This window comes from Apodemus sylvaticus, chromosome X (genome assembly GCF_947179515.1).
Source record: "Apodemus sylvaticus chromosome X, mApoSyl1.1, whole genome shotgun sequence".
NCBI classification, from domain to species: Eukaryota; Metazoa; Chordata; class Mammalia; order Rodentia; family Muridae; genus Apodemus; species Apodemus sylvaticus.
Genome location: NC_067495.1, coordinates 108,065,765 through 108,137,853, shown reverse-complemented (window position 1 = coordinate 108,137,853; position 72,089 = coordinate 108,065,765). Strand labels below are relative to the sequence as shown.

Below are 72,089 nucleotides of genomic sequence, written 5' to 3'. Positions count from 1 at the left end.
GCACATCTTACAGCACAGCCAGAGAAATAACTATAGACCCCTGAATGTTTTAAGTTGTATCTATTTGTTTCATTAAATCATCATTTCTCACAGATGACACACCATATCTCCCAATTCATCCTCATCTCATTGGTCAAGACTTCCTTCTCATCTGTGAGACAGATTATTACATTCCTGTTCCTTTAACGCTTCACACTGGACCACAACTCCCAAGAACAGATTTAGTACTTACCTGCCCTCTTGGCTTCTAAGTGCTTACTCTTCCTGGAATTTATAATTAGCCATTGTGTAAGTCTGGGACACAAACAAATTTGGGTGTGTAAGAAACTTCCACTTTAAAATGTTTATCAAGCTATCTTATAGTCAACATCCTTCTAGGAAAGGAAAATACACGATTTTAGTTAATAGTTGGGCTAACTGCCATATTATACAAATATCTGAAGCTTTAGATGGTCCTCAATTTCTGGTAAGTTCTCTTTGATTATTGAACACTAATCTCCCATTATTTTCTTGATAAACTCTCTAATCTATCACTTTCTTTCATGCTGGAATAATTTGTTTTATATTTTCTGCTACCAATCCTATTTTATGCTTTGGAGATTGGCTCATTACTAAACCTGTGTTTCTTGTGTCTAAGGTCCAGCACACTCAAGGAAAGTCATCTGATTTTTCATGTCCTACTAGCCCATTTGCATCAAATAGTGAGTGGTTCCTTGTTTTTCCTGTCTCCTTTTACTCTTACTGGACCTCTGAATAATTTTTGAACTAAACAAATGCCACTTTCTCCCTCTGGGTATTCTAAAATATGTTTTTACCTTTTCTCTTAAGACCCTTAAACTCAAGCTTATATTTTTCTTGTGTAGTTTTGATTTTGGCATTGCCAATTTGGGTTCTGGAAATGGAGGATCATGTATCCTGTTAGGTCCAGAATGATTATCTTCTTGAAACAGGAGAGAATTGAGAATTCAATAAACAAAAAGAAAAACTCTTATCTTTGTCCAAATCCTTTGGTGTATTTTGGATGTCTTTAGTTTTATTTCACATGTATTGGTGTTTTGGCTGCAGGCCTTGCCCATGGGTGACAGAAAAGGGAGTTGGATCCCCAAACCTGGACTTACAGATTATTAGGTACCATGTAAGTATTGGAAATCAAACCTTTGGGTTCTTCCGATGAGCAGTCAGTACTCTCAACTGCTGAGACACCTCTCCAATGCTAGCATCCCACATGCTTAGTATTCGAGAAGGTTGTTCACTTTTCTACTGATGAGAGCCTTTAAAATACTGTAGAATTTCATTTCTCTATGGTTCAGTACAGAGTAGAGAAGATAAGTCCATACTTCAATCTGGATGAGCAATTCTTACCAGAGTCAGGATCAGAACCTGGCCCCTGGCAGCCCTACAAGCTAGGCTTTGCCACCTACCATCAATAGAACAATGAAAGAGACATGTAATCAGAAACAGAAAAATATTTCTTCAGTAGTAAATACATTTGCAAGAGGAACAAAAAGTTCTGGCCTCCTTCTGGACTTTAAGGCTGTCATTGGGGTTCTGAGAGTATGTTAAGGATATTTTGTTTTGTTTGTTTTTGTTGTTGCTTTAGGTCATTTTATTTATTTACATTTCAAATGTTATCCATCTTCCCAATTTCCCTTCTACAAACTCCCTCTCCCTTCCCCCTCCCCCATTCTTCTATGAGGGTGCTCCCTCACCCACCCACCTCACCACCCTTGAATTCCAGTACACTGAGGCATTGAGCCTTCACAGGAATAAGGGCCTCTCCTCCCACTGATGCCAGATAAGAAGCTAAATATAAGAGACATGGGTCTCTCCATGTGTATTCTTTGGCAGGTGGTTTAGTCCCTGGGAACTCCAGGAGGTCTGGTTGGTTGGTATTGTTGTTCTTCCTATAGGGTTGAAAACCCCTTCAATTCTTTCAGTCCTTCCTCTAACTCCTCCACTGGAGTCCCTATGCTCAGTCTAGTGTTTGGCTGCAAGCACCTGCACCTATATTGGTCAGGCTCTGGCAGAGTCTCTCAGGAGACAACTATATCAGGCTCCTGTTAGTAAGCACTTCTTGGCATCAGCAATAGTATTTGGGTTTGGTGGCTGCATATGGGATGAATCCCCAGGTGGGGCAATCTCTATATGGCCTTTCCTTGAGCCTTTGCTCCACTCTTTGTATTTTGTATTTCCTTTAGATAGGAGCAATTTTGGATTAAAAATTTTGAAACAGATGGGTGGGCCCATCCCTCAGGTGGGGGCCATGCATAACCTCTGTATATGGTCTCTACAAATTCTCTCCTTTGTTGGATATTTCAGCTAATGTCCTGTTGGATCCTGGGAGACCGTTGCTTTCCTGGCATCTGGGATTTTCTGGTTGCTCCTCTCAGTTCCCCACTCCCCCATTGCTATACACGCCTTTTCAAATTCCTCACCTTATGTACATCTCCCCAGCCTCCTCCCACACCTGATCCTGCCCCCCTTTTCTCCCTTACCCTTCCTCCAAAATCCCTACTACCCTCTACCTCCCATGATTATTTTGTTCACCCTTTTAAGTAAGACTGAAGCATTCACACTTTGGTCTTCCTTCTTCTTGAGCTTCATATGATTTATGAATTGTATCATGGGTATTCCCAGCTTTTTCCCTAATATCTGTTTATCAGTGAGTACATACCATGTAGAAGCAAAAGGTATATATAACTAAGCAGTTGTTGACAAGGTGTACTCTTGCAAATCATTCATTCATCCTTATCTGGGCTTTAGTTGTTCCCTGCAGGATGATCTGAACTCTTTCCATGACCCCCATTCCCTCTTGAATTCAAAGCCTCTTCTTGAATCATAATTGTTATATGCATACATGTGCATTGTATATTATTTTGTGAGAGACAATAGCAGCATAAAGCTTAAAGGCATCTCTAAGACACTAATGGAGCATGTTCGTACTTCAAGTTACTCTTAGTCAAATGTGATTAGATCACTATGTATCCCAAAATGCTGTGCTGTAGATTAAGAAAGTCACTTCAGTGATATGCTTAGATTATCAGAAGTATGTAAAGCATCTTTCTGGGAGATTAGTTCCTTCTTTGACTGGTATCAGGCTTCAGCCTTTTACCTTTTGAAACATGAGATTTCTGGGAAAATTCCAATCCCAAGGGACTATTGTTTCTGTATTCTGACATTCAAATGGAGGATACACAATTAACATCATTACCACCAGTCCAGAAATTACACACAAGGCTCTACTGCCTCAGATTAATTCATTAGTAATCTATTAGCCACTAAATTCGGCAAGCTATAATCGATCTTAATGACACTGCTTGGATAAAGGTTTAATGACAAAACAAGATCCTATTTTTTAAAACTTCAATACAGGAGATAAAACTGAACTTGTTAGTACGGAACAATTAGTAAAAAATCACTGATTGCCGTGTGGAAGGTTTCGCACATTCCTTTTTAAAATTGTGGATTTTTTTTTTCAAATTTCACATATAGGTACTTAATTCACAGTATTTATACCTCTCTCTCCTCCTCAAACTCTACCCATGTGGCCCATTCCATCTCAAATTCAAAGCCTTTTCTTCTTTAATCATCATTGTTATGTACATATACTTGTACCCTCTATATTATTTTTTGAGAGACAATAACAGCATATAGCTTAAAGGCCCAATGTCCCAAAAGAACCAGGTGACATTGCATCTCAGTTCAATCACTTGTTAATTAATGGGACTCCAAGACATTAATGTAGTATATTTGTACTTCAAGTTACTTTTTTTTCCAAATAGGATTAGATCAGTATGCATTCCACAATGCTGTGCTGTAGATTAAGAAAGTCACTACACTGAGATGCTTAGAGAAGTACATTCAGTGCAGAGATATCATCATAAATATTTCAGTAAAACAGTGGGAAGGCATTAGGGGAGTTTGTACATAGTTCAGCTTTTCAAAGATTGCAGCAACTACAGTAGGGTGAATGGTATGAACTTGATGTACCTTAAGTTGGAAAATATATATGGAGTTTATAGTAGTTGTTCAGGCAAGAGATTCTGAAGGCTAATATTGTGGGAATTGTAGGAAATATGCCATGATACAGATGGAATAGTAAAATATTTAAGGGAGATTAAATAAAAGATTTAAAACTCTTTAGCATGTGATACATGCTGGTATAATTTTGGTGATGGTAAGTGGAAGGACAGAGTGATGGCTTGAGAAATTAAAGTACCATAAATTAAAAAGGGCAATGAGGATGAATTGCTCTCGTCTTAAGTATTCATAATCTTCATATGATTCGTGTTTCTTGAAACAGAGAAAATTGGATGATCTCATCCATATGTATTTTTAAAATATATTGATGGTCTGTGTATTTTAGTATTTCTACAAAATAATTCAGTCCTGCTGCAGGAAATATGTGCTTTCCTCTCCACATCTCTCTTTGACAAGCCTGGAATTTCTACAGCTGTAAAAAAAATTACTGAGAAAAATCTTTTGGTGACTGATATTGCGGAAGTATCAAATATATTATTATAATTCCTTGGCAACTCTGTCTTACATTGGAAGTCTGATTACTTGCTAAAGAATCTTTGGGAAAACAAAAAATGTATATTCCTTATAGTGTGAACACAGAACACAAATACACAGGTTCCTAAGAAGTAGATGAAGAACCAGCCACGTTCTCTAATGTTTAGAGCCTTGAGTACAAAAGCAAGGATTCTCATTTTTATTCCTGAATTTTGGAGTACGAAAGGAACTATGAATGATTCTTAGGTTGAAATTTATATGACTAGATTCAGATTTTCCAATCAACCATGTACATTTTGCTTACAGTGTGGAAAGAGATGACGTGAGACACAAAGTAAATTCAGAGACGTATTAAGAAGCTATTAATCTTCCACCACCAGCAGCAATGAGAAAGAATGAAAAAAAAAACCCTATTGTAATAGTCCAAGCTATGCCAACAAATGTGAGCATATATGGGGCTTTTACATTAAAAGTGTAAATATATCCCATTCTAATAACTAGAGAGACTGGGGAAACCAGTAAAGGAAGCCTCTTATTGCAAATTGGAAAAGTGTAGAAATTAACCATTTTGATACTTCCAATTTTTGTGGGTGTGTAGTGAATGTGTTCACAAAAATGTATGAACATGTGTGCTATGCACATGTATGTGTTAGCTAGAGATTGAAGGCAGGTGTCTTGCATTATTGTTTTCTTCCTTGCCGTTTGAGACAAGAGTCTCTCCCTAATCTCAGAGCTTACCAGTTAGTCTCTAGTTAGCTATAGTCAATGGCTATACATTGAGATTTGGTGACCTGCTTATCTCTCTCTTCTCTCTATCTCATTTTCTTGCATGACTATGTTCAGCTTTGTCCTGTGTGCTGTAGAACCAGACTTGGATCTCCATGCTTACACATCGGACACTTTGCTGAGCCATCTCCTCCACCTTGCATTTTGCTTTTAATGTGAAAGTCAAGGGCATGTGGGGGATGAAGGGGAATACATGCATTGAAGAGAATATAGCTTTGTGCTTACAAAGAATTAAATGAATTTTTACATGTAGTAAGGTTTGGAATACTACTGTGAGCTCATTTAACCTTGATTGTTGCATATTTACCAGGGATTTAATCTACTGTGAGAGTCTTTCACCAACAATTACTAAGGTGCAAGTGCAGAGAAAATACAAGTCAGATTTACTTAGGAATGTCATATATTTTATTTTATTTTATTTTATTTTATATTGAGAATAAATTCTTCATAAAATACACCTGGCCACATTTTCCCCTCTCTCCACCCCTCCCAGCTTCCCCCAGCCTCTGCTTTTCCCCAGATCCATGCCCTCTCTGTTTCTTCTTCTGAAAAGAACAGACCCCCCATATTTTTAAGTTATGATCAATCAAACAAGGGGAACCTGAGTTTGTGTGAATGTAAGGATGTCTGAATAATAAAAAGATAGAAATAAGACAAAATATAGCTCATAAATTTAGAAAAGAAATATAGATTTATGAACTGAAAGTTTTCCCAAGTTGTTTAAAAATGGTGACTGACAATCCTTAAAAACACCAGCTGGGGTGGAAGTAGATTGGTAGAAGGCAAGGGTGTGTTTGTAATTCTGCATAGGTGCCCCACTGTCTTTGTATAGTAAGTCTGAAATAAATAAGGAGGGCTTAGGATATCCTTAAGTGTCAGCATCCCACTTTCATCCACGGTGTGAAGGGGGTAGCATCCATTGGAAACAATTCATTACATACTCAGTCAAAAGAAGATAAGCCTGATTTTTAAAAAATAAAAACAAAACCAAAGTCAGAGCCAAAGTGGTGGCACATGCCTTTAATCCTAGAACTCAGGAGGCAGAGACAGGTAGATCTCTGAGTTCAAGGCCTGCCTGGTCTACAGAGTGAATCCAGAACAGCCAGGGCTCTGATCAACAGAGAAATCCTGTCTCAGAAAACAAAAACAAAAACAAAAAATCTTAACAAAACTAAAACCAAACAAACAAAACAATGAAACCCACCATATACTCAATCAACTAATTCTAGCTTCTAAGTGTCAGAATTACCATGAGGAATAAATAATGTTTTTCTTTCTCAAAACCAAAGCTTTGGGATGTGAGGTATAAGCTAGTGGTGTATGAACCACCTATCTGGGGTCAGTAAGAGTTAGAGAGTCTTGACAGTTGTAGTTTTGCCAGGCTTTGAGGCACACAGAGGGAAGTAGTGATTGTGTTTACAGAAAAAGTAACATCATTGAACGACTGTCCAGGGTTAGCCTGGGGATGTGCCTGGGTTGGCAGAGTGCTTGCTTCCATGAAAAAGTCCCATCTTCAATGCCAACACTGAGTAAGTGAGCCTGGTAGCAAATGCCAGTAATGCCAGCACTCAGGAGGTAGAGGCAGGAGAATCCAAAATGTAGATTACATATTGAGTTCAATCTCACTGTGGCCCTGGCTGGCCTGGAACTCATGTAGACCAGGTAGGCCAGAAGAATCCACTAGGTCTAAAGGTGTTCACCACCACACTCAGTTCATGTCCTTTATTAAAAAAAATGCTTACATTTTTATTCCTAATGAGGGTGCTATATGATGCAAACAATTGAATCATTGAAGTCTAGAGTCAACTTTTGTTCATGAAATACATTTCCCATCAAGGATGCTGTCTGTCCAACATCAGCATGTCCTGATTTTCCTCACTTTGTTTTTTTATAAATTTATTGTGCTAATTTTTTCTTGATTATTTTGTGTTTGTGTTGCTACTCCTTATGGGATCTCTCTGAAATATTGCTGACTTTTATACTCCTTGCCTTTGAGAGAACTATTAGTTGTAATAGTTGTAGATGGTCTACAACTATTACAACTAATAGTTCTAGATGGTCTGTCTTTCTGAACAGAAAATCCCGGCTACAAAGTCATTTGTTAGGGAGTTCTATCATTTTCTGTTAAATACAAATAAAATAATTTATGATATTTCTTCTTTAATATAGAGTTAGTTGTTAGCTTTAAATGAGTGATCTTTATTAGAAGAGGAGAAATACTCTATTCCTATTTGTTGGAAGCCAAAAACATGATGTGACTTGATGACTCAATCTCTCTCTTTTTTTTTTTTTTTTTTTTTTTTGAGACAGGGTATCTCTGTATAATCCTGGCTGTACTGGAACTCACTCTGTAGACCAGGCTGGCCTTGAACTCAGAAATTCGCCTGCCTCTGCCTCCCAGAGTGCTGGGATTACAGGTGTGTGCCACCACCGCCTGGCTGACTCAATCTCTTAATATAATAATATCTTAATCACCTTGCATGATTGATTGCATTCCATGTTTTTATAATACTGAAACATCCTCAAATTTATGATAAATCAGCTCTGCCTGACTATGGCATATACTCTTGGCATTTTTTGTTATATATTGATACATTCATAAATAAAAGTCATTTGTATCTTATGGTAAAGAGAGAGAGAGAGAAAGAGAAGAGAGAGAGAGAGAGAGAGAGAGAGAGAGAGAGAGAGAGAGAGAGAGAGAGAGGATAAGCCATACTCTCCGGAGGTGTAATTCAACTACAAGGGTTGAGACCAATGTCTACTCACTTCTCCCAAGTTACCATGATAATCCAACATATGATTCCACCAAAATCTTTTCTGGGGAACCAATGAGCTTATCCAACTTACTTACAGATCATGAGTGAGGTTTTATTGACTGAATACTGGTAACCCCAAGACAGCCACACTGGAAAGTTTTCACACAGCACAGATGATTACTTCAGTATAGATAAATAGATGGAAGCCCAATAGTCTTTCCCAGACTATTAATAGCTTCTTTACTGTACCCCTTGATGTATAACGTCACATAAAAGCAGTTGGGACATATGGCCAGAAACTTAGGTTAGAATTCAATGGCCTTGTAAACCCCTCCTTCTAAAAGGAAACACAATCAGTCCACAGACCCAACTATGATGGCTCTTTGCAACTAGGCACAGATGATCCCCTGGTGGTAACAGGCTCAACCTTACAAGTAATCCTCTCTCCAAGGTCGGTTTGACTTTGGTTATCTAGCATTGATTAAACAAACTATAGCTATGGAATTAGCCAGTTTTCTTTATCTAGCAAATTTGCAGGAAGAACAGTGCATACCATTGATAGAAAGAATGTTGTTTCACCAAGAGGAAATAAATTCTGGACATTGTGGTAATATGCAAAGCACACTGGATATGCCAGAATCACTTGTGTGCATGCCACATAGGATTAAAGCTATATTCATGCCATCATAATAACAGAACCTCCAGTAAGCCAGGGAAGCTCTTTCAGTATGTATTGTTTCTTGTTTACAATCTCAAGGACTTTGAAAAGCTCTTGAAAAACCACAAAGAGTAACACTGGAGCATTGGAAGACTGTCATAAACTATTTTGTCACTTTCAAATGTTGTGCTGTATAGTTGAAGCTAGGTTAATGGTTCTGTATGACGCATGCATATATGGTATGTATGACATGTTAAACCAAAAGCCCTGCTATACAGGCTAACTAGAAGGGGCTTTTTACAAAAAAATATTAGGCAAGGTTCAGGCACTAAGTTTATATAAAACACAAATGGCAGCACTGTATGTATATTTTCTTCTTAGATTAAATTACTTGTATATTTGAGGAAGAATTGATGTAAACTTTGAAACATTTTTATACACATTGCCATGTCAATATCTACTTTGACTTTTAAATGACTTGTTTTGTTGATGTACAGAATTTTGCCTTGATTTCACAGCCTAGGTTTAGTGAGTAAAGAGCTGCATGAAGAGCTTGTAGCTTCATTGCCAGAGGTCAACAATGGTCCTGGGCCTCACCGAACTGGTTGTTCTATCCTGCTTGAAGTGTTCCACTCATCTGCTTGATCAAAGGAAGCTCTGTACCAAGACCATTCTCTAGTAGGATGAAAAAAGCTGAGAATGGTAGAAAAGGTATATTCTCTTTAAAGGCCAAATTCAAAGATAACCCTGCCATTCACATGTTCCAGGCAAGAACTTTAACAACACCATTTGTGGACCTGAAAAGATACTTTGAAATGCCATCTTAAAATATGGGTTCATTTTGCTTGGCTACATGCCAGCTGAAACTTGGTTTCTCCAATGTCAGAAGCTGATGATTTGCAATCTCAACCACATCACCTCAAATATGACTATACCAATGCATAACGTGTGAAAATCACACTTCAAAATAATTGCTTCTCTTCCCCCTGCTCCATCAGTAAAACTCGGGGCAGGAAATATTGTGCCTTGTCTGGTTTCAGCATTGAGTGCAAAATGGAAGTTCAGGAAATGTCTGAGAAATGATGATGTGGCTAAATGCCCATGACTGTGTCAGCAGTACTATAGTAAGCAAAGATGAATTTAAGGATAGATTATACAAACAAAGATTTTGGGTTTATTTTGTTAAGAAAGCTATAATGTCACTTGGGAAAGTCTCAGGCCTAGGTTCAATACAGCTGTCAAAAACAATACATGAAGTATGTAGTCCCAGCACTTAGGACTAAGTTTGGGGAGGGTGTATGCAAAGCATCAGTACTTTTAAATCATTGAAATCATTGCAATGATAGTATTCATTCAGTCTGCTGAGAAATGAGAAAGCTCTTTGTACTGAGTGAAAAATAACTTTAAAAGAGAAAACTTTTTGAACTAAAACTTCAATCTTCGATTTCTATATGGAAACAATTTTTTTCTGAAGCCAAGGTAAGGAAAGAAACTATATTGCAAAGAAACAGTGTACTAGGTATTGAGGTCAGTTCTATCATCTTAGTCCTCTGCCACCAGGGGCTGCAGGATCATGAGTCTGAATCTAGGCTGAAGTGTAATGTAAGGATTTGGAGGCTGTTGTGTGCTGCATAACAAGTTTGAGGACGTAATACCTGGCTTAAAAAGGTGAAACCTTGTCAGACCCAAACTTAAAAAAAAAAAGAAAAGCATCTTTAGATTTTGGAAAATAACAACTTATCCAAGCATATATTGGCTCCCACTGGTAGAAAAAAGAAACATAAAATTTGTGAGCACATTGTACCAACAACATAGTTAGGCCAGTCAGTGTCTTTCCTTGATGTCATAACTTACTGAATGCCAGTAGATTCACAAGCCACATTCATTTCAGCAGTGTTTCTTATCTAAACACTCTTGGTTTTACTTGGATTGATGACAACAGAAATTACAAACTTTTATTCCATTGTAATTGTTAGTATACATAACATAAAGTTTAAAGGAGGTTAAAGAAACCATTGGAGTCACAAAGCAAATTAAAGAGACATTGCAAAGTGTCATTGCATGTAACCAGCAACCGAATTAATAAATTTACCGCAGAGATTAGATGAAGGTTCAGATACAACAGAAATAGGCTGTACTGATGGAAGGCTGGAATATGTTGAGCTGAATTTGAAGATAGTTGAAAATTTGTCTCCTGGCAATCAACTAGCCAAAGTATGTCTCAAGTACATAGATTGAGTGACCCATGGAAAAGGTATAGATTGATGTTTTATGTTCCATTCTACGTGCTTTCTTTTAAAACTGGACATATGTATCTCTTGTTTTAATTGGTAAGATCCATATATTTGATGTGTCCAACATATGGGGATTGTCCTCCTTTTGTTTCTTGTCATGTTATGTATCTTGATAAATCTGCTAAGTACAGCTGAGTCTGATTATCTACAGCATCTAACTCATCTAAACAAGGTGTCAAGTCATCCCTCCTTGTCATCCATACCCTAAATAGAAAAGCTCAAGGCAAGGCACTAACAATAGAGTGACTCAGGTCAAGTATGTTATTTATACACTCAGTAAAAAATGAGGGAAAAAAAGAGAAAAGGGGAAAAGAGGGTCAGAAAGGAGAAAGCAGAGGAGTGAGCCTGGAGATCAAGGGGCAGGAAGAAGCAAACTTTGAGGAGTTGAAGTAGTACTACTCTCCATGGTTTGCATTCCAAACAGGTTTCCAGGCCAAAGAAGAATAAACACAATCCTGTCTAGAGGAAAGCATATTAGAACTCTTTGGGACTGTGTTCTGTTACATTGCTTTATTCCTGACAGATTTCAAGATAACAAACAGAAAAAGAAAAACAGTCTAATAGGACACAGGTACTCTCTGTTCTTATTTTTCATTTTTAATTCAGAAAATTTTCTGGTGTCTCACTCATTCAAACCTTTATTTTTTTTCTGTTTTGAGAAATTTTATTAGCATATATTCTTCTATTTATTAAGCAAATACAATAGAAGCTTGCTACTCTTTCTTTTTTTTAATTTTTTTTATTCGATATAATTTATTTACATTTCAAATGATTTCCCCCTTTCTAGCCAAATTTTGTAAAAAGAACTTGTGTAAAAATATAGTTAAATTTGTTTTTCATGGCTTTCTACAGAAATCATTCACAGAAGAAAACAAATGAAATTCCAGACTGCTTCCAGAAAATAGAGATGTTCAGTTTTCTGGAGAAATGGTAGGTTTATTTCCTTATTCCTCTGTTTATTTGTATTTCTGTGTCTCTCTGAACACATTCCTTGGTGAGTTTAAGTTGGTGTTAGAGTCTACTGAAGGATGTTAGTTTGTAACAAAGATGCTGTGAGCCACGCTCCAGGCTTATGATTGTACAGCAAGCACTCTTAAGTGCTGTTTCATCCCTTCAGTCAGTCCATCCATCCATCCTTCCATGCATCCATTCATGCATCCATCATCTATCTATCTATCTATCTATCTATCTATCTGTCTGTCTGTCTGTCCGTCCGTCCGTCCGTCCGTCCACCCACCCACCATCCATCCATCCATCCATCCATCCATCTATCTATCTATCTATCTATCTATCTATCTATCTATCTATCTATCTATCTATTTGTATTTTGTATATGTATAGGGATTGCATGTGATCATAAGTACCATGATACTTCTATAGGGATCAGAAGACAACTTTTGGTAATCACCTCACTTGTTCCTCTATATGAATTCTGGGGAACTGAACACTGTTCATAAGATTTGGCAGAAACTACCTTTATGCACTGAGCTATGATTTTGGCAACAAGTTTTCAAAAATAACACAGTCTAATTAGAAATAAGATAAGTTGGAACATAGTGTCACCAAATGATTTTAACAAATGGGAAACAATTGGTAATCATTGGTGAAACTAAACATTGGTAGTTTCTCTGTGTGTATCTGTATGTCTATATGTATGCATAGAGATATGTACATGAGTATTCATAATATATGTATATGTATTACATGTGTGCATTCATGTGTGTGAGTGTGAATGCACATATGCCATGGTACACATGTAGAGGTCAGAGGACAACTTTGATTTTGATCCTTTGCCTTATACCTTGTTTGAGATCAGGGTAACTCTTTTGTCATTTGCCAATACAGATGACAGGTTAGCTAGCCCAGGAGCATCTGACTCAGTTTTACTGAGTGTGTAAAGCAGACACTTGTCCTGAGTCACTCCATTGCTAGTGCCTTGCCTTGAGTTTTTCCATTCAGGGTATGGATGGCAAGGTGAAATGACTTGACACATTGTCACATTGTCAAATATTTTTTTCTGTTTTAGATTTCGCACATGAGAGAAAGCTTGCCTTTCTGACATATATGATCATTTTGTTATAAAGGATCATCTTTGTTCCAAGTTTTAATTTCCTGGAGCATAACTCTTGGCTCTCCTAAGAGGTAAGCCTCACCACCTCAAAACACATACACTCTTGTCTCACTCCCAGGAAAGGAGGAAAATTTGAAGGTTAAGTTGATCATCAATGGCCAATGATTTAATCAATCATGCCTCTGCACTAAATGCTTCATAAATCCCAAATATTTGGGATCAGGGTGCCGCTGGGTAACTGTGTATGTGGAGGTGCCTGGAGAAGCTCAGAAGCTCTGTGACTTGCCTCACATACCATTTAATCCATTGAATTATTTATCTGCATATTCTGTAATATAATTTATAACTACTGGAGACATTTCAGTGATGTGTTTCCTGAGTTCTGTGAGTTATAGAAAAAGAGTCTAACTCAATAAGGTGACTCGAGGTCTGATTTGTAGCTAAGCTGTGTCAACTGTCAAATAGCTATATGTTTTGAAGCAAATTAGACAATTTCCAGATGGTGTCTGTTACAGAATTTATTGATTACTGGTAGAAAGAAATGCCTACATATTTGAATGACCAGAAATGAAGTAATTTGTTTGGTGCTGATTGTGTGAAAAGCAGGGAAAATCCTTTGTTTGCATTTCCTACTCTTACTAGTTATGTGTACTTATTGTCTTCAAAATTTGCCCCCATTGTCTTTTGAACTTCCATTAATTTGTAGTGATTCAGACACTCACCTATATGAGTTCACTTATAGACAGCATCACTCACCTTCTCCTAGCTAAGTCTAATAGACTATTCTCATGCTTTATGTTACCTATCAAGAAGAAGAACGGAGGAGTGGCCCCTTGTTCTGGAAAGACTCAGTGAAGCAGTATAGGGCAAAATTAGAACAGGGAAGTGGGAAGGGTTGAGTGGGAAAACAGGGGGAGGGAAGGGGACTGATGGGACTTTTGGGGAGTGGGGGGTCTAGAAAAGGGGAAATCATTTGAAATGTAAATAAAAAATATATCGAATAAAAAAAAGAGTTTCTGATAGTGCCTGTCACTGTTCTCATCCTGGGAATAATTTCTCCACTTGGGAGAAAGTGAGACATCACCAACTCTGGTGTGCTGGCCTCTGCTTACCCTACTTTGTCTATTCCTCCTCATACACTAATGTTTCCTATATCTGAAGTTTCTAGTCCATGATACCCCTCTATTCTACATGTCTACTGTATCTTATTAGAAACTTCCATTGTGCCTCAGTACAGTCCTCTCATGGCTCTCAAAATTATATCTCTGGCAATGGTCTTTCTTTATTTTCTAAAGGTAAGCATCTAATTGCCTACGTCTACTATTCACCTTTGGCTATTATTTAGGCACATTAAATAAAACTATTAAAAACTGAATTCTTAATTATCAGCCTCAGGCCCTAGAAGTAATTATCTGTTGCCCATGCCAAAATTGAGGCATTTTCTTTGAAACTCCACACCCAATCCACCAGTGAATTATTCCTGCATCATCTTTGCTGTCCCAATTACTAACTGCTTTACTCTGAGTCATTGTGCCTCTCATTTCCTTTTCACAATTAGCTTCCACTATACAGCAAGTATAAGCCTAGCTCCAGCTGCATGAAACTTTATTTCTAAAAGCAAAATGACACACACACACACACACACACACACACACACACAGACACACACACCTCAAATCAGAGCACAGCACCCAAACCAGTATTTCTTATTCTCTGTCTCACTGGCTTTGCTATTCCTGGAACTACTAAGCTTATTACTGCTATAGGGCTTAAGATTGTGCAATTTTTTCTCCCTGGATAATTCTTTCCGTGTATCTTACCCTTGTTAATTCCCTCAATGAGAACCTTAGTGTCACTTTCTCTGAAAGGCATTCCCTCATCATTCTATCAAAACTGAACCACCATCACTCTTATTCTTGGTATCTTGCTTTGCCTTTCTTTGTAAAATTTGTAATTATTTGATGAGTTCACCATCTACTTCCAACACAAGAAATGAAGGTAAATACTTTTTATTGTTCACTGTTGTATTCAGTACTCATAACAGTATGTGGCAGATAATAAGTTCTTAATTATTTTCTGTATTATAAATATGTGATGGAAGTATTTAATTATATTTGCTAACATTTGCTTCTATAACTGAAGATACAATATGATGCAATATATTATGAGATAGCAAATACCAGTTCCATGTTTTTTAAGCCTAGATCTTTTAGAAATGAAAGAACAAACTGTCAGAATAATTTTCAAGGATTCTAAAACTCACGGTTGCACATTGTCCATTGTGTTTGTAATGAGTATTGAGGGACTGGACAGCAGCCGGTTCTTTGCCTTTGAAGTTGTTTCATGATGGGAATGTTTTGGGTACAGGACTATTTACAATCCAGTCTTTGAAAGCATTTGAGGAGTGTGGAGGAGGAGAAGAAGGAGGAGGAGAGGAGGAGAGGAGGAGGGAAAGATAGAAAGAGAGAAAGATTGCTTGTTACACCCTGAACAGTGATCTCTTTGAAGACAGTGCCTTGCTCTTCAGATATAAGGTATATTTAAAAATAATGATGTACTGTTTTAATGATTATTTTCTAATTGATGGCTTAAGAAAAAATGTAAAGCCAAAAAATTTAGTGGACTGCTATTAAAAGTGTCTTGTTGGCTTGTTGGGTGGGACTATAAAATAACAAAGTGCTGATTTGTCCAAATTCATGGCAAATTTTGAATTGTGTAACCAGTGCAGATTCTGTAATGTGTGAGGTAACTGCAAATGTATGCTTTTAGTGTAGATATGGCTGTGGAATCTCAAAAGCAAATTCTGTACCTTTGACAAGTCTTTAGGATACTTGCTTGCTAGATGAACTCAATGAACCCTATCAAAAGCCATCTAAAGGAGAAAGAAATGATTTGACAAGATTCATTGAACATAGTCTGTTCAACATATTCTATAAATATCAGTAAATTTTGGTATAAGAGTGCATTCTTAGCAGGGATGTAAATATAATAATGTCATATCTACCTGAGTGTTTAAATGATGTTAAAATAGAGATCCTACCTGTATTTAATTTATATAAAATCACTTTAATCATTCTGCATATATATACATTCTTTATGTTTTATATTTGGTATAAAATTATTTATATGATTTGATTGGTGGCAACTATGATAAATTTGTATAGTTCAAAGTTCTTTGTTTTAATGTATGTGAAATCATATTCACAAATCCTTATTGCTTATCTATGTAGGGCAGGTTATTTACATGTTATTATCAAAACTATGTTTGATTCATCACCAGTTCAGTGACTGATAGCAGTATTAGTAAGGCACGAATCAATCTCAGCATGCTATTAGATCTCAAAACCTGGCAACTTCCACTCTGATTCTGATGATGAGTCATGGCCATACTCCAGAAGCTATGAATAGTTTGCAATCTTGGATGTTGTCCTTGAAAGAAGATCAGTTATCCAGCAAGGTAGTGCTCTTGAGTCACATCCTAAAATCATGGCTAGAAACATTGTAGACCAACTGATGCTGGGAACAATATCCAAGGGATAACTTGCATGAGAGACAATTGACCATCTCTAAGCCTAGTTTGAAGACTTTTATGTTTAAAAGCCTATGCATGCATGGGCTTACGAATTTATATTATTGCTTGTTTAGCCTGAATGACCATCAGGAACGTACTTTTTCTAAACTTCAAATGCCTTCTTTATGATGTTGAGGTAATGAAATTACCTATCAACACCTGAAATATTTAAGTATGGTAATCTATATGAAGTTTCTGGTATAGAAATCGACCCTTGGTAAGGGCCAAATAAACTATAGAACCTATTTTGATTTTCAAAGGTCAACAAATTCTCAAGTAAACCAAATTGGTTTCTCATTTCATCAGCAAATCACAATTAATCAAAGAGTCACAGTTCTCTCTCTCTCTGATCCTTTTCTTATACTAATATTTTTTCTTCCCAAGACTATATTTTCAAATGCTTTAAAACATTAGCATATGCAATTTTGTAGCTCATGGTATGCACTCACTGATAAATGGATATTAGCCTAGACACAATTCACATATCAAATGATGCCCAAGAAGGTGGAAGGAGAGGCCCCTGGTCCTGGAAAGGCTCAGTGCAGCAGTGTAGGGGAATACCAGGACAGGGAATTGGGAAGGGGTAGATTGGGGAACAGGGGGAGGGAAGAAGGCTTATGGGACTTTCAGGGAGGGGGATCCAGGAAAGGGGAAATCATATGAAATATAAATAAAGAATATATCAAATAAAAGAAATGTAATAAAGAATTTATCAAATAAAAATAAAATTAGATATATCAAAAAAAAAACCAGTCACATCTTTATTTACTTTTATACAGCACTGTTCCTAAAAACCTATTGGCTAAAGTAATTCAATATGCTACTTATAAACTATTGGAAGCTCAATAAGTATAAGATAGTATTATTATTATTATTATTATTATTATTATTATTAAATATTGATAAAGAAAGAACAATTGATCAGCTAGGGCACTAGAAACTGGAGATTAATTATGAGTGCCTAGTTATCAACACTGACATATAAAATCTTCATTTGTAGGGGGCCAGATAGCTAGATAGAAGAAATTTATTTTGAAGTTTTGACTAGTTGGCAGGATCCTTATAAGTAAGCCTCTTTCATGTCTATAGAGCAATTTATTATTTTGATATTCCTTGCATGTACATAATCTGATTTTTATCAGCATGAAATCCTACCCATGCTTGTATTATTACCTCTATTTCATAAATGGAAGTCATAAGTTGTTTTTAAGCCCAGTAGTTTAAACACAAGTAACACATAGGCAGAGATTTATATTATTATCTTCTCAGCTATAAATGTATTACTTTCTCCAAATAATATTTTCAGCCTTTAAGCTTCCATGTCATAATTAGAAATTTGCCTGAGAAGTCATTTAGCACCACCCATAACCTTGTTTGTGATTTGTAGAATCTTTGTCCTGGCCCTCTGGCTATTTCAGGAACACCTATCTTAAGTTTTTCAGTGTTCTTTATTATCTGGCAGGAAGGAAAACAGTAGAGACTCAATTTAGTGTCTAATGTGGAAAGGAGGACAAAGAAGTCTTGTGATAACTGCCTGTGATAAAACAGTTCTTGAGAAACCATATTATTGGTAAGTACCTGGAACTATGCCAATAATGCAAGGATTATCCAGCCAATTCTTTGTGTGTGTGCAAGTGCATGCATGAGTGACTCCTCTCTCTCTCTCTCTCTCTCTCTCTCTCTCTCTCTCTCTGTGTGTGTGTGTGTGTGTGTCTGTCTGTCTGTCTGTCTGTCTGTCTGTTTGTCTGTTTCTGTATGTATGTGTGGTTGCTATAGAAGGAATTAAGAGCTTTGCTCATACTAGGGAGAAAGTCTATCATAGAACAGCCTCAGTCTCAGCCTCAGCCTTAGTCAAACCTTAGAAAAAGAGTTTTTATGTTATTATATTGAAGAAATGGAGAAGAGAAATGAGACTTTCCATTCCAAAGGAGACTGCCAATGGGAAACTATGTCAGTAATAGTGTTACATAAAAACAAGTGGGTAGAAAAGAGAAGTTGCATTTCTTATTGCTCTTAGGCATGGAAAAAAAACTAGTATTGTTTGCTATCCAAGGCGCGGCTCTACATTATTTATATTTAAATCCCTGTTTCATTATTTACATTCTGTGTGACCTGAGGCATGTTGTTTTACTTCTCTGTGTCTCAGCCTCTGGTTTCTAAGGTGTCATAAAAATAGTATATATGGCCAAAGAGAACTTTAAATAGAGTGTGAAATAATGTTTATAAAGTGAATAATGCTCAGGATACATTGCTGGAGTTGTTATTATTATTATTATTATTATTATTATTATTATTATATTATTACAGATATGAGTGATTTTTTGTGATTTTTTAAAAACTAGTTTATTTATTAGTTTATTTAAAATACTCCATATTTTATTCGCCCCCCCATCCACCCTCTAACTGTTCCACATCCCTTACCTCCTCCCCACCTCAGTCTCCAAGTGGATGTCCCAACCTCCCACATCCACCTGACCTCTAAACTCCCTGGGGCCTCCAGTCTCTTGAGGGTTAGGTGCATCATCTCTGAATGAACACAGACCCAGCAGTCCTCTGCTGTGTGTATGTTGGGGGCCTCATGTCATATCTGCTGCCTGTTTGGTGGTCCAGTGTTTGAGAGATCTCAGGGATCCAGATTAACTGAGACTCCTGGTCCTCTTACAGGATTGCCCTACTCCTCAGCTTCTTCCTGCCTTTCCCTAATTCAACAACAGAGGTCAGCAGCTTCTGTCCATTGGTTGGGTGCAAATATCTGCATCTGACTCTTTCACCTGCTTGTTGTGTCTTCTGGAGTGTGGTCATGCTAGGTCCCTTTTTGTGAGCACTCCATACCCTCAGTAATAGTGTCAGGCCTTGGGACCTCCCCTTGAGCTGGATCCCACGTTGGGCATGTCTCTGGACCTTCTTTTCCTCAGGCTCCTCTCCATTTCCATCCCTGCAATTCTTTCAGACAGGAACAATTATGGATCAGAGTTGTGACTATGAGATACCCTCCTCTCCCTCAGTTGATGCCCTGTCTTTCTGCTGGAGCTCAGCTCTATAAGTACCATCTCTATACTGTTGGGCATTTCATCTAAAGTCCCTTCCTTTTAATTCTGTGAGTCTCTCACCTCCAGGTCTCTGGTCCATTCTGGAGGATCACCCCAAACTACTACTTCCTGAGGTTCCCTGTTTCCATTCTTTCCGCTGGCCCTTCAGTCCTTTTCTTTCACCCAATACAAAGATCAGGTTCCCCTTTCCCCTCTACTCCTTCCCCCACACCCATACACTTTATCTCCCAGGTCCCTCCCTCTCTCCCCATTTGTGATTGTTTTCTTCTCCCTCCCAAGTGGGACTGAAGAGTCCTCACAGAGGCACTTCAGCATGGTGACCCTTTTGAGTTCTGTGGACTATATCTTGGGTACTCTGTACTTTGGTGTTTTTTGTTTTTTTGTTTGTTTGTTTGTTTGTTTTGTTTTTGGTTTCTTTTTTTTTTTTTTTTTTTTTTTTTTTTTGGCTAACATCCACTTATTAGTGAGTATATACCATGCATGTCCTTTTGGGTCTGAGTTGCCTCACTTGTTTCTAGTTCCATCCATTTGCCTTCAAACTCAGATGTCTTTGTTCTTAATAGCTGAGTAGTATTTCATTGTGTAAATGAACCACATTTTCTGTATCCATTCTTCTGTTGTGGGACATCTGGGTTGTTTCCAGCTTCAGTTCACTATGAACATAATGGAACACGTGCCCCTGTGGCATGGTGGGGCATCTTTGATGTAAGATAAAAGACTTATTAGGCTATTACCAGGCAAAACAATACAAATAAACAAAAAATATCCCCTTTACTCAATGTATATTTATAGATTATTTCCTCTTTCATATATATGAAAATAGAAATAAAAAGTAAGGCTTGGGTAGGGACAATAGGTTGCTGAAAATCTAGTATGAAGAAGCTCTTAATACAATGGATGAAGACTGACTTCTTAGGGAAATAAAATGAAGTGTTTAGCTATTGAAAAGATGTTCAAAGACCTAATTTTTAATCCTATATCTGCCACTAATAACTTGTGTATATTAATACAACTGGTCTTCATCTTGAGCTCTTAGTTCATCATTAAAATTAACTGGATTTCTGTCCAGATAGATTGCTTGGTATGTCTCCAGTATGTCAGAGATATTTCAAATTGTGCATAAGGACATTCATTACTTCCTTCTCCCTTTTAAATTCAGATTTCCATATACCTTATGAAAAATTCTTTGAACTAGTGTACTAATGTCTGTCTCTGTGCTCTACAGATAGTCCTACAATGAGTAAGTCAGTGATAGTAATGACTGTGTTCTTTTAGGAAAGTCCAGGTTGGATCATGGTATAACACACAAACATCTGTTGGAAACTTTTCTATAAATAGCTCCAAGAGCCATCTATCCTATTTCTTTTGCCTAAGTGTTTTGGATTGATCTAGGAAATGCTAGTTGATAGCTAGAGTCCAGTGTCAGTAGTCTATTGAAGGAAATGAGACATATGATTTTAGACCCTCTACTTACAGCCAATAATTGGATCCTAAGATTCTAATAAGTAGCAGGTGAAGCTTACCAATATTAGGATGTTTTAGGGGAGTTTGTTGAAAAGGGTGGAATTGTAAGAGAAGTGTAGTTCACAAGTCCGTGAAGGATTACAAAAAGATGGTACACACATAAGTTTCAACTCTCAGAAATGCAGACACAACATGTAAGGTGCAAAATTAACTATGGTAATTTGTCTTTAAAATATAATTTAGTTTTCATTATTTTTGAGATTATGATAATCATATGTCCCCCACTTCTCTTAATTACAATACAAAATTTCCTATAGATCTCTCCTTGTCCTCTTTCAGTTCACAGCCTATTTTTATGAGATATTTTCTTTATTTATATTCCAATTGTTATCCACTTTCCTGGGTTCCCCTCTGAAAAGCCCCATCCCCTCCCCTCCCTCTGCTCACTAAGCCAACCACTCCCACTTCCCTGTCCTGGCATTCCCATACACTGGATCATCATGCCTTCACAGGACCAAGGGCCTCTCCACTGATTGATGCCCTACAAGTCCATCCTCTGCTACATATGCAGCTGGAGCCATGGGTCCGTCCATGTGTACTCTTTGGTTGGTGGTTTATTCCTTGGGAGCTCTGGGGGTACTGGTTGCTTCATATTTTTGTTCCTCCTATGGGAATGCAAACCCCTTCAGCTCCTTGGGTCCTTTCTCTAGCTCCTCCATTGTGGACACTGTGCTCAGTCCATTGGTTGGCTTCAAGCATCCACCTCTGTATTTGTCAGGCACTGGCAGAGCCTCTCAGGAAACAGATTTATCAGGCTCCTGTCAGCCAGCACTGGGCTTGGTAATTGTATATGGGATAGATCCCCACATGTGGAAGTCTTTGCATATCCTTTCCTTCAGTCTCTCCTCCACACTTTGTCTCTGTATCTCTTCCCATGGATATTTTGTTCTCCCTTTTAAGCAAAAGCTAAAGTATCCACACTTTGTTTTTCCTTCTTCTTGAGCTTAATGTGGTCTGTGAATTGTATCTTGGGTATTGCACTTATCAGCGAGTGCATACCATGTGTGTTCTTTTGTGATTGGGTTACCTCACTCAGAATGATATTTTCTAGTTCCATCCATTTGTCTACTAATTTCATGAATTCATTGCTTTTAATAGCTGAGTCGTACTCCATTGTGTAAATGTACCACATTATCTATATCCATTCCTCTGTTGAGGGACATCAGTGTTCTTCCCAGCTTCTGGCTATTATAAATAAGACTGCTATGAACATAGTGGTGCTTATGCCTTATTACATGTAGCATCTTCTTGATATATACCCAGGAGTGGTATAATGGGATCCTCAGGTACTGCTTTGTCCAATTTCCTGAGGAACCACCACACAGATTTCCAGAGTGATTGTACCAGCTTGTAATCCCACCAGCAAAGGAAGAGTATTCTTCTTTCTCCACATTCTCTCCAGCATTTTCTGTCTCCTGAGTTTTTTATCTTAGCCATTCTGACTGGTGTGAGGTGGAATCTCAGGGTTGTTTTGATTTGCATTTTCCTGATGACTAAGGATGTTGAACATTTGTTTAGGTGCTTCTAGACCATTTGAGTTTCCACAGTCCGGAATTCGTTGTTTAGCCTTGTACACCATTTTTAATAGGGTTATTTTGCTCTCTGGAGTGTAACTTCTTGAGTTCTTTGTATATATTGGATACTAGCCCTCTGTCAGATGTAGGATTGGTAAAGAACTTTTCCCCAATCTGTTGGTTGCCATTTTGTCCTATTGACAATGTCCTTTGCCTTATAGAATCTTTGCTATTTTATGAGGTCCCATTTGTCAATTCTTGATCTTAATACATCCCTATTTTTCATTAATTTCTATCACATACATATATTTCTATGTTCTTTCCACAGTGCAGGAAACATAGTAGAAAGGCTGTAGAAGGCAGAATATGGGGAGAGGAGCAGTAAAAATATCTTCTGCCTATGAAATAGCACTGGACTCCCTGAAGATGTGACTATTTGCATAAGACTCGAAAAGATGGGCTTGTATTGAACCACTCGCAGTAGTTAACACTGTTTGGGAAAAATGTATTATTTTCATTGGTAATTTAGAAAGTGATAATTTGTCCATGCTCCAGTAAGAAATTTCTCCACTACAATCGCTTATACAGCACTAATTAAACTCTGTGAATCATAAGCAGAATATAGAATAGAGAGTTGCTGAGATGTAGTGTTTCTGCAGGAGGAAGGGAGGCTAGAGAGGGTAACGAGGGAGAAAATGACTAAAATTTATTATTATACTTGTATAAAATGCTCTAATAATTTAAAAAGAAAAAAATGACTTTAAAAATGAAGCATGTATTTGTAGGGGGTTAATCTTTAGTTTTGATCATAAAACAGTGTTCTGCAAATCTAAAATAGACCACCTTTTTTCCAGTGGTGTACACATTGTGATGGAGACAGGGATGCCTGGATATGAGCCTTAACAGCAATATCAATAGAGTAAGAGTTGTAATGAGGATATTGGATGGAAGAGGGAAGAACTGAAAAGCACTTAAAAATGAGGGGGAGGAAATGTGGCATTATTGGCTAGGATATTTGAAGACCAATCTTTAATTTCTGATTTGAGTTCTTATTTGAACATTCATGGACCATGTACAATGGGACTGCTATCTGAATAAAATACTACATGTCAAAAAAATGAGCAAATCTAGGATAGCTCTGAATATACAATGATGACTTAATCATTATACAGAACAAGGGCAAACTTGTTAGTTTTCTGGGGTGTTTATGTAGACTTTCGAATCATTTTTAGAAGTTAGATTACTTTCAAATACTATTTTTTCTTAAAAAAATAATATACTTCAGTAGGTTTCATTTGTATTTAGGAGAAATGGTTCCTATAAATACAGGGATGTCCAAAGTTCTCAGAGACATTCTACTGGGTTTGATTTCAGAAGGAAGGCTTCTCGAAGTCATTATATCCTTGCCAGGGTCTCAATATGTATGTATAGATGAGTGTTTCCAGCTTTCTTTGTGTGGGTTAGTCTTGATTCTTAGGGGACCAGAATCCTTTTGTTGCAATTGCCTTGACTCCTAAGTTAATTCCCATTTCCACAGTTCAAGGGGCACAGTTTTCCACTCTTGCTAGAAAGTACACAGAGAGCTCCCAGAAATATTATTAGTTACATTTATCCACATGATTATTTGAAGTACAATACAACCCCACTGTTGTCTTCTCTCTTTTTAGAGCAGAGCTTTCAGCACACTAAATCCTGGAGAAATGGCTTTGATGGGTGTGGATACCAGATGCTTGGGTCTCTTTCTTCTTTGTACAATAACTGGCCACTCTTTGGAGATAAAAGGTAAATGAATAAATTAAATCAATTTTAATAAAGTAGTCTTAATAGATAGGAACAGTGTTTTCATTATATATCATAAAAGTGTAAAACTAATAGATAACATCAGTACTATTGCCAGAATGTAATATATATATATATATACATATATATATATATATATATATATATATATATATATATATATATATATATATATATATGGTTTTTGTTAGCTCCTCGCATGGGTGGGAATAACTTAAGCATTTGAAATTGCATTCTCCTAGCACAACTTGAGTATTTTCTTATTATTCTTACTTTTATGACAAAGAAAGCAGAAAATGGGAGTTAAACACTTCAGTGTATACTAATGCATTATATACTTCAATACAAATAATATGAGTATTTTAGTTTCTGATGAACACTTAGTTTGACATGGATTTCCAACTTTAAAGAAGAAAACAACAAAGTTGATGGGTCATTTTCATTGGGGAGACTCTATAATCTCAGACATTGAGTCCCTAGGCAAGTTGCTGTACAGAAATGAAAACCATTCATCAGAGAGAATTAGTCAAAGGCTAACTTAACATTAATACTGTAGTGCTAGTAGATGTGTTACTTAGAAAATGTGTAGGAAAAACTTGGATTTTCAAACTCTGGAGATAGATCTGAACTTCAGTGGCTATAGATTTAATTAAATTCATGGACTACTCACAAGCTTTGTACTTCCAATTCTTAAGGTTCTCAGGCATATTAAATATGTTCTTTGCCTTTCCTTTTCTTGCGTCCACCACAATTTTTATGTTGATCATAATGTAATACTAAATAAATATTGAGTGGTTCCTTTTACTAGAAACATTTATATAACTATCATTTATATAATATAAAAATTCTGGTGTACATGTCCAGTGTCAATTCTCCATGGCAAGTGTACAGCCTTCGTTCCTAAAGAGATGAAGATCACATTTTCCTCATGTGCTTTCTTTAGAAAGAACAGTTACACAGAAATATTGTGTATTTCAAATTTGTTAACATGACAAAAACATCTCCCTTGGTTTTTCTTGTGGTTGGTGGTCGTCGTTGGTTTTGTTTGTTTTTTGTTTTTTGTTTTTTGTTTTGTTTTTTGTTTTTTTTTGTTTTTTTTTTTGAGACAGGGTTTCATTGTGTAATTGTACTGGCTGTCCTGGACTCCCCTTGTAGGCCAGGGTGACCTTGAACTTACAGATATCTTTCTATCTTTGCAACCTGAGCAAGCATCTCCCTTCTTCAATGTAGCATTTTTTGAGATTATTTTAGCATATCCACAAAGTTATGAAACCACTACTTCGTAAAATTCCAGAATACTTTCTTTCTGTGGCGGAGAGTCCCTGTGACTCTGGTGACCGCTAATCTACTGTCTTCACATATAGGATTCTGTATAACTGAAATAATTAGACACGTTGTTTCATGAGAGAGTTTCTCTTTATACAGAATATAGTGTCAAGGTTTTTCTAATTATAGCCACTTATCAGTGTGTTACTCACTTTTCTAATAAAATATTATCCCACTGTATAGATGTGCTAGAATTTTTATCTACTAATGAGATGATAGGCATTTGGAAATTATTCACATTCAACAATCTTCCTCGTAAACTACAGGAAAATAAAAATAAAAATGTTTTTTTCTGATTTCATTTCAGTTAATCCTCCTCAGGATTTTGAAATATTTGATCCTGGATTACTGGGTTATCTCTATTTGCAGTGGAAACCTCCCATGGTTATGGAAAAATATAAGGAATGCCTACTTGAATATGAGTTAAAATACCGAAATGTTGATAGGGACAGTTGGAAGGTAAGTAAAGCACTCCTTGCAACACCAGAGTGATCTGATCATTAAGTGTGTGACTCCTGACTCCACTATTCATTACTTTGTATGCTTTAACAGTTCTAGTTATTATATGAAAAGCTGCCATGTAAGCTTCTGTGCTCTATTTTGATCTCATTCAACATTAAGACTATACTTGGAGGCACAAGAAAACAAGAACTCAGAGAATATGAACATAAATATTTATGCATTTTGCTGTATTTTATAGTTTCTTCTTTTACTAGTTTACTTTCTATAACTCTTTACAAGGATGACAAGATCTCAATGAAAGCTTATTGGATTATTAGCTATTTATAAAGTCAATGATTGTGCTTATTTGAAGCTTTGTTGCAAAAGGTATAACATTATCTCTGTGATTCTGCTGGGTAGTATTAATGAACAATTCAAGTCTAATATTTATTGAACAACATTTTAGATAAGATACTCTGCTGGGCTTCAGAAATATAAAACTCTCATATATTAATTTTTCATCTTTCAAATATTTAGAAATTGTCCAATTTTCTCCAGGTGCTTCTGAGACATTGTAATTTTGGGGGTTTCCTAAACATTTTGTAGTATATCTGAAATGACAAATCATTGGATATTTAATACTCATATTGTTTGTGAAAATGATCCATTTAACTCCAAATTAAGAGTTCATGTTCCTATCACAGAACCTTTTCCTTTACTAAATGTCTTCTGTTTTGTTTTGAATGACCTAATTGAATAACACCAATCATACAGAGGTTATCATTGACAGAACAACAACATCTGGTGTATTGTAGTGAATAATCATCTTAGATATTAATTGTTCAGTTCTAAGTATTTCTAAAACAGACTGTTGCATCTTTTTATCAAACAGACTATAATTACTAGGAATCTAATTTACAAGGATGGGTTTGATCTTAATAAAGGCGTTGAAGGAAAGATACGTACGCATTTGTCAGAGCATTGTACAAATGGATCAGAAGTTCGAAGTCCATGGAGAGAAGCTTCTTATGGAATATCAGATGAAGGTTAAGACATTTCTTTTTCACATTTGATATTATCAGAAAAAATCCATATAGAGAATAAGTTCCCTAACCTTTATGATAAATGAGTCATATATATGACTTTATGCACAGTAAATCCTGTGACAATTAGACATAAATAGAATCTTTCTTAGTATAAGTGAGTTGACTTTTTTTAAACTCATTAAATCAACACACTTTTTAAAAGCTAACTATAAATCTTATTGGTAGAATCCTTAGTATGGAGCTATATTAGTAAACGTGAATGAGAATTTGCTCAATTCTTGAGTGCATCTTCAAATAATTAATTTAATCCTTTTATAGGAACTAGTATCAGTAAATAAGCACACAATCCTTTTCAGGTTTGCATATACTCCTTATAGCGATGTGATTTCCTTTTGCAATCTTTCTCATTATGCTGATTGCTAAATGAAGTAGCACAGCCAAAGGAAATAAAATTACATAGTGATTGCATAGATGATCTGTCACCATGTCTCTCAGGTATTCATAGTTTGTTCATTTCACAGGAAGTCTGGGAACTAAAATTCAGGACATGAAGTGTATATATTATAACTGGCAGTATTTGGTCTGCTCTTGGAAGCCTGGCAAGACAGTACATTCTGATACCAACTATACTATGTTTTTCTGGTAAGTATTTTTTGTGCTTAGAATCTCACATTGGGCAAACATCTGTCAAGATAAGTCCAGAGCACAAGAAACTATATCTCTACTGAATTATAACCATTTTCTTCACCAGAGCCCTGTATGATAATCAATCATAATTATGTGGAAATTTCAAGTTGAAGATACAGCAAGGCATCCCGTGACTATTTCTGTACAGGATGAAGTATTTCATTCTGTAAATAGCTGGGTTTATTGTTTTTAAAGTTTGATTATTTTTTACACCCTTAGCTTTTTAAAAAGCAGTAATATGTTAAACTGGATCTTCTTGCTGTTTTTTAAATAACTGTTAGTGAAATTTTAAAAACAAGCTTTTGAAGATTTTATTTTCTACACACATTTAATACACTCTAGGCACACTCACCCTTCCCCTCCTTTATTTTCTTCCCTCCTTCTCAACAAGCCCTCTCTGACTATCTTGTCTTTCTGTTTTGTTTTAATTCTCATGTAGAGGTCAGCTGCATTTAACTAGGGCTTGTGTGGGCATGCATGTGGCACATGGGTGATAGACAGCCCTCCCGTTTCCCCAGTCAGCAGCCAACTCCTTAATTGCTTTATGGTAATACAATCACCCACCACATACTGACATTCTTTTGCTAAGTTGCACATCTGTTTTTCATTTCCATTCTCTACTGTAAAAACCTTCCTTTACACTCCCCTCATTCCTCATTTGGACAGCTGCCATGACCTCCCAAATGGGGGCTGCTCAGATTATAGCATTTTTCCTTCCTGCTCATTTCTGCATCCTGAAGACCCCTTTGTCTTCCTTGTCTTTTTTTATATGCCATCTCCTGACCATATAACCCCAGTAGCTGCATATTATTCCCAGGGTCAAATCTAGGTTGCCTTTCAAATTTTCACCTCACTGCATCACTACCTTTCTAAAACTATTGTATGCTATGGCCAGGATCATTATACTACTCTATAGATTCATGTTTACATTTCTTTTCCTTATCTATGTCTTGACTTTTGTGCATTTTGCAATCTTTGAATGGCCTCTGGTTCACACTGTTACCAATTCTTTTTCATCCTTCTAGGCCCATGTGATGTTTAAGTTCATTGACTCTGCTGCTCATGCCAGCTTCTGTTCATATTTGCTACTTTTATAGCACTTCATTGTTTGGGTGATACTTAAATTTATCTCATATATGTATACTTTATCTCCTCAAGTTTTTTTTAAAGATTGGTGTTTGTGAGCAAATTCTCACATTTCTCTTAACTAATCACAGATGGCCACACTCCCAATAGATTAATACTATATATTAACTAATTGAATGAAACCAGGGATGGAAAAAAATTCAGAGATTGCACATTTACTAAAGAAAGACACAGCAAGAGAGGTCAAGCTTGTAGTATCTGTGAGCTTTAAGCCCACACTCTGATTGCATCTTTAAAAATACCACAATATATAAATGATTGGGCATAAATGATTAGTGCTTTTGAGAACTGGGCTCTAAAACCTGCTCTGGTACCATATAGCTGGGTGGCCTTGAGTAAAAAATTTCCTCCTGGAGGAATGAATGATTCACTTTACATATCTTAAATTGAATGGATACATTTCTAAATTTTTTGGTCATTAAATCAATTAATATTAAATATTTATTAAATGAGAGACACTGTTATAGTTTTAAAAAAACACAACAAAGAAAGGAAGACACTCTTCACAGTGTCACTCATGTTTAACATAACGTATCCTTCATTAGTAAAATAGGGAGGAATAAAGATTAACATTTTACAGAGTGAATGTCATTTTTCACTGACACAAAGTCATGCAGTCAATTTTCATAAACCTAAGCACCAGTTGGGCATATTGCTGTTTACCTGTCATCCCAGAATTTGGGGGGCTAATGCATAACAATGAGTTCAATACCAGACCACTGTGCTATATAGTAATTTCCAGGATAGTGTATAGCGAAATCCTATGTCAAAAAATAAAAAATAATGAATAAAAATGTCAATCATAGATATGATGTCTTCCACACTGTAAGCAGGCAACTTAACCAAAAGACTAAAATTTATGAACACTTCCCTAAATTAGGGCACTTGGTATAATGTGCATTTAATAGAGTCTAGATATTTTCACTAGCTCCTTATCAGCTGCTGTGCTAGTCTCATTTCAGAAGGGATTTGGTGGCTGCTTTTAAAACAAAAATCACATTTTACATTGCAAGCTAATATTTTTTTTGGGGGGGGGGACAAATAAGGAATTATTGATTTAAAAATCAGTTGTTAAAAAGGCCTTTCATCGGGGCTGGAGAAGTGGCTCAATGGTTAAGAGCACTGACTGCTCTTCCGAAGGTCCTGAGTTCAATTCCCAGCAACCACATGGTGGCTCACGACCATCTGTAATGGGATCTGATGCCCTCTTCTGGGGCATCTGAAGACAGCTACACTGTACTTGGATATAATAAATAAATCTTAAAAAAAAAAAAAAGGCCTTTCATCCCTGTCAGCCACATCACCCATATAGTTAACTTTAAATGCCATGGTAAAATCTCTTTAAAGGAAAAACTACACTTTATTTGATAAAAATTACACTGCACTTTGCTTTGTTCATTTCACTTCTTCCTTTAGTTGTGGGTTTTCAGGTTCACATCTTTGTTCTGTAACATGAGAGGATTTCTTTTCATTGTATAAAACTTAGGAAAATTATACATCTGCCATTACATCTTATTTCTACATGCATTATTTTCTTCATTAAATATTACCAAGACTACCTAAGTATTCTAAATCTTTAATTCACAAACAGTAATGAGTCAACAAAAACTAAATAGATGAATAATACTTGAGTTGCTTTGAGATTTATGAAGATAAACATTGAACAGAAGCTCCATGAAATTAACTATTTCTGTTTTGCCTGCTGTGAATCTATAGATCTTATTAGCACATGTAGCATATAGTAGGTGCACTAAAGCTTAGAATGCTGTTAAATGATTCTTTTTTTATGTTATCTATTGTATAACTTAACTTTTTCTATTTATTTGAGAATGGTTTACATGTGTAACATATTTACATCATTTTTACCTCTCCCTCTCCTCCCTCCAACTGGCTTTGTACCATCTCAATTTCCCTCAAATTCATGACATCTTTTAAAAATAATCATTACATATATATGCATATATGTATATATATATATATGTGTGTGTGTGTGTTTATGTGTGTTTATGTATATGTGTAATCTACTGAATCATTATACGGTGCTCAAAAGTGTATTCCATATAATATAATATGATGATTTAAACCTGAACACCAAGATACAAAATATGCTAGCAAAATATTACTAAATTGCTTCTTGTGTTATAGGTATGAGGGCTTGGATCATGCCTTACAGTGTACTGATTACCTCCAGGATAATGAAAAAAATGTTGGATGCAAACTTTCCAACTTGGACTCATCAGACTACAAAGATTTCTTCATCTGTGTTAATGGATCCTCCCAGTTGGAACCTATCAGATCCAGCTATATGGTTTTTCAACTTCAAAATATAGGTGATCTGAGCAAATGATGTCAACTTAAAAGTTGCTGACTCTCCTTTAGGTTATTTCTAAGTGGGCAGTAGAGGAAAGAGAGTGAGATTTATTAAAGTGATGGAAGTGAAAGCCAGAAGCATATGGCAATCCACAGAATCTATTAATCATGGATTCCAATGATAAATGATTGAGAACCAAAACTTTTTTATTTCTTCAGAATTTGTATTTCTATTTCTAACAATTATAAGTGTGAAATGTTCTACAATTAGGCAGATATAGTGCAATGTCAGATATATAGTGATCACAACATATGTGTTACTTAGAAAGCAGTTAGGATAGTAATTGTAGTAAAAGTGCTTTGGTTGTTTCTAAACTTGCAAAAATGGGAAAATGATTGCAATTATTGGGTCTTCTTACTTTTTTTCTCTTGGCCTTAAATATTTATCAGTTTAGGTTTTATCCAAAGCAAAGGAAAAAAATTAGTTTTCCATGATGCTGGCTGGTGGTGGCATATGCCATTAATTCCAACGTTTGGAGGGCGGAAGAAGGTGGAACTCTTGAGTTCAAGGCCAGCCTGGACTACAAAGCAAATTCTAGGACAGCCAAGGCTACACAGAGAAACACTGTCTCCAACCACACACACACACACACACACACACACACACACACACACACACACATACACACACGCGCGCGCGCGCGTACTCACAAACACGAGAGAAAGAGACAGAGACAGAGACAGAGACAGAGAGAGGATCAAAAAATTTCTCAAAAAGTCCATCTTGAGAAACTATTTTCAGTCACATTATGAGAATAATCATTACCCACATAGTTTGTCCCTGAAAGTTTTGCTTATGGAGTGTTCCAAGCTTTAGATGAGGGATGCTACTAACTTATTAACTTTCGTGTTGAAATAATTTCCTTCTGCTTTTCAGTTAAACCATTGCCACCAGAATTCCTTCAAATTAGTGTGGAGAATTCCATTGACATTAGAATGAAATGGAGTACACCTAGAGGACCCATTCCACCAAGGTGTTACACTTATGAAATTGTGATCCGAGAAGACAATATTTCCTGGGAGGTATGGATATTGTACTTATTTGCCAGAACCATAAATATAACTTTTTAAAGTAAAATAGGACACTGAAAAATCAAATCTGTTGCTGTTCAAAGAACAATTAGATCATGATAAAGATTTGTTTACAAACCCAGTTGACAAAGGAAATATCTTTATATTTTTAAGAAAGTTTAAGTAGCCATGCCAATTTTAAAGCTGCAAATACAATCTAGTCATTTGTTTTCAGTTTGTTTTAATAAATGTAATTTCTTCAGGAAATTGAAATAGATTTCATGGCCTCCAGTAAGACTTAAACAAAACTCAGGCACACACATGTGTGTGTATGCACACGCACGCGCGCACTCGCGCGCACGCACACACACACACACACAAACCACTTCTTTTTTAAATTTTTTATTGAATATATTCTTCATTTACATTTCAAATGTTATATCCTTTTCTGGTTTTCCCCTTCCTAGAAAACCCCCAACCCATGCTCCCACCCTCTGCCTCAAAGAAGATGCTCCTCTGCTCAACCCACTTACCCCTCTCAATTTCCCCACTCTGGGGCATCTATCTAGCCTACATAGGACCAAAGACCTCTTCTCCTACTCCTCCTCCATACTTGTGAGTGGAACCATGTGTACCCCTTGGTTGATGACTTAGTCCCTGGGAGCCCTGGAGGATCTGGTTGGCCAACATCATTATTCTTCCCATGGGGCTTCAAACCCCTTCAGTTCCTATCGATCACCCTCCAATTCCTTCACTGGGGACTCCTCGCTCAGTCCAAAGGTTGGCTGCTGTCATCTGCCTTTGTATCTGTAAGGTTCTGGCAGATTCCCTCATGAGACAATCATAACAGGCTCCTTTCCGCAAGCACTTCTTGTCAGGGTTTGGTGACTGTTTATAGGATGAATGCCCAGGTAGGACAGTCTCTGGGTGGCCTTTCCTTCAGTCTTTGCACCACACATTGTCTACATAATTGCTCCTGTGTATATTTTGCTCACTTTCTCAGAAAAACCAAAGTACCCACACATTGGTCTTCTTTCTAGAGCTTTCTCTGGTCTGTGAATTGTATCTTGTTTATTCTGAGATTTTGGGCTAATATCCACTTATCAGTGAGTGCATACCATGTGTGTTCTTTTGTGATTTGGTTACCTTACTCAGGATGACATTTTCTAGTTCCATCCATTGGCCTTAAGAACTTCAAGAATTCATTGTTTTTAATTGCTGAATAGTCCTCCACTGTGTAAACATACCACATTTTCTGTATCCATTCCTCTGTTGAAGGACATCTGGTTTCTTTCCAGCTTCTGACTATTATAAATAAGGCTGCTATGAACATAGTGGAACATTTGCCTTATCACATGTTGGAGCATCTTCTGGCTATATGCCCAGGAGTGGTATACCTGGGTCCTCAGGTAGTATTATGTCCAGTTTTCTGAGGAACTTCAAAACTGATTTCTAGAGTGGTTTTACCGGCATGCAATCCCACCAGCAATGGAGGAGTGTTCCTCTTTCTCCACATCCTTTATAGCATTTACTGTCCCCTGATTTTTTGATCTTGGCCATTCTGACTGGTATTAGGTGGAATCTCAGGGTTATTTTGATTTGCATTTCACTGATGATTAAGGATGTTGAGCATTTCTTTAGGTTTTTCTCAGCTATCCACTATTCCTCAGTTGAGAATTATTTAATTATGTAACCCATTTTTAATAGAATTATTTGCTTCTCTGGAGTCTAACTTTTTGAGTTCTTTGTATATATTGAATATTGAATATTAGCCCTCTATCGGATGTAGGATTGTTAAAGATCTTTTACCAATGTGTTGGTTGCCATTTTGTCCTATCGACAGTGTCCTTTGCCTTGCAGAAGGTTTGCAATTTTATGAAGTCCCATTTGTCAATTCTTGATCTTAGAGCATAAGCTATTGGTGTTCTATTCACGAAAATTTCACCTGAGCTTATGTGCTCCATGTTCTTCCCCATTTTGTCTTCTATTAGATTCACTATACCTGATTTTATGTAGTGGTCCTTGATCCACTTGGACTTGAGATTTGTAGAGGGAGATAAGAATGGCTCAATTTGCTTCCTTCTACATGTTGACTGCCAGTTGACCTAGCACCATTTGTTGAAAATGCTGTCTTTTCCCCACTGAATGGAATCTGTAAAGGATCAAGTTACCATAAGTGTGTGGGTTCATTTCTGGGAATTCTAGTTCATTGATCTTTCTGCCTATCTCTGTCCCAATACCATACAGTTTTTGCCCCTATTGCTCTGTAGTAGAGCTTGAGGTCAGGGATGGAGATTTCTCTAGAAGTTCTTATTTGTTGACAATAGTTTTTGCTGTCCTGGATTTTTTGTTCTTCCAGATAAATTTAGAAATTGCTCTTTCTAACTCTATGAAGAATTGAGGTGGAATATTGATGGGTATTTCTTTGAATCTGTAGGTCGCTTTCAGCAAGATGGCCATTTTTACTATATATATATATTTACTGCCAATCCATGAGCGTGGGAAATCTTTCCATCTTCTGACATCTTCAATTTCTTTCTTCAGAGACTCGAAGGTCTTGTCATACAGATATTTCACTTGCTTGGTTACAGTTACATCAAGATATTTTATATTATTTGTGAATATTATGAAGGTTGTCTTTCTCTGCCATTTTATTCTTTGAGTATAGGAAGGTTCTGATTTGTTTGAGTTAAATCCAGCCACTTTGCTGAAGTTGTCAGGTTTAAGAGTTCTATGGTTAAATTCTTGGGGTCACATAAGTATACTATCATATCATTTGCAAATAGTGATACTTTTGACTTCTTTCTTTCCAATTTGAATTCCTTTGACCTCCTTTTGCTATATAATTGGTCTGGCTAGGACTTTGAGTACTATATTGAACAGGTAGGGAGAGAGTGGAAAGTTTTTTCTAGTCCCTGATTTCAGTGGGAATGTTTCAAGTTTCTCTCTATTTAGTTTGATGTTGGCCACTGGTTTGCTGTATATTGATTTTATTATGTTTAGGCATGGACCTTGAATTCCTGATCTTTCCAAGACTTTTATCATGAAGAGATGTTGGATTTTATCACCTGCTTTCTCAGTATCTAATTAAATGATCATGTGTGGTTTTTTCTTTGAGCTTGTTCATACAGTGGATTACATTGATGGATTTCTGAATATTGAACCACCCCCGCATCTCTTAGATGAAGCCTACTTGAGCATGTTGGATGATCCTTTTGATGTGTTATCGGATTCAGTTGGCAAGAATTTTATTGAGTATTTTTGCATCGATATTCATAAGGGAAATTGGTCTGAAGTTCTCTTTCCTTGTTGGATCTTTGTGTGGTTTAGGTATCAGAGTAATTGTGGTTTCAAAAAATGATTTGGGTGTTGTTCCTGCTGTTTCTATTTTGTGGCACAGTTTGAAAAGTATTGGTGTTAAGTCTTCTTTGAAGGTCTGCTAGAACTCTGCATTGAAGCCATCTGGTCCTTGACTTTTTTTGGTTGGGAGTTTATTAATGACTATATTTATTTATTTAGGGGTTATGGGATTGTTTAGATCATTTATCTGAACCTGATTTAAGTTTGGTACCTAGTATCTGTCTAGAAAATTGTCCATTTCATCTAGATTTTTCACTTTTGTTGACTGTAGGCTTTTGTAGTAGGATCTGATGATTTTTTGGATCTCCTCAGTATCTGTTGTTATGTCTCCCTTTTCATTTCTGATTTTGCTGACTTGGATACTATCTCTGTGCCTTCTGGTTAGTTTGTCTAAGGGTTTATCTATCTTGTTGGTTTTTTCAAAGAACCAGCTCCTGGTTTGGTTGATTCTTTGTATAGTTCTTTGTGTTTTACTTGGTTGATTTCAGCCCTGAGTTTGATTATTTCCTGCCATTTACTCCTCTTGGGTGTATTTGCTTCCTTTTGTTCTATAGCCTTCAGCTGTGCTATTAAGCTCTAGTGTATGTTTTCTGCAGTTTCTTTTTGGAGGCACTGAGAGCTATGAGTTCTCCTTTTAGCACTGCTTTCATTGTGTCCCATAAGTTTAGGTATTTTGTTCCTTAATTTTCATTAAATTCTAAAAAGTCTTTAATTCCTTTATTTCTTCCTTGACCAAGTTATCATTGAGTCCAATGTTGTTCAGTTTCCATGTGTATGTGGACTTTCTGCTGTTTCTGTTGTTATTGAAGATCAGTCTTAGTCCATGAAGATCTGATAGGGTACATGGAATTATTTCAATTTTCTTGTATCTGCTGAGGTCTCTTTTGTGACCGAGTATATGGTCAGTTTTTGAGAAGGCACTGTGAGGTGCTGAGAAGAAGATATATTCTTTTGTTTTAGGATAAAATGTTCTATAGATATATGTAAAATCCAGTTGATTCATAACTTCTGTTACTTTCACTGTTTCTCTGTTTAGTTTTGTGTTTCCCCAATCTGTTCATTGATGAGAGTGAGGTGTTGACGTCTCCCACTATTATTGTTTGAGGTACAATGTGTGCTTTGGGATTTAGTAAAGTTTCTTTTATGAATGTGGGTGCCCTTGTATTTGGAGAATATATGTTCAGAATTGAGAGTTCATCTTGGTAGATTTTTCCTTTGACTAGAATTAAGTGACCCTCCTTGTATTTTTTGACAACTTTTGGTTGAAAGTCTTTTTTTTTTTTCCAATATAAGAATGGCCACTCCAGCTTGTTTCTTGGGACCATTTGTTTGGAAAGTTGTTTTTCATCCTTTGACTCTGAGGTCATGTCTGTCTTTGTCACTGAGGTGGGAATTTTTTTTTTTGTATGCAGCAAAGTGTTGGGTCCTATTTATGTATCCAATCTGTTAGTCTATGTCTATTTATTGTGGAATTGAATCCACTGTTGGATATTAACGAAAAGTGATTGTTACTTCCAGTTATTTTCATTGTTAAAGGTAGAATTCTGTTTGTGTGACTATCTTCTTTGGGGTATGTTGAAAGAACATTACTTTATAGCTTGTTCTAGGGTGTAGTTTCCCTTCTAGTGTTGGTATTTTCCACCCATTATCCTTTTTAGAGCTGGGTTTGTGGAAGGATATTGTATAAGTTTGGTTTTGTCATGGATTGTCTTGTTTTCTCTGTCTAGAGTAATTGAGAGTTTTGCCTGGGCTGACATTTATGTTCTGGTAGGGTCTGTATGATATCTACCCAGGAATTTCTAGTTTTTATTGTCTCTGGTGAAAAATTTGGTGTAATTCTGATAGGTCTGCCTTCATATGTTACTTGACCTCTTTTCCTTACTACTTTTAATATTCTTTCTTTGTTTAGGGAATTTGGTGTTTTTTATTATGTGACTGGAAGAATTTCTATTCTGGTCAAGTCTGTGTGGAGTTATGCAGGCTTCTTGTATGTTCATGGGCATCTCTTTCTTTGGGTATGGAAGTTTTCTTCTATAATTTTATTGAATATATTTACTGGCCCTTTAGGTTGTAAATATTCTCTTTCTTGTATACCTATAATCCTTAGGTTTGGTCTGCTCATTGTGTCCTGGATTTCCTGGATGTTTTGGGTTAGAAAGTTTTTGCATTTTGCATTTCCTTTGACTGTTGAGTCAATGTTTTTTTTTTTTTTAATTTTTTTTCATTCTTCTAGCTCCAAGTATGTCTTTTTTTTAATTCGATGTATTTTTTATTTACATTTCAAATGATTTCCCCTTTTCTAGCCCCCCACTCCCCGAAAGTCCCGTAAGCCCCCTTCTCTCCCCCTGTCCTCCCACCCACCCCTTCCCACTTCCCTGTTCTGGTTTTGCCGAGTTCTGCTTCACTGAGTCTTTCCAGAACCAGGGTCCACTCTTCCTTTCTTCTTGTACCTCATTTGATGTGTAGATTATGTTTTGGGTATTCCAGTTTTCTAGGTTAATATCCACTTATTAGTGAGTGCATACCATGATTCACCTTTTGAGTCTAGGTTACCTCACTTAGTATGATGTTCTCTAGCTCCATCCATTTGCCTAAGAATTTCATGAATTCATTGTTTCTAATGGCTGAATAGTACTCCATTGTGTAGATATACCACATTTTTTACATCCACTCTTCTGTTGAGGGATATCCTTATTACATGGTGGGGAATCCTCTGGGAATATGCCCAGGAGTGGTATAGCAGGATCTTCTGGAAGTGAGGTGCCCAGTTTTCGGAGGAACCGCCAGACTGATTTCCAGAGTGGTTGTACCAATTTGCAACCCCACCAGCAGTGGAGGAGTGTTCCTCTTTCTCCACACCCCCTCCAACACCTGCTGTCTCCTGAATTTTTAATCTTAGCCATTCTGACTGGTATAAGGTGAAATCTCAGGGTTGTTTTGATTTGCATTTCCCTAATGACTAATGAAGTTGAGCATTTTTTAAGATGCTTCTCTGCCATCCGAAGCTCTGCAGGTGAGAATTCTTTGTTTAACTCTGTACCCCATTTTTTAATAGGGTTGTTTGGTTTTCTGGAGTCTAACTTCTTGAGTTCTTTATATATATATATATATTGGATATTAGCCCTCTATCTGATGTAGAATTGGTGAAGATCTTTTCCCAATTTATTGGTTGCCGATTTGTCCTCTTGATGGTGCCCTTTGCCTTACAGAAACTTTGTAATTTTATGAGGTCCCATTTGTCAATTCTTGCTCTTAGAGCATATGCTATTGGTGTTCTGTTCAGAAACTTTCTCCCTGTACCGATGTCCTCAGGGTCTTCCCCAGTTTCTTTTCTATTAGCTTCAGAGTGTCTGGCTTTATGTGGAGGTCCATGATCCATTTGGATTTGAGCTTAGTACAAGGAGACAAGGATGGATCAATTCGCATTCTTCTGCATGCTGACCTCCAGTTGAACCAGCACCATTTGTTGAAAAGGCTATCTTTTTTTCTATGGTATCTTCAGCACCTGAGATTCTATCTTCTATCTTGTATTCTGTTGTTAATGCTTGCATCCATGACTCTTGACTTCTTTCCAAGGTTTCTATCTCCAGAGTTTTCTCCCTTTGTGGATTCTTTATTGTTTCTACTTCCATTTATAGATCCTGGATGGTTTGCTCAGTTCCTTCTCATGTTTGTGAGTGTTTTCCTATAATTCTTTAAGGGATTTTTGTGTTTCCTTTTAAGGGCTTCTACCTGTTGACCCATGTTCTCCTGTGTTTCTTTAAGGGACTTTTGTGTTTCCTCTTTAAATGCTTCTACCCATTTACCCATGTTCTCCTGTGTTTCTTTAAGGGAGTTATTTATGTCCTTCTTGAAATCCTCTATCAGCACCATGAGATGTGGTTTTAATTCCAGATCTTTCTTTTCTTGTGGGTTCGGGTATCCAGGACTTGCTGTTATGGGAGAACTGAGTTCAGATGGTACCATGTTGCCTTGGTTTCCATTGATAATGTTCTTGAGTTTACCTTTTGCTATCTGGTTTTCTCTCGTGTTAGCTGGTCTTGCTCTCTATTGTTTATCTGTCCAGCAAGCCTTTTGTATCTGTATTCCTGAGAATCCTGCTCTCTCTGTGCACACAGGTATGTAGGCACTCCTGGGAGGCCAGCTTTCCTGTGTTTGTGTATGTAGCTCTGTGGCCCAGGTTCAGCTCTGTGCTCTCAGACCTCTCCACAGTCCTGAGACATTAGCTATCTCCATGTGCCACCTGGATATGGTGCACTGTGGCAGAGGATGGTCCCCAGCAGAAACTGGAAGGCTGCAGCCTGAGAGTTCAGGATGGATTCTGAGCAGCAGTAGTGGTCTTACCTGTGCTCTCAGTCATCTCTGAGCTCCTGCAGAGGGAACAGCTGAAGGGGCAGAAGGAACATCAAAGGTGATTAGTATTCAGGAGGGTGGAGGTTTTATTGTTTGCTGAGTAGTGAGTCCAGCTGGTCCCCTAGAAGCACCACTGGGACTGCAGAGGTGGGAGAGGTTCTTTTTTTTTTTTTTTTAAAGGATTGTGTGCATTTGTTTATTTACGATTCTTTCTATATACATATGCATTGCACTTTCATTTAGGTAAATTCATTTCTGTTTTTTTTTTAATTTTCTATATTCTTTGTTTACATTTCAAATGCTTTCCTCTTTCCCTATTCCTCCCCTCCCCATAAGTACCATAAGCCCTCTTCCCTCCGCCCATTCCCCAATCACCCATTTCTCTGTCCTGGTACTCCCCTACAATGCTTGATCAAGCCTTTCCAGGACCAGGGCCCTCTCCTTCCTTCTTCTTGGGGATTCTTTTGCTATGTTAATTGCGTCTTGAGTATTCAGAGCTTCTGAGCTAATTAATATCCACTTATCAGTGACTGCATTCCATGTGTTTTCTTTTGTGATTGGGTTACCTCACTTAGGATGATATTTTCCAGTTCCAACCATTTGCCTAAAAAATTCATGAATCCATTGTTTTTAATTGCTGAGTAGTATTCCATTGTGTAAATATACCACGTTTTCTGTATCCATTTCTCCATTCAGGGACACCTGGGTTCTTTCCAGCTTCTGGCTATTGTAAATAAGGCTGCTATGAACATAGTGGAACATGTGTCCTTATTGCATGCTAGGGAATCCTCTGGGTATATTCCCAGGAGTGGTATAACAGGGTCCTCCAGAAGTGTCATGACCAGTTTTCTGAGGAACTGCCAGATTGATTTCTAGAGTGGTTGTATCAGCTTGTAGTCCCACCAGCAGTGGAGGCGTGTTCCTCTTTCTCCACATCCTTGCCAACACCTGCTGTCTGCTGAGTTTTTAATCTTAGCCATTCTGACTGCTGTGAGATGAATTCTCAGGGTTTTTTTTTTATTTGAATTTCTCTAATGATTAATGATGTTGAACATTTCTTAAGGTGCTTCTCGGCCATTGGAAATTCTTCAGGTGAAACTTCTATGTTTAGCTCTGTACCCCATTCTTTAATAGGGTTATTTGGATCTCTGGAGTCTACCTTCTTGAGTTCTTTATATATATTGGATATTAGCCCTCTGTCAGATGTAGGGTTGGTAAAGATCTTTTCCCAATTTGTTGGTTGCCGTTTTGTCCTTTTGACAGTGTCCTTTGCCTTACAGAAACTTTGTAATTTTATGAGTTCCCATTTGTCAATTCTTGATGTTAGAGCATAAGCTATTGGTGTTCTGTTCAAGAAATTTTCCCCTGTGCCCATATCCTCAAGGGTCTTCCCCAGTTTCTTTTCTATTAGTTTCAGTGTGTCTGGTTTTATGTGGAGGTCCTTGATCTGGAGGGAGTTCTTACCAACTGCTCTGAGTGCAGTGGGTTCTCTTGAATGTATCAGGAGATAGTATCTTTACTGTCCATAAACCACTTTTTTAAGTACACCCATGAGGTCAAAATTAACAGGTACACTAGAGATTTCCTAGAGAAGAAATGTTTGTAAAGAAGGTGATCATTCTGAGACTCCAAATCTCAATGATATGATGATTTTTTAACCCTACTTTGGTATATATTACTTTATTTTCAATTTAGAAATTGGTAGAGACAAGAAGGTTCACTACTAATTATCAGTTACTCAATTCATATTAGGTAGGAAAAATGCTTACTGACCAAATGACATGTTCTGTTTAATTGACATTGTTAAAAGGCTGGTTAATTGACTTGGCAGTCAAATAGTTTGAAATTCAAAACCTGAGTCCCAGTCCACTTACGTCTATACTATGTATTTACAAGGCTATGTAGATAAGTTAAATAAATAAAAAGCAATCATTGCGTGCAAGAAGACCTCCACTCCACTTTAAAGTATAAACCTGGAATCATTTCTTTAGTTTTTTTTCCCTTGCAAACCCTCTGAGAACATTGGAACATTTTGTGGTAGTCTTATATATGAAGTGGTAGTTTTGTGTCACTAGAGTATTATTTCATGGAACTTCAAAGGTTAATCAGACCAAAAAGAGGTGGGTATACATTGAAGATGATTATTTTGGTTTCCATAAAATCAGCTAGCATTCAGAAATTTGTATATAGCCTTTTCCCATTTATAGAACTCAGAATGTTTGACATATATCTGGAGATTATGGACAGTAATATACTTATAGTTGTTACTTATTGCACATGATGTTTCTTATTACAAGTATCCCATTATTATAAAAGGACAAAAGATAAAATTAAATACAGATAAGTAGTGGAAGAAAACACCTTTAAAAATCAGTGCAGAGTGGTAAAGCACTGCTAGGATTGGACTTTCTTGGTAACTCAATGCTGCTGTTTTATGTCTAAAAACATCTTGAAGTCGAGAGATGAAGTCACTACAGTTGTACTGAGTTCAAATAAACACACCATAGTTTTCCTTGACTTTCAGTCTGCCACAGATAAAAATGATATGAAGTTGAAGAGGAAAGCGAATGAAAGTGAAGACCTGTGCTTTTTTGTAAGATGTAAAGTCAATATATATTGTGCAGATGATGGGATTTGGAGCGAATGGAGTGAAGAAGAATGCTGGGAAGGTATGCACTAAAAAAGATGAGAACTAAGCAACTGGGGCTACTGGGTAGCAAAGTGCATTTCCTCTCAGTGCAGTTATAAATTGGAGACCAGATAATCTCATGCATCATCTATAAATGGAGAAAAAGCAAGTACTTCAATTGAAGATAGGCTTCCTGGAAAGCTAATTTTCATTTGGAACTAGGTATTCTGTTCTGTTTTAAAGGGAATAATTTTCATTTGTTTTTTTATAAACATTTCATGTTTTTTAGGGCAAAGTCCAGAGTGTATTTTAATCAATTTTTTGTGTGTTCAATTTTCACTAGAACAGAAATATTAAAGAAATGGATGCAGCTGGCTCCAAGTGTCTAATAATACTGTCATCTTTCAAATTCACAAGTGGTCCTGGATTGGTGTCCATTGCTGTGATAAAATATTCTATTCAAAAATAACTTTGGGGAGAAAGGGCTTATTAAACTCAGGATTCCTGGTTACAGTCTATCACAGTAAAGCAGTTTATTAGGCAGAAATTTTAAACTGCTCCTTATATCCACACTAAAGCGCAGAAAGCAATGGGTTCATTCACATTGCCACTGCTCAAGCCTCTCTTTCTTTTCATTTAGTTTAGAGCCTATCCCTTAAAATAATGCATCCAGACTCAGTAAGTTTCCTTGGCTGGTCTTTGCAATGCCAGCCCCATGCAATGACTGCCCACCCTACGGTTAGTCACCACAACACCCAGCAACTCAGTAGAAACAAAATTTTAATAACTTATAATTAATCAGTCAGATTTATATATCAATAGATTCTCAATTCACAAGATGCCCACACAATAATATCAGGGCCAATTGATAATGGTACAAGCTGCCACCTAGATTAGACAAGTTATCCCAATTATTCTATCCCTATATGATAATGTGTCTACCTGTGGCTATTAAAAACCACATGGATTCTGAATCACCCTATTTGTTGGCTGCCATTTTTTTCCTCCTGTCTACCTGTCTGTCTTTCTCCATCTCTGCCACTTTTCGCTCTGCTTCCCTTTTCCCTGTTCAATCACAGGCTTCTTGTTTTATAAATAATTAAATTGATTGAACAGGGAAAAATCTGCTACACGTATTCTCACCTCAGTTAACATAAATAACAGAGTGTCTCACAGGCATACCCATTGGCCAGCCTACTCTAAACAGTCACTCATTTAGATGTTCTTCCCAGATAGTTCTACAGCATGCTGAGCTGGTAATTAAAACTAACCATGACAGATTTTATATTTAGTTAAAACCATTACTTTCTGTACTAACAGAAAGTGATTTATGACAAAAGTGTTTTCAAATTCTATAATGATCCAAACATAAAAGCCTAGAAGGTGACACATAGTATGATTTAATTCAGAATATATTGATATTTATAAATTACTGGTACTTATTCAAAAATCCCTTCAACATTGCTTATGTAGTTATTTATATATGGATGTGTAAAACATTACACATGCTTCTGATATAGTGGAATGGCGTTTCTATGTCCCTCTGCATACAGCAAATACATTGTTCGATTTTCTTTATTAAATACTTTCAAAGTACTTACTATGTATCAGATTCCAGAGATTTTATATTCAGCAGTATTTATTACACGTGTCAAGTCTTTGATATTACCAAGTTGGAAAAAATTAATAATAACCAAGGAAAATACATTATACAATCTTTAGAGAATATGGAAGAAAACAGTATTGGTAAGCAAAAGTTCAAGCAAGAGATGTATGTATAAAAAGAAAGAATACTTTTACTGTTTCTACATTTTTAAATTTTGAAGCCACTTTTGGATATCTGCAATGAGTGTGTGTGTGTGTGTGTGTGTGTGTACACATGTGTTTATGTGTTGAGGTATATTTTGTCATTAGTATAAAATTGTATAAAATGGATATAGTGATTTCTTTATCAGATTATCATAACATATATCACTTTGCATTACATATAATCTGATTAGTAATATAGGGGACCGACATGTCTTTTTCCCTGACAGATATTTTCTGGTAGAGTTTTAATTTAGACCTACAAGTTATGAACAAAGATATTTTGGCATTGCTTGTAGTTTTAGATGTTTAAGATACATATTTTGGAAGGTACTTCATGTTAAAGAAAAATGGGGCAATTACAGACACACACACACACACACACAGTTTAAACACCACATATTTCTTTTTCTACAATTCTTGTGAAACTGTGTGAAAATCTGAGCTAAGTTCACTGACCACATTCAGGAGCTCAGAATCTTCCTTTTTTAAAGAAAATTATAGTTTTAGTACTATTTTATCATTTGTTTCTCTGATTTGGCATAGTTTATTATAATTACTGTACACATAAAATCATAAAAAAATCCATAAAGTAAATGGGTTTTTTGAGGATTTTATTTCATATGTATTTGATCATACTAAGCCCCTCTACTCTTCCCTTATCCTTCCACCCTCACCTTTCTACTCCTCCAACTTTGAGTTGGCATTTATTACCTTCTGGGAAAAACAGTCAGTTTTCGTTAGTATCATAACCCCTGCTCATTTGATCATACTCCAGATAAGAACCCTTTCTCAGGAGAAATTGGGCAACACAAACTGAACTTGATAGGGGAAATAAGTAGAACAATAATGTTTTGGCAATAAAATAACTTCATAGGAATTGTCTAGATTAGAGAACACAAACAGAACCTTAGTAAACGAACTGTTTGCCTTGCTATTTTTAATTCTGCATGTCAAAACACTTATACTGTCTGTTACTACTCCAGAAATTACCCCTATAAATCTTTACTATGCTAAGCATTTGAAGTTGGCTCAAAATTTTGTAGAAGAAACTAAGAACCACAGGGAATAAGACAAAGATAAATTGAAATAGAGGTAGATGTATATAGGTCTGGCTCTAAATTTTAACATGCTGTGTGTTATCCAAAAAAGTCTGATATACTAGACTTGGCAAAATTTTCTACAGTTTAAGTTTCTCTACTGACTTTTCTTTCTATGGAGAAGTAACATTAACACTTCATGCCTTGGTCTGGTGTACTTTTGATGCTTTAATGCTTGCCTAACATGTTCAACGCCTGCTGTTCAATCACTACCACTACTAAAATAAGGGAAAAAAATCTTCAAAAAAAAAGGAGAAAAGAGAAGTTACTCCTAAAATATGAAACAACATCATCATGTCTTGTCATTTATTTCAGCCTCTAAAGTCTGAGATAAATTTTAGATGGTGACCTTGTAAGGTCTGTTTCATTTGCACTGTGTGTATTTTTATCATGATACACATATCTTTATCAAGATAATAACTTGTTCTTGAGAATTATGGGATACATGGGATTTATTTGTTTAGTCACTTGACTCAAGTGTTATGGGTTTTTAATGAGAAATATCACAACATCAAATTTTAAGCAAAATTATATTGTTTAGGGAATTATTTTTCTAATTGAAATGGGATTGATACCACAGCATATCAAAGTAGATTTTCTGTGTGCTAAACTCAGACCCAGCTGTGGCATCTATGCATTGACAAGTATGTCAGTTTAATTCCATTACTGCATTATGGATAGTTTACTTGTGTATTAAGTGTTTCAAGAGTCTTTATAAACCTTTAACATTTCTCTTTTTATTGTTATATTTTTTAAATCATAGGTTACACAGGGACAGAGTCAAAGATTATTTTCATAGTACCAGTTTGTCTTTTCTTTATATTCCTTTTATTACTTCTTTGCCTTATTGTGGAGAAGGAAGAACCTGAACCCACATTGGTAAGCTGTTTTAGGTTATGTCAAATAGACATACGAAGTAATACATTCCGAACTCAAAGGCCTGCAATTATATGTTTGCCTACTCACCATAAAGTAAAATTGATACTATATACATTATTGTAATATCCTCAGAAAATAGTCAAATTTGATACTAAAAACCCATATTTTGGGGACTGTCACTTAATTCTGTCAAAATGGGAGAAAAATACTTTAGAACATGAAATACTGCAGATCTTTAGATTAGAAAATTGCACAGTGCACCAACTCTAGGAGAAAAACAGGTTGGGAGGGGAGAAAATGATATAGGTGGCAGAGACCTAAAACAGCTGGTCATAAACATTTATAGTGAAAATAAGAGAGAAATAAATGCATACACACTCTACCATTCATCTTTGCTTCTTCATTCTTACTTAGTCCAGGGTACAAGACAAGGGAGTGGTGCTACTCATAGTGGGTTGTACCTTCTAATACCAGTTAATGGAATTAAGATAATACCTCACAAATGTAACACAGGTCAACATGACCTGGACACACCCTCATTGAGTTCCCCTTGCCAGATGACTTAGAATTTTATCAAGTTGACACTTAAAACTAGTCATGATGCAGGTTCTAAGAGAGCACTGTTTGTAGAAAAACATCTTAATACTGTGTTTTGGAAAGATAGAATATGGACTGTTCATGGAATGTTTCGCCTCTCTGTTCATTAAATATATAAATTGTGAATACTACTGAAATTGTATTATTAATTATTTGTTAGTGACAGAGTTCTTTTTGGATTTCAGAGCGTCCATGTGGATCTGAACAAAGAAGTGTATGCTTATGAAGAGACCCTCTGTTAAATTACCCTTTCCCTGGCATAGAGCCAGACAGCATGAGTCATATTAAACTCAATTTCTCTTCAAATTTCAAGTACATCTTCTTGCAAACCAGTATTTGTCCTAATATTGTTGAGTTTTTTACTAAAGTGCTAGATATGCATATCAAGTTGGCTTGTGTGTGATAGTCCTCAATCAGCCTTTCAAGTACTGGCATCATACATGTATGATATCATGGATTACTTCATTATTGCGTTTAGGTACATGTTATGGTACAAAAACACTTAGCAGATAGAAAATTTACTATACTATAGCAATTACTTTGTTTCCTCATAAATCTATGGTGAGAGATCTATATATAAATACATCAGGAAATGGGCCAGATTTTATTCAATGTTGTATTAGTAAGATAATATGATCTTCCAATTTGAACTAACCTATTGAGATAATGCCAAATCTTGAAAAACAAGATTTAATGGTTTTGTGGATGGTTCCTCTAAACTGAAATTCTGGGTGAAAGCACTCACCATGAATAAGTATGAAGGAAGCCTTGAATATATTCCCAGTTCTGTGAGTATCACATTTAAGGCTGAAAATCATGATATGACCGGGACTATACTTGAAAAGTTCAGAACTCACATATATCATGGTAAGAACCATTTGTTATTTTAAGGGTAGCCTTTCATTTAAAAATATTATGTGTGTATATGCACTTACATATGTTAATGATCTTATGTGGTGGTCCAAGCACAACTTTTAACAGTCAATTCTCTCTTTGCACAATGGGTCATGGACTTCACACACTGCTAAGCTTTCTTGTGGCCTTGCCTTTCTTAACATTTGTCAATCTTGTGGTTTTTGGGAGCCTGGATGCAAGACAGTGCAAAAACATGTATCTGAAATTAGTGAGAAGATTTTTTTTCATTTTTATTTTTTATTTTTTATTTGATTTTTTATTTCTTTTTTTATTCGACATATTTTTATTTACATTTCAAATGATTTTCCCCCTTTCTACCTTAGAGTAAAAGGCTAGAAGACAATTTTACAAGCCAATGGTCTCAGAAACGAGCCGGGGTAGCCATTCTAATATCAGATAAAATTGACTTTCAACCTAAAGTCATCAAAAGAGATACAGAAGGACATTTCTTGCTGGTCAAAGGAAAAATCCACCAAGAAGAACTTTCAATTCTGAACATCTATGCGCCAAATGCAAGGGCACCCTCATTCGTAAAAGAAACTTTACTAAAGCTCAAAGCACACATTGCACCTAGCACAATAATAGTGGGTGATTTCAACACTCCACTCTCCTCAATGGACCGATCAGGAAAACAGAAACTAAACAGGGAAACAGTAAAACTAATTGAAGCTTTGGACCAATTAGTGAGAAGATTTTAATTTTTAAAAAAGATTTTAAAAATACACCCAAATGTTAAATTATGTAACTACCTGGGTGAAGTAGGCAGGTTTAAAAATATGTATGGGAAAATAGAATACAAATTTCAATAAAGAACCAAATTGTCATTAGATGAAGTTTTTTTCCAATGGTATGTGAATTAAAGGAGCATCTCAGAGCATATTAGAATTCTCTACTTAAGACCTACCCAGCAACTTGCATTAGAACACCATTCTTTAGGAATTCATTATGCATTCCATATTGACAGTTATTGAGAAATTTTTGCTTGTTTGTTTTTTAAGTGTTGATTTATTACTAAAGATCTGAATTTGGAGACAGGAAACATTTTTATGCACATATTTTTTTGAAAACCCCATCCACGGGAAGGAGCAGAGCATCAGTTTCCAGCAGGTGTGATGTTCCCTTGGAGGCCCTGTAAGGCCAGGTCTGCCCACTTCATTTCCTGTTCTTTCACAGATTCTTCAGTGCCACCATTGTCTTGCTCAGGCTCAAGAAGCTCACTCATTGGAATCTCAACATCCTCCTTTATTGCAGCTTGTTTACCTGCCGAGCATCATCAATGAGGTTCAAGATTCTTCCATCTTGCTGTACCTCACTGTTCATCTTCCTGCATCTTTGATCTTGTCAGGTCCACAGTGCACATGTCTGCTTTCTCCCGGCCCCTGAGATCTTGAACAGAGAAGAGGGTAACCATCATTGTGAATTCTATTGCTGCTGATCATCTCTTAAAAGAGGAAAAACACTAACACTGAATTGTGTGCCTGCAAACCATCATTTATGATAATTACCACCAGTGATAGAGTACACCTAAACCTAATATAAAATCTTTTAGGTTTTTTTATTACACAAAAATATTTATACAAAAATTAAGCTTATCAACTGGAAGTGATCCCATTTGAAGTGTAATTGATCATTAACTTCTCTTTTAGCATCCCTATAAAAGTGAAAAGGAGTGTAAAGAACTTCGCTGTAAAGAACATCAGGCAGTATGCAGGGCTGGTGTTTAGCATCCAGGAGCCTTGAGTGGGTATGAACTTCAGAGGTGTCTGGGAAGTGCAGAGACTGGGAAGATAATGAATGTGATGCCCAAAGGGGGTTGGTGGTTTGGACCCACTGCCTGTTGAAACTGGGCAACATAAAGCATATATTCTGGCTGAAAATTGCTAATGTGAGGATTATATACATTTGATTCATTAAAGAATATGTAACAACACTTTTAGTTAAAGCTAGTTGTATTGATTCACAAAGAGAGAGAAAAGTCTTCCTGTGAGAAAGTTTTCAGTTCTATATTTTGTATTTAAAGGAAGGTGATGGCTTTTTGTTGCGATGTTTTCATTTTATTGAATGTTTTCTCTATTTACATTAAAAATGATATCCCTTTTCCAGGTCCTCCTGGAAACCCCCAATTTCATTCTCCCTCCCCTGCTTCTATGAGGGTGCTGCCCCACTCACCCTCCCACTCCCACTTCAGTGTCCTGGCATTCCCCTACACTGAGACATCTAATCTTCTCAGGCCCAAAGGCCTCTCCTTACATAGATGTTCGACAAAACCATTCTCTGCTACATATTTGGCTGGAGCCATGGGTCTCTACATGTGTATTCTGTTTGGTAGTATAGTCCCTGGGAGTTCTGAGGGGCCAGTTTAAAGGCAAATAAATATAATCAGAAGATTTAAAGTTAAAGGTGAGGTGTAGAAACTAAAATTCCAAACACAAATATCAAAATTATGATCCCAACTGGGTTATAAACTCTAGCATCCAGTTATGTCAATAAAAGGGCACAAAGAGCCTATAGCCAAGATATTCGGCTTAGGTGAGTCTAGATGCTTAGATAATAAACAGTTCATTTATCTGAAATATTAGTTGTGTTTCAGAGCCTCCATAATAAGTGCAAATTCCTTTTCATTCTTATAGCCATTAATTAATAGAGACTACTCTCTCTGTACCAGGAAAATCCATGACAGTATTTGCTGTTGATAAAGGGCTCAATGCTCCATTCTACTAATATAAATTTTATTTATTCTTACATAGAATATATCTTGAGATAGCTTCTCCTTCCTCTACTCTCCCCATTCCACCACCCCTACTTTCCTTCTTTTCCAGATCCACAGCCCCTCTGTTTCCTTTCAGAAAGCACCAAGCCTTACAGGGATATTAACCTAACATGGCATAACAAGTTACAATAAGACTAGGCAAGAGCCTTCATATCAAGGCTGGGTGAGGCAACCCAGTAGGATGAAAAGGGTTCCAAGGGCAGGTATAGGAGTCAGGGACAGTAGTTTCACAAGAATGCTAAGTAAACAAATATAACATATATACAGAGGGCCTAGGTCAGACCAGTGCAGGCTTCCTGATTGTTACTTCAGTCTTTGTGAGCCCCTATGAGTCCTGCTAAGTTGATTCTGTGGGAGATTTTCTTATAGTGTCTTTGATCCAACTAACTTCTATACTCTTCCTCCTCTCTTCTATAGTTTTCCCCAAGCTCCACCTAATGTTTGGCTGTGTGTCTCTGCATCTGTTTCCATCACCTGCTAGAGGAAGCCTCTAAGATGAGTTAGAACTAAACACCAATCTATGAATATAGGAGAATATCATTAAGAACCATTTTATTTACTTTTTATAGTGTGTATGTTTTGTTTGTTGCCAGTCATTTTTGGCTCTATTCTAGATCTCTCTCTCCCTGTCTCTCTATGTCTCTGTCTGTCTCTCTCTGTCTCTCTCTGTCTTTCTCTGTCTCTCTCTGTCTCTCTGTCTCTCTCTCTCTCTCTCTCTCTCTCTCTCTCTCTCTCTCTCTCTCTCTCCTCTCTCCTCTTCCTGATTACTCCTATCTTGACCTGCACCAACCTTCCTGGGAAGAGGAAATAAAATATAATAGATCAGTTTAAATTCTTAATCTTTAAAGAAGAGGTTCTATATAATTTGAAAAATACTTCCAGATTGGTGGCAGGATGATCTCTATTGACTACTCTGTCAAACAAAGTAACAGTTGAGGAATATTTAAAAAATAAAAATTTAAAAACTATGGTAGCTTTGGTAAAAGCTTATAAGAAACTGAAAGCATTTACTCATAAAAATCACACTGTATCATAGAATACTTAGAAATAATAACAATTGATCCTTTTTTATTGACTTCTTCTAGCACCAAAAAGTAGAAACTTGCTCTGGATAGGTATAACCTATAGCACAAGGCTCCACTTTATCTCAGCTGCCAGTAGAAGACTAAGGTTTCTCTTCTTTGAGGCATGCTGGTCAACATTTCTCATCCTTACCTACTGTGGCAGATGCTGTATTATAGGAAATAAAATCTGAGACTTCTTTCTGTACATAGGTACCACAGCTAGAATAAAAATCTTACCCAACATATAGCTAGCCAAGAATGATATTGCCCTAAACCTTTATAAGGAAGAGATTTTATACTGAAGGGAAAGAAGAGCCAGGAAGTCTATGGATAATGTCCTGCCAGTAAGAGGTACGGGTGCAAGAGTAATAGAGATCTGCCTCCATCCATAGAATAGTAATAAAGAGTGTCTGTCAATGGTAAGAATTAACCCATTAGAACAGAGACTTCTATAATGTCTCCTAACTTTATTTTGAAAAAAAAAAGAATAATAAAATTCAAATAGAAAAATCCTATGAAAATGGAGATCTTGTCAATCAAGAAAAGAATAGCCATATGATTGGGTTGGGAGCACATGAGAACAGATAGGTAGTTTGTCTTTACAAATGAAAGCATCAAGCAGATAAGAAAACCCCTCTCGATATTAGGAAAAAACAAAAAAGATCACCCCTGTAACAAAAAGTATTTAATTAAATTTTAAATTTTGGCTCCTAGTTTCTATGGCAGCAGTCCATCTATGAAAGCACAGACTAGGTACAATGTTTTGGTGAAAGAATATATGACTGAAATTTCCATGTCTGAGGAATTGGAAAGGAGAGAGAGCACCAGAATATGGGTAGTCTATACACTTTAAAACTCACCCCAAGTGACTTATGTCCATCAGATAGGAGACCCTATCTCTCAACAGTTTTACCACTTCCTAAAAGAGTAGTTTAACTGGAAACCAAGTTCTCAAACATGAAACTGGGTGGGTTGGTGGTGGGTAGATTTTTCATCTAAGCTATAACATTCACACTTATTTATATCATTATGGATGCATACATATTTATGCTACACTTTGGGTTATAACGGAATACTGCCTTATTGATTTTGTTGCTCATATTGCTGCAACTTGATAGAGACATTTTCTTTTCTTCCTTTTTAGCATAGAACAATTGTGTGTGTCTGTGTGTGTGTGTCTGTGTGTGTATGTGTGTGTATATTTATGAGGATGCTATGTCAATGTTTGGCTTTGTAAGGAGTTGTCAAATCATTTCTTTTTTATTGAATATAATCTTTGTTTACATTGCCAATAGTAAAACCTTTCCGGATTTCCACTCTCCCCAATGACCCCCAAACCCTCCTCCTACCCCTGCTTCCACATATATGCCCCTCCACCTGACATACTTCCACCTCCGTGCCTCAGTTTCCTTTTGTTGGGGCCTCTAGTGAGCCTTTATCTGACCAAGTACCACTCCTTCCACTGATGCCCAACAAGGCTTTGTAAGGAGTCGTCAAATCATTTGTAAAGTGACATTTCTATTTCGCATTTCTATTAGCAATGAATGCATGTTCCTGTTACTTTGCATGTTCTCCAGCAACTGATAGTAATTTAAAAAAAAAGATTATTTCTTTTCCTGTTTATTTCCTAGTACTGGAGTTTAAGGCCAGAGTATCTTACATGTTAGATTTACTGTCTAGTTTTTTGTTGTTTTAATTTTGTTTTTGTCAAGTTGATACAAACTAGAGATCCAGGAAAAGGGAACACTAGTTCAAGAACTGCCTCTATTGGATAGACTTTGGGCAGATGAGTGCAGCATTGTCTTGTAGGATGATTGATATAGGAAAAAGTCTAGCTCACTGTGGGTGATACCTTGCCTAGGTAGTTGGGCATGGGCTCTATAAGAAAGGTAGCTGAGTAAGGCAGAGTAGAATCTAGCAAGCAGCATTCCTTTACGACTTCTGCTTCATATCCTGCCTTCAGGTTTCTGTCTTGAGATTGCTGCCTTGGCTTCATTCCACAATGGACAATAACATGTCAGCCAAATATTCTTTCCCAGAATTCTTTTGGTCTGTGCTTTATCACAGCCTTAGAGAAACAACCTACAGTAGGGAACAATTTGCCACTAATCTCCAGGCTCTCTGTTGGCAATTATTTTTTATACTTATATTTCTATTACTTAAGACAGTTTTTAAAAATTTACTTATATTTTTATCAAATACTTCCTCATGCAAATTCTTCAAGGTCCTCTACCCTGTTCCTACCCAACCAGCATTATTTTTTTTCTGAAAAAAACAAGTTTAAAAAAGTATGTACTAATATTTTGCTTCAATATTATTGATATATTTTGAGAATATATTAATTTTAGATTACCACCTTTTCTAACATTCATGCTATATTTTATAGTTATTATTTCTACAGTCATCTTATTTTAAATCTTTGTTTAAGTAGAGCTAAAGCTTACCGAACATTTTTGTTATTATTTAGCAATCTCTTCTTTAGTTAAATGAGTCCTCTTTATATATGCAAGAAGAACGTGTTTTCTATTAATTAATAATTAATTAATAATTAATTAACATTCTGATTGCAGTTTCCCCTCCCTCTTCTCCAATCCCCTCCCCTTTTCCATACTCCCTCCTCTTCTTTTCAGAGAAGGGGAGACCTCCCATGGATATCATCTTGCCTTGGCATGTTAAGGTGCAGTAGGACTAGGTATATTTCCTTCTATTGAGTCTAGACAAGGTAGCCCAGTTAGGGGAAAAAAGATTCAGACATAGCCAACAGAGTTAGAGATAGCCCCTGCTACAATTGTTAGGGGTGCCACTCAAAGACAAGCTGCGCATATGTTACATATGTGTAGGGGGCCTAGCTCTATCCTGTGTTGGCCCTCTGGTTGGTGGTTTGGTCTGTGAGCCCTGATGGGCTCAGGTTAGTTGATTCTGTAGGTATTCTTGCGGTATCCTTGACCTTTCTGGCTCCTTCAATCCTTCTTCCTCTTCTTCCACTAGATTCCCTGAGCTCAGACTAATGTTTGTCTGTGGATCTGTGTATCTGTTTCCATCAGGTGCCTCTTAGATGACAGTTATGCTAGGCTCCTGTCTGGAAGGCTAGCATAATATCATCAATAGTGTCGGGGTGGGGGGGGGGCTCTTTTTCAAGGCATGGGTCTCAAGTTAGGATATTCATTGATTGGGCATTCCCTGAATTCCTGTTCCTTCTTTGTTTTTGCATATCTTCTATGCAAGAAAAAATTGGGGGTTGAAAGTTTTGTGGCTGAGTTAGGTGTCCCCATGCTTCTATTTTAAGTATTTCCTACATACAGGAGATGACCAGTTTAAGTTTCATATCCTCTATTGCCAGGACTCTTATTTAGGATAACCCTCACATGAAAGTTTCCATTGTCCTAAGTTTTTAGTATGTCTCATATATGACCCCCCCCTACTGATTCCAGTTCTCTCCCTTATCCTCCACATACTTGATCTCTCTTGTTCCCCTCCCCACACACTCTCAACTGGTTCCCTCCTTCCATGCAAACAGGATTTCGATTTTATTTCCCCTTCTCAGTGATATTCAAAGAGACAAGTGAATGGGAAGGGTGGACTAGAAGAGACTACCCTGAGTGAGGTAATCCAGACCCAGAAAGACATGCATAGTATATATTTACTTGTAAGTGGATTTTAGCCATAAAGCACAGGATTCACATGCTACATTCCACAGAACCAAAGAACCTAAGTAACAAGGAGAGCCCAGAGGAGGATTTGTGTATTTAATAAGTCTGAAAGGAAATGAATCCATATGGGATGGAGGTTGGGAAGAACTGGGAGGAGTTGAAGAAGGGGAAACCATAATTAGGATATATTATATGGAAAAAAACTGTTTTCAAAAGAAGAAGTAAAAGAAAAATGAAAAGGGTTGAAACACTGAAGAGGTAGTGTTCCTAAAATGACCCCTAATCACTTTATCATCTGTTTCCAATATTTTAGGAATTTTAAAAAATAGGTTGCAGTTGTAAATTGGCCACTCACAGTGGCTACTTTAGCCTTTAAGTACTTCAGCAAACAAGACTGAGATACTTGTGTGGAACTGAGAGTCTCCTAGAAAGCCTGTTTTCTTTCTTTTCTTTTTCTATTCTGATGTGCTAGTTGTATTTGTTCTTATTATATCATATTTTATTGCTATTCCTTAGAAGCCTGTTTCTCTTACAATGAAACAAAGGGGGAATGGATTCAGATGGGAGAGATGTGGAAAGTACCTGGGATGATTAGATAGAGAGGAAACCTTCATCAGGTTATGTCATGTGAGAAAAAAAATCCATTTTCAATGAATGGAAAATATATACATATGTTTATGGGGACAAATAAGGACTCATTCTCTGGATTTGTATATATTTAAGAATAATAGTCTTTCTATTTAAGTAATATAATATATTCTCTGTAAAAATTACTTTCCTCAAACAATTCCATAAAACAGAAAGGACACTAAATAATTCATTCTATGATGCCATAATTACTCTGATACCTAAACCACACAAGGACCCAACCAAAAAAGAGAACTTGAGACCAATCACACTTATGAATATTGATGCAAAAATACTCAAAAACTCTTGTAAACCTAATCCATTAACACATCAAAATCATTATTTACCATGATCAAGTAGGCTTCATCACAGAGATGCAAGTTTGGTTTAATATATGAAAATCCATTAACAGAATCCACATTTAAAAACAAACTCCAAGAAAAAAAATCACATGGTCATCTCTTTAGATCCAGAAAAAAACATTTCACAAAACACAACAACACCCCTTCATGTTAAAAAGTATTGTTGAGATCAGGAATTCAAGGCACATACCTAAACATAACAAAAGCAATGTACAGCAAACCAAAAGTCAATATAAAATTAAATGTAGAGATACTTGAAGCAAGCAATCCCACTAAAATGGGGGAAAAGACAAGAGCACCCACTTTCCCCATATCTATTCAATATAGTACTCAACGTGCTAGCTAGAACAATAAGAAAACAAAAAAGAGTTCAAGGGGATACAAATTGGCGAAGAAGAAATAAAGGCATCACTATTTGCAGATGATATGATAGTATACAAAAGTGACCCCAGAAATTCTACCAGAGAACTTCTCCAGCTGATAAACAACTTCAGCAAAGTGGTCAGATACGAAATTAACTCAAATAAATCAGTAGCTTTCCTTTATACAAATGATAAACAGGCTGAGAAGGAAATTAGGGAAACAACTCCCTTCACAATAGCCAAAAATAATATAAAATATCTTGGGGTAACTCTAACTAAACAAGTGAAAATTCTGTACAAAAATTTCAAGTCTCCTAAGAAAGAAATCTAAGATCTCTGAAAATGGAGAGATCTCCCATGCTCAAAGATTGGCAGAATTAACATAGTAAAAATGGCCACCCTACCAAAGGAAATCTATAGAGTCAATGCAATCCTCAACAAAATCTCAACACAGTTCTTCAAAGATATGGAAAGAACAATTCTCAAATTCACCTGGAAAGGCGAAAAACCTAGAATAGCTAAAACAACTCTTATCAACCAAAGATCAGCTGGGGAAATGACCATCCCTGACCTCAAGTTTTACTACAGAATAACAGTAATAAAAACTGAATGGAATTAGTACAGAGACAGACATGTTGATTGATTGATTAGAATTGACAGCCCAGAAATACAACCACATACATATGGGCATGTGATCTTTGACAAAGAAGCCAAACATATTCAATGGAAAAAAGAAAGCATCTTCAACAAAGGGTGCTGGTCTGGCTGTCAATATGTTGAAAAATGAAAATAGACCCATATTTGTTACCTTGCACAAAGCTCGAGTCCAAGTGGATCAGGACCTCAACATAAAACCTGATACACTGAGTCTAATAGAAGAGAAAGTGGGAAAGAGCCTTGTACTCTTTGGCACAGTGGGAAATTTCCTAAATAGAACTCCAATGGTTTATGCGCTAAGATCAAGAATTGATAAATTGGACCTCATGAAGCTAGAAAGCTTCTGTAAGGCAAAAGACATAGCCAATAAGACATACGTCACTGAACGTGGAGAAATTAAACTGGTGCCTACCTATAGCCCTCAGCCCTACTGAATAGTGTTGGAAGAACTGGAAGGTACTCTGCACACTACAGCTTCAAAATGTTCTATCTACAATGATGACCTCTCTGGAAGATGTGCTAATGTAACTGTGGTAGAGACTTGTGAGAGTCACAAACATTAAGGCCCACTCCATGAGATGGGACTTATCTCTGACACTGGTTGGGCCACTAAGTTCCTGACACTAGAAAGGCTAGGGACCTGGCAAAACACAAAATACTACTGTTGGGCTAAAGAAATGTAATAAAAATAAAATAAAATAAGTACTAAAGACATTCTCTTTTACTCATAGATCAGTGTTTTGCTCAGACATCAACAGAGAAGGTTGTTCCTGCAGTAGATGAAAATAAATACCGAAGAACACAGTTGTGAAATATGCAGAATATGAGAGACCTTGGAATACTCAGTCCTAAAAGAAATATTGCTATCAATGCATACTCCTCAGCGTTCAGAAAAACCTGTTGAAGAGAAAAATGGAAAAATTATAAGAGCCATAGAGGAATGGAGGAGCTCAAGGAAACAAGGCCTTCCAAACTCAGCAGGACTGACCCACACATGGACTTAGAGAGACTGAGGTGTCAAGCACATGAACCATGCATAATTCTGAGTCTGAGGATGTCCCAATGCTGAGAGGGCAAATGGACATGAGCTCCCATCCCTAACTAAGAAGTAATCTTCCATTGATAAACAACTCAAAAATGAAAAATGAGGATTTTTATTCCCATAGAAGCTAACTAGGTATACAAACCACTCTTAAGGTCAGGCCTCATGCCCAGCAGTAAATATCCAACACAAAACAAGCTCAATGGCTTATTTGGAAGTTCTTTGTCCCACAATGGTTTGTCAATGCATTTTCAAAAGCTTACAGGTCCTTTGTGTATATTTTGTGTTTTCTGGCTTTACGCTTTATGGCATTTCTGTGTGTGCAAACATCTCTGAATCAATATTTCTTGTGCTTGTATTTTACCTCTTTTCTATCTTTGTTTTTTCCTATTCCAATTTGTCTTGTTATTTGTTTTATCTTATTCTAATATTAATTTTAAGATGTCTGTTTTCTGAGGGGAGACAAAAAGGTTGTGAATTTGGATGGGAACAAAGGTGGGGAAGAGATGGAGAAGGCAAAACCATCATCAGAATATATTATATGAAAACCATCTTCTTTAAAAGAAAAATAAGAATAATCCATAAGTCTAATATTTATAACTCTATCCAAGGAAATAAATGACCTGTATGACAAGAACTTCAAGTCTTTGAACAAAGAAATTAGAGAGGAACTTAGAAGATAGGAAGATCTCCCATGCTCATGGTTTGGTAGGATTAATATAGTGAAAATGGCCATCTAACCAAAAGCAATCTACAGATTCAATGCAATTCCCACCAAACTTCCAACACAATTTTTCATAGACCTTGAAAGAGCAGTTCTCACCTTCCTGTGGAAAAACAACAGCAAAACAAACAAACAAACAAAAAAAAACATGGTAGGCAAAACAATTCTGATCAAAAAAAGAATTTCTGGAGGAATGGCATCACTATCCTCAAGCTGTACTTATAGAACAATAGTGATATTGGTACAGAAACAGATACATTGATCAATGAAATAGTATTGAACACCCAGAAATAAACCCACATACCTATGTACACTTGATTTTGATATAGAAGCCAAATCCCTATGCTGTCCTTGAGGATGGGAGTCTTTCAAATTTTTCACTGACCCTCATTTTAGGACTTTTCCCTTGACTGAGATTTCCCTCTCCTTAGAGACAGTTTATTTCTTGTAGCTTAGAATTCCAGGCCTGGCATGGACAGCACTGGCTCTGAGTATTAGACTTTCCCTTCCACCCCCTCTCATTTGTGGCCTGCTGGTTCAATCAGTTTGTCTGCCTTTTTGGAGACTCTACTAGCTGCCCTTCCCACCCCCTGCAAATGTGGAGAGATTTTGGTACTGCTTACAGAAATTTGACAAGTACTTGTCCTTGAGCTCAAGGAAGTAGGCTCAGATAAGGCTCAGGTAATAGTTGGGCTAACTGAAGGATCATGTGTTCACAGCCAAGGAATGTGTGACTTCCCTTTGTCTTGGTAATCCTGATAAGCCCCCAGACCCAGGGACTTGGGACTTTGTTTATTGCATTGTGTGATTACTACCTGCTGTGATCTCTTTGTTCATTGCCTTGTTTAATCACTTTGTCTTTGATCTAAGAACTGACCCTATTCTCTCCTAGTACCTAGAATTGTATAAAAGCTGGCTGGGAAAATTAAAGCTGCTTCAGCCTCAACACTGCCTTGAATCATGTTATATTGTTAGTCTAATTGTCTTTTTCTTTTCACTTGCTACCCTTCCTCCTCTGCTCCTTACCTCTGCTCCTCATTCTTATCCTGAAAAGTGGGTCGTTGTCCCTTTCATCCTGCCGGAGGCCCCAGCTTTTAGATTTGACACAGTCAAATGGGCTCAAACCAAACCACCACTCAGTTCCACATTTCTTCATACAAGACAGTGGAAGCTCACAAACACAAACCGGCATATTGATTGATAAGGAGTTTCTCAAGTCAGGAGGAGAGCCCCGAATTTCCCAATAGGACCTGGCCAGCTTTTATCTGGGGGCTAAGAGGTTGGCACTTCATAGCCATAGTCCTTATGACCAGCCTTCCAGCTGACATATGAGAAAGGACATCGACCCTTGGGTGACCATACTCCTCGAAGGCTTCTCTCCTCTCTCGCTCCAGGCTCTTGCAGTTGTTTAAGAAACCCTTAGGTCTAAGGTAGGGAAGCTTTCACAGCAAATACAGAATATACTGTGTAGCCTCTATGGGGACTTTCTGATGACTTAGGCCTCTAGACAGGCTGGAATTTTTGTTTATTGAATTATTATCAGGATGCCAATAACCCCCGCAATGGGTGCTGCAATGTCTTCGGGCGTATATTTTAAGGGATCTTCAAACATACTGTCAACAGTCTAGTATATGGAAGAAGGCCCCTATGCCCAAGTACTTAGCTATCCACTGTCCCACACCCCTGGCCTGTTGTCATGGCTTACATGCTCAGTTTGTGTCACAGGCCTGAACCTGCCTGTACAAACTCATTTTCTGTCATCACAATCTTATGCCACTACTACCAGCTTTCATATTCTGGTCCTAGTTATATGTCTCTTTGCTAATTCAACCATACACTTTTTTTCTACCTACACAACCTGTCAAAGTTACCTAAGATTATCTTTCTTATCCTGTTTTAATATGCTTTTTACTACTGTCATTAAGTTCTATTCTGCTATAACCATAGCCCTCAATCCTGTCAGAGGTTTGTTTGTTACTAATTTTATAACAGAATTCTCAAAAGATTCTAACAATTTATCCCACAAGATCTCAGAAGATGTGGACAGTTACAAGATTCTGCCTGGACTGTGATATGATAATCACTAAGAAACGCGGTGGACAAAACTGGATACCCTGAGTCAAATGACTTAAAGGTAAGCCATTTCTCATGTCACTCCTATCCATTCCACAGAGAAAAATCCCTGAATCTTCTGCTCTTGAAAGCCAGACTGACTCTGCCCAACTTGCCATAGAGACCATAGAGACCACAGAGAACTATTGGCTAGTAGACTCTGTCATTTTTTAAATTAATATATAACTGGTATATGACTGATAGATTTTTGTTTATTTGTCAGACTTCTGACTACATTGACAGCTAGAGGGAAAAAAATTTCACAGATATAATCTATTATCTCCTTACCTAAACTTTCCATTAAATAAATGCTTCATATTTCCTCTTCTTGATATGCCACTGTCCTAATATTATCTAAGTTTCTATAAACTCTCTTTTCTCCAAACAGGCTGCCTCATTAGGAGATGATGTGCCTATTTCTGCACAGACTAAATGTTCCAGGGTGGATTAGTACCCAAGGGAACTCCCCCTTCTCTGAGGAAAGGAAGTGGGGACAAGGCAGGGAAGGAATTTTAAGGGTGAGTCTTGGAGGAAAAGAGGGAGGGAGCTGAGATCAGAATATAAAGTAAATAAAAAATATTTGAAAAAAATTTTGAATGTTCAAAGAAGAAGGGGAGGGAAGCAAGGGGACTGGCTTTTGGGTGCAGCTAGAAGTGGGTGGGCCAAGATCAAAATGTAAAGTGAGTAAATAAATGAATAAATAAATAAATAAATAAATTGAAAAAATTGAATGATCTCTCTCTGTATGCTAAAATTTTCAGTCAGTACTAAGAAGAAATATCTATTTCTGCTTTCTCTTTACTTGGCATATCACTTGTCCTATTAACAAAATAAGCACTATATGGGAAATACTATTCCTAAGTTATTAGTCTCGCAATAAAGAAAGACAAGAAATAGACAAGAATGATGAGAAAAAATGTTGATTACTACAAGGCCGTTGAGCATACATCCTGGGCACAAAAATCTGCTATGGATCTTCACTCTAGGTCAGAAGAACTGTTCTGGGTAAGAGTTCTGTCTTGGCCTCTGTGCCTTCATATATTCACACAGAGAACTAGTCTAGGAAGAAGTACTCTAAAGAATAATTTATATGGAACCAATGCATATATACATACACACTGTAGGGGAAACAAAGAGAAGAAAGGGACAGGCAAAGACCATGATGGATAGGACCTACACAGATAAATACATTGAACTGCAATAAAGCCAAATAATGAGTAAACACATTGCTAAGAATTTTTTTAAAGTTACTGGAGAAAAATGTATTTCCTTAAGGTGTGTATATACAACTTGAAACAAAATCAAATTTCTCAAGAAAAAATAACAGAAAAAATTGAAATTATACAAAGTTCTCAGGAAAAATATGAGCATGAGACAAAAAAACAAAACTGTTACAGATATTAATGATGATGGCAATACAGGAGTAAAGGCACAACTGTAAATAAGATCACAAAACCTGATGAACAATATGGATTGGAGCAAAGCAATCTAAAACTGAGAAAAGAATATAAAAAAGCTAGAAATTTTATTTTGTAAGATAAACATAGCAGACTCAATACATACTGATTTTTCAGAAAAGGAGACAAAGAAAAATTAGAACACAAAATTTACTCTAATAAATAGTAGATAATTTTCAGAATTTTAACTATTTGAATATTTGAACCAAATATCAACTTGGGTCAAATGGGATCAACACCAGATCTCGGTGTGCTATTCTTTTTTCTTTTTTAAAAAAATATTCTTGTTTTATTAAAACTACCTTTTCACATAATAAATACTGATCATGTTTTATCCTCCATCTGTGTGAACTATTTGATGTTTTGAAACATTTTATCAAAAGGCACTTGGCATGAAATAAAAATGACATTGAATAATAAATTGATGAATTTCCAAGATATAAAAAGATCCATTTTGAAACTCAAAAATCATACATGTAGAAGGATATCATATTGACTTCTGGCCTTTAATCATTAATGAGGATAGAATTTTTTTTAGCTTATTTTATTTTAAACTGCAAATTGTATTCCCCTCCCAGTTCACTCTCCTAATTTTCCAAATCCTATACCTCCTCCCCACCCCCCCCATCTCTACTTGGATGTCCCTACCCCCTACCCCACCAGACCTCTAAACTCCCTGGGGCCTCCAATATCTTGAGAGCTAGGTACATCTTCTCTGAATAAACCCAGACTCAGCAGTCCTCTGCTATACGTGTGTTGTGGGCTTCATATCAGCTGGTGTATGCTGCCTGGTTGGTGGTCCAGTTTTTTAGAGATCTCAGGGGTCCAGGTTAATTGAAACTGCTGGTCTGCCTACAGGATACAAATATCTGAAACTGAATCTTTCAGCTGCTTGTTGGGTCTTTCAAAGTGCAGTCATGATAGGCCCCTTTTTGTGAGCTCTCCATAGCCTCAGTAGTAGTGTCAGGCCTTGGGACCTCCCCTTGAGCTGGATCCCACTTTGGGCCCGTCACTGGACCTCCTTTTCCTCAGGCTCCTCACCATTTCCATCCCTGTACTTCTTTCAGATAGGAACAATTATGGATCAAAGTTTTGACTGTGGGATGGCAACCCCCTCCCTCATTTGATGCCCTGTCTTTCTGCTGGAGGTGGCCTCTACAAGTTCCCTCTCCCCAATGTAGGGCATTTCATCTAAGGTCCCTCTCTTTGGGTCCTGAAAGTCTCTCACCTCCCAGGTCTCTAGTACATTCTTCAGTGCTTCCCCACCACCACCCCTGCCCAATACCACATTGTGTTCCCCTCTCTCCCCACTCTGTCCACTTTCCCTCCTAGGTCCCTCCCTCCCTCTCCCCTTGTGAGTGCTTTCTTCTCCCACCCAGGCAAGACTGAGGCATCCTCACTTGGGCACTTCGGCTTGTTGAACTTTTTGAGTTCTGTGGATTATATCTTAGGTATTCTGTACTTTTATCTTTTATTTTTTGGCTAATATCCACTTATTAGTGAGTACGTACCATCTAAGTCCTTTTGGGTCTGAGTTACTTCACTCAGGATATTATCTAGTTCCATCTATTTGCTGGCAAAACTCTGGATGTCCTCATTCCTAATAGCTGAGTAGTATTCCATTGTGTAAATGAACCACATTTTATGTCGTGGGACATCTGGGTTGTTTCCAGCTTCTGGCTATCACAAACAAGGCCACTATGGGCATAGTGGAACATGTGCCCCTATGACATGGTAGGGTGTCATTTGTGTATATTCCCAAGAGTGCTATTGCTGTGTCTTCAGGTAGATATGTTTCCAATTTTCTGATGAACCTCCAAATTGAATTCCAGAGTGGTTGTACCAGTTTACAATCCAACAAGCAATGGTGCAGTGTTCCTCGTTCTCTACATCCTCACCAACATGTGCTGTTACCTGAGGCTTTGATCTCAGTCATTCTGATTGGTGTAAGGTCAAATCTCAGGGTTGCTTTGATTTGCATTTATATGATCACTTAGGACTTTGAACATTTCTTTAGGTGATTCTCAGTCATTCAAGATTCATCTGTTGTGAATTCTTAGTTTAATTCTATACACCATTTTTGCATTGGATTGTTTGGTTTTTTGGTGGTTAGCTTCTTGAGTTCTTTATATATTTTGGATATTAGCCCTCTATCTAATATGGGATTAGTTAAGATTTTCTCCCAGTCTGTAGGTTGCCGATTAGTCTTACTGACTATGTCTTTTGCCTTACAGAAGCTTTCCAGTTTCATGAGGTCCCATTTATCAATTCCTGATCTTAGAGCATGAGCCGTTGGAGTTCTATTTAAGAAATTTCCTCCTGTGCCTATGAGTTCAAGGCTCTTTCAGACTTTCTCTTCTATTAGATTCAGTGTATTAGGTTTTATGTTAAGGTCCTTGATCGACTTGGGCTTGAGCTTTGTGCAAAGTGAAAAATATAGGTCTACTTTCGTTTTTTCAACACATCTACATCCAGTTAAATCAGCACCATTCGTTGAAGATGCTTGATTTTTCCATTGTATATGTTTGGCTTGTTTGTCAATGATCAAGTGATCTCTTTTATATATTTATTTATTTAGGAGGTTTCTACTGAATCATTAGACCCCTCAAATAGGCCCTAACTTTTTGCTGCACCCTTTTTAATCCTCCTGTTCCTTTTTTCTTCCATTTAAAATAAATATTATTTAACTTGTGTTCTTTGAGAATTTCACACACACACACACACACACACACACACACACACACACACACACATATTGCATTCTGATTACTGTCAAACTTCCACCACTTTTGTCACTCCTACCTGATCTTTGCCACTAATCCACTCACCTCAACTACTTTTACATATTCATATCCTTTATCATCTTTTTGTTTCACTGAGTTTCACCAAGGCTGTTTATGTGGCCATTGGAAAGAGTGATTTAATGGGTGGATATACAACTGAAGACAATGATGTCCCTCCCCTTTAAGTAGGACATAGTTGTGTTCTCTAACTACCTACCATATCCATGATTTCCTGCCAAAAGCTCTAGTCTTGTATAAAATCAGTACAAGCAGTCCTAATTGCTATGAGTTCATGATTGCAATGTCTATATTTTGCCAAGAAGAGTGTTTTTTGCCTCTTTTCAAGCTGTCTTCCATGTCTTACATTATTCCCACTCCCTCTTTTGGGATGTTCTGTGAGCCTTCTAGATGTGGTCATGAGTATTTTCTTTAGAGCCAAGAGTTCAATTACCAGTTATATGAGCTATGAGTTTAGGACTTAACTGTTTTCAGTGCAAACAGATACTTTTTGACCAAGGCTGAGAGCAGCACTAATATATGAATACAAACATAGATATTTAGAAAGCACTTTGGTAACATGCCAATTTAGCTATAAACAGTTGTAAATTCTTTCTTGGGTCTAAAACGTCTTCAAATATATTTTTGCCTAGTTTTATATTACTATGTGTGAATTCTCCCTTGTGATGTAGACATGAAATTCAATCAGAGAATAGTAGTTTAGTCCCATAATTTTCATTCCAGTATAGTACATATGGGCACATCTTGTGTAGCATGTTGGTGTTGTAATTCATAATTCCTTTTCTATACAAGCATCCTGCATATCACCTTCTAGCACTAAGGAAACTAGAAAATTCTGGAGAAAATTTCCAGTCTGCTACTTGTATTTTGTAAAGAATTTTGTACAGGTAAGAGGTAATGCATGTTGTCTACCAAACAGAGGGTACTTTACTATTTGCATATTTCCCATTACAATTATTAGTTACATTTCTGTACAGGCTTGGTTATAAAGAATTTGTGGCACCAAAAGTTATCATCAGGCATTGAACTAATGTAGGTCCCATGGTAACTAACTGAGACACTGCTATATTATAGTATCCATTCACTGTGATGATTCCCTATATGATAAATAATATTCTAGTGGTTTAGTCATCAGAGTCACAAGAGTTATTACATTGCAGTTATTTATATATCTTCTAAAAAGGTATAACAATACATTTCTTTCCATTATGCCTTATAGTAAAAAGATAAATTCTTCAGTTTATTGATAAATTGCTAATTCCAGAATAGCAATGAATTCAGAAAAATTGAGTAAAGATGAAAAATGAAAACCCATTTCTTTTTTAATTAGAGAATTACAAACTTCAAGATGGTTTAAAAATGAAGTATTCCCAAGGACATGATTTTCCTACAGAAATAAGTTGGAAATCTTTGTAGTGAACTGTGCCCTCATCTGACATCACTTACATTAGGAATTTATGTGACTCTTATGAATCACTCTATCATTCTGGTACATTAACTTTGTATCTTAATTCTGAGTCATTTAAATTGTCAACAGCCTTCCTTAGGCCCTGTACATTAATCATTCAGAAACTAGAATAGGTCACGATGCTTAAGATAGATGAAATTAACTATTAGAAAAAATTAAGCACATTAGAAAAACTTTCCTGTATAAAGAAGTGTATATTTCCCCACTGAGTAAGTTTTCTCCAATGATGTCTTTTTCTGCAATCCCTGGCTTAAGTGTTTTATTGCATTATTATTGCCATGTTATATTCATTTGTGTGCATGCATGCATGTTTGTGTGTGTTTGTGTGTGTGTGTGTGTGTGTATGTGTGTGTGAGAGTGAGTGTGTAGGTTAAAAGGGTTTTCTTGATTTGTGCCTTTTGTAGATTTTCATTATGTTGCTTGCATATATTTCTAATCTACTCCTTTTCCCCTGTCTCTTTGTGTTTGTTGAAGTTCATATTATCCCCTTTTTCTGTCTTCTTAATTTTCCCCTGTCTTCTGAACACAGAGAAGTATCAATAGTTCATTATTCATGATATGATCTCTCATGCTTATGATCCCTAAATCTCACTACTACATATCTGTGGAACATCTTTCTCTCCCTTTTACTTTGCCATGGATGGTTCACCATCGTCTGTTCTTTGTAAAATGAAATGAAACTTCTTTCTGACGTCCTTATGTAAGGCTAGGTTATTTTTCCTTCATATATGTTTTAATTTTTAGTGATATATACAACCTTTGAAAAGGCAATATGCCCTTTACATAAACAGTGTCATTTTCTCTTTGTAATTTAAAACCTTGGCCTTTTAAAATGTACTGTAATATATAACATGTTGTACAAACATTCAGCTCACTCTTGAAAGTCCATCAGCATCCCTTCCCAAAGGTGTTCCTTAGCACCACACTTGTCTGTTTGCAAGTCACTGCCTTTGGAAGGTTATTAAAGAAGTAGTGAAGAAGAATGTTTGAAAACTGTTTTGTGCTTATGTTTGTAATGGCATTTATCCCCAGGGATTCAAAGAATCCAAGGACAGAAGGGACTTCACAAACTGCTGTGGTACTTGAACTGCCAATGTTTTACTTCTGCTACTATGGGAGTATTTCATTCATGGTTGTTAGTCTTTTCTGTGCATCTTTTACATGTTTCAGATTTCTTGGAGTGTGTTAGAAATACTAATATTGGCTTCATGTTACTTGGGTTACATTAATTCAAGCAGGATTCAGAAGGTTTCTTTCACTCACTGTGTATATTCAAATGTCATGAACAGTCTTCTAGCAAGGAATTTAGCATTTTTTTTAGTGTGTATTAACCTTGACATCCATCTGGTTAAAGTCTCTTATAGGATTAGTTTTCTGTTTGTTTGGTTGATTGGTTGGTCTGGTTCTGGGAATTAAACCCAGGGCCTTTCTCATGCTGAACACACACTCTGGCACTGACCTCTACCCTATTTGTCCTCTTTAATGTGGCTGAACTACGTTACCTCTAGCATCACCTTTCAAATCTAACATGTTTTCATGAAATTGGTGACATTCTGTTCCCATACATTGTTTGACACATTTCTAAAGCAGCCCTGAGCATGTACCACTGATTTGTTGATGGTTCTGTTGTTGACACACCCTATAAAGCTGTTGGTATATGATTTTCACAATTAAAGTTCTTTGTATGTTTCCAAGTGACTCTATAGTTTTGGAATGCAGCATTTGGAGGAGAGTGACTAGCTTTGACTAGTCGTTTCTGTGTTTATAATTAGTTATGCAATCTAGGAGTTCATGTTGAAAAACTTTCTGTAGAAAATACTCAGGGAAATCACCTACAGAAATATGGAAATGTTGACAATGCATATGAACATGGGTTGCCTGAAGACTTATGTTCCCTTTCTTAGATTTTAGAAAGATTAGACAGGAAAAAAAACAAATAGAGCAGGCTTCCTCCTGAAACACTAGTGCCTGCCCTGTCATCTGAAGGGCTGGTTTTAAAGGCTAACAGTTGAGGAACGCTAGTAAATTTCAAGAGCATGACAATAGAAGGAGAAAAAGACTGGATTGCTTGGGAGTGGAGGGCTAAGAAAAACCTATAGAGATACAGTCTTTTCCTGGTGAACTGTATTTACTTACAGGTCTAATTGCTAGGTAAAGTTCTACCTTTCTCCATTCATCCCTCCATTTCCCTAACCACTTCTTAACTTTTTGTCTTCTTCAAAAGCATTTCTTTAAGGATAAATTCTCATGCCCACATATCACTGGGTATGTGTTCTTCAGCTGGAGAGGTGTCAACTTCCCCAACCTACACTCTTAAAAGAAAATTGCCTTGTCCTCTCCCAGCAGCTAACTGTCAGTATTTCCTAGGCTTAGTGTGGGATTGTATGCCGAGCACCAATCTCTATGCTGGGATTTGTTTGGTCTGACATGGTTTTGCACAGGTTTTTTAAAAACATGGTGTTGCAGCTACTGCGAATATATATATATATATATATATATATATATATATATATATATATATATATATATATATATATCCCATTCTATCAAGATGATTTTTCTGTGTATTCATCCACCACTTCATATTCATATTCTTACAGTATTTCTTTGCCTTCTTAATGATATCTGAGCCTTGGGAGGGATGGGTTAGGTACATATGCTCCATTTAAGGCTATGCATTCTGCTGTTTCTTACTCTCTGCACCTCAGCCAGTTATGGGGCACTATGTTAATCACAGTCTACTGCAAATCGAATCTTCTTAGCTGAAGGATGAGCGATGCATTTATCTCTGGGTATAATGATAAGTTATTAGGAGTCAGTCTAATCATGTGTTTATTTAGCAGCATAATAGTAGTCTGTTCTTCCCCAGGATCTATGACTGCTACCTATATGTTCTTGGTCTGATAATTATGCTAGGTATGAGTTTCATATCATGCAGTGGGGGTTAAATTAATAAAAGATTTGTTTTGTTACACTAATACTATTTGAGTTACAGTTCCACTAGTGACTATTTCTTTTTAATTTTTCTTTTTAATTGGATATTTTATTTATTTACATTTCAAATGTTATCCCCTTTTCTGGTTCCCCCGTAGAAACTTCCTATCAAACCCCCTTCCCCCTGCTTCTATGAGGGTGTTCCCCCAACCACTCCCACCTCCCTGCCCTCCAATTCCCCTACACTGGGGCATCGAGCCTTCACAGGACCAAGGGTCTCTACTCCCATTGATGCCCAACGAGGACATCCTCTGCTACTTTTTATGCTGGTTCAAAGGTTTCATAGGTATGAATGGGTACCATTTCATGGCTATGAATGATGATTTTTTTCTCCTCTGGTAGCCTGCCTAGCACCTTCCAGTATTATGAAAACTGTCCAGCAGTGATGAAATATTTAAGTCATTACCAATTGAATTTCATCCTGTTCTATGACTCAAGTATGGGTGTCTTCAGTAATAGGATTAATAAAGATAAGAGGCCACAATGTTATGAAGTTTTAGGTCATATTTGGAATCTATACTCATTTTTAAGTATAACATTGTAAAATATATTTAATGGAATTGAACAGTTTTCAGGAAAGAAATAGTTTTCTCGCATTTGAATCTTTAGATTTGAGAATACTCAGAAGTCAGGAAATCAGTAAAGAGCCTGGGGAGGAATACTATTATTTCTTCTCTCTAAAGCCCAGAAATGTATTTAATTAATTAACTTTACATCTTGACCACACTTTCCCCTCCCTCTTCTCTTCCCAGCGGGTAGACTCTGTTCTACCCTCCTGCTATAGCTCCCTTGCCTTCTCCTCAAAAAAGGTGATGTATCTCATGGATGTCAACTGATTTTGGCATCACACTTTGCAGTAAAACTAGGCACATCTTCTCTTACTGAGGCTAGAAGTAGCAGCCTAGTAGGGGTGAAGGATCCCAAAGGCAGGTTATATAGTCAGAGACAGGCCCTGCTACCACTGTTCAGAGTCTTACATGAAAACCATGTTACACAACTGTAAGATATGTGTAGAGGGCCTAGGTCCAAACCATGCATGCTCCCTGGTTAATGGGTCCCTATGGACTCATGATAGTTAATTCTGTAGTTTTCTTGTGGTGTCCTTGACTTCTCTGGTAGAGCAAAGATATTTAGGATTTGAAGATGTACACAGTACTGAATACATACATATTGTGTTTGCTTTTATAGTAAAACCTCCATTTCTATGCACTTAAACCAATCCTGAGATCTGGTAGGGAAAGTTTTTATATTTATTTTATGTCCTCCTCTCTCTCCCCTTTTCTCTTTGTTGTTCTTCAGCAGTTTCCTACCTATTCTTGAATCACTGTAACCTGTAAAGTTTAGATTCAATTTGTGAAATTTCTTAAAAGTCTTTGTTGGGGATTTTTGTTAGTATCATTAAATATATATGTAAATGTTGTTAAAGTTTACATTTTGATATTTACAAGACTTCTGTCCATAGATACATATCTATATTTACTTGGAACTTGTTGATTAACTTTCAATAATGTTTTATAATTGCCTATAAAAGTGCTTTTACATATTATTAATTTTATTTCAAGACACTTTACTTTTCTCAGTACTGAAATTCCTCATTAGATTATATAATTTTTACTAGTATATACAATTAATTGTAAAAATTCATTTTACATTCATTCCATGTACTAAATGAATATTTTATTAGCTTGTTTCTTTGCATTACCTGTTTTAAACATTTATATCCTTTATTTCTTAAATAATTTTAACTTTTTTAGAAATTACAATACAATTACATCCTTTCCACATCCCTTTCCT

General features: G+C 36.7%; 1 protein-coding gene and 1 pseudogene across 1 annotated transcript; one reads left to right on the top strand and one right to left on the bottom strand.

Moving 5' to 3' along the window:
* The first annotated feature begins 24,412 nt into the window (after window positions 1–24,412).
* Il13ra2 (interleukin 13 receptor subunit alpha 2) lies at window positions 24,413–47,532 on the top strand. The gene is made up of 9 exons (XM_052170317.1): window positions 24,413–24,521; window positions 26,173–26,324; window positions 27,199–27,352; window positions 27,874–27,994; window positions 31,331–31,515; window positions 32,433–32,578; window positions 42,804–42,948; window positions 46,578–46,693; window positions 47,476–47,532. The coding sequence occupies exons 1-9, from the start codon at window positions 24,440–24,442 to the stop codon at window positions 47,530–47,532; spliced, it is 1,158 nt and encodes a 385-aa protein (XP_052026277.1). The 5' UTR covers window positions 24,413–24,439.
* Window positions 47,533–49,298: 1,766 nt separating this feature from the next.
* LOC127674348 (anaphase-promoting complex subunit 13-like) lies at window positions 49,299–49,525 on the bottom strand (annotated as a pseudogene).
* Between the last annotated feature and the right edge of the window lie 22,564 nt (window positions 49,526–72,089).

What these genes read in the sequence shown, in the direction of transcription:
- Il13ra2 (XM_052170317.1), top strand. Translation starts at nt 24,440, where the DNA reads ATGGCTTTGATGGGTGTGGATACCAGATGCTTGGGTCTCTTTCTTCTT. An exon ending in TTGATAGGGACAGTTGGAAG is followed by an intron (nt 26,325 to 27,198) that starts GTAAGTAAAGCA and finishes TTTATCAAACAG; the next exon opens with ACTATAATTACTAGGAATCT. An exon ending in TTTTCAACTTCAAAATATAG is followed by an intron (nt 31,516 to 32,432) that starts GTGATCTGAGCA and finishes TCTGCTTTTCAG; the next exon opens with TTAAACCATTGCCACCAGAA.